We start from the raw sequence: 72089 nt of genomic DNA on the forward strand, positions 1-72089 counted from the left end.
TAGAGGCTGACTAAATCTAGCTTTATATAACAAATCAAGGCTGAGGCAAGTCATCTCTGGTTGCATGCCCAGTGTGGAACACATCTCACCACACTAAAACAGTAGATGTGGCTCTTAATAAGACATGCCGCATTATCACAGGATGTCTGCGCCCCACACCACTGGAGAAATTACACTGCTTAGCCGGTATTGCACCACCTGACATCCGCCGGGAAGTAGCAGCCAATAGTGAAAGGACCAAGGCAGAGACATCTCCAGCTCATCCCCTGTTTGGGTATCAGCCAGCACGTCAACGACTTAAATCAAGACATAGTTTTCTTAGATCTACAGAGACACTTGCTGGAACACCCCAGCAAGCGAAAGTCCAAAAGTGGCAGGCCCAAACCCAGCACCTCAATTCATGGGTGATACCAGATGAGAGACTCCCCCCTGGGCACTCAGAAGACTGGCCGACTTGGAAGGCGCTGAACAGACTGCGCTCTGGCACCACGAGATGCAGAGCCAATCTTAAGAAATGGGGCTACAGGGTGGAATCCTCGGCATGCGAGTGCGGAGAAGAACAAACCACTGACCACCTGAGCCCTGCCACATGCACAATGGAGGACCTTCGTGCGGCAACCCCAGAGGCACTCCAAGTGGCCAGATACTGGTCAAAGGATATTTAACCAAATACCAAATCTGCAAAATCTGTGTGTTTTTCCCCCCTTTTCCCCCTTTTTCTTTTTAATCTGTGTGTTTGTTTTGCTCTGTTAGAATTGTAATACAATGGTTGCTGATGACATGATAAATAAATAAATAAGGCTGAGGCAGATTAAAAGTAAACTAGAGAACAGGTTTATTGAAATATTTGAAACAGATAACTCATTACTGAGTGGTACATATGCGTAGTTGGTTTCTGAGGCACAGACTTATAAAACAAATGGTTTCTATAGAAGGAGTAACTTTTCTTTGACGTGAGTTACTTTCCTCACACTATCCCTATAACAAGTAACAGTGTGTTTCTTAGACCAGCCGCCCTGGCTGCCTGCAAGAGTAACGAGGTTCCTTCTAGACTACTCTGCACTGTAGGGAAATAAAGCCACTTGTATTCTCTCTCAATACAAGTCAACAAGCCTTCACTTTGACTAGCCAAGCCAAAGTACCCTGAAGCACTTGCCCTCTATTATTCCCTATCAGCCTAATTGTTAACTCACTCAGCAACTCTCTTCTCCCTGCCTGAAAATCCTAATCCTATCTCTTTCTAGATCAAAAATCCTTCTTCTCTCTTTTAGATCAAAACCATCTCTCCCTAAGATCAAATCATTCTTCTCCTTCTCTGACAGATAGTACAGCCTTTTTACACACTCCTTCAACTCCTCCCCTAGGGGTTTGAGCCAATTAGGAGTTAGCTGACTCCTCCCCTTGCCTCTCTGCCCTTCCCAACATGTCAGCTATCCTGAGCACCCTCCCAACGTGGAGGCCTGCTCACTGACTCCCAGGCTGTGGCCTACGAAGCAAAGGTATGAGTTCACTACACCCAGCATCTCAGAAACACTGCTTGAAGCACCATTGGCTAGGTGATACTGGGAGTTGTAGTAGAATGGGTCCTTCTCTACAAAGAGCAGTCCTTTACTTGAAGTCAGCCTCCTTTCAAAAGCCTGCCTATATCTACACTCCAGAATTATTATAGTTTGACATCACTTTAATTGTCATGACTCAATGCTATGGAATTCTAGGATTTGTTGTTTGCTTAAGCACCAGAAAACTTGGGCAGAGAAGGCTAAAGACTTTGTAAGATGATAACTTCTAGGATTCCATAGAACTGAGCCATGGCATTAAAAACGTTATCAAACTTTATTCTACATGGTAGGTGCACTCCAAATTCAGATAAATTATAATACCAGGAAAGGAGAGCAAAGAACTTGATATTATTCATTGCTCATGACTTGCACTAAGGGCATAAACTCAATGCCTGGGACCTGGAGACAAAAAGTACAAATGGGACCTCTGGATGCATCTGCAATCATCATCAGAACAGGAACACGTGGCAGAGCAGGCTGTAGTGGGGGCAGGCATTAGCTAAAGTCTCAGGAGCAGTGTTTTTCCTAGCTCAATATAAGCAGCACCTTGAATATGACCTGACATGAGAGCTAAAATATTAGTAAGCAAAAACGATTAAGAGGAAACTTGTCTACCAAGCCTCCCTGTTCCTGGCTTTCTTGTTGAGTCATCATTCTCCTGAATAGAAACCTTCTTCCATCTGGGCTCTCAGTGCTAGAGTCACCTGGCAGACTATAACGACTCCTTGTTCCTGGACCCAGGGAGTGATGGGGGAATCAGGACTCAAGACAAATCTTGGGATGAGGACAGAGGGATTTTGTGGAGACATTATTCCTGCAAGAGACTCCATATAGAGATATGCAGATCCCTCTGGAGAGATCTTTCCAAGGTCTGGGTTGGATGATATCCAACCTGACATCCACCATTCACACAGGCTTGTACACCTGGCTCCAGTCTTCCTAAGAATGATGTTGTATTTCTATTCAAATTACAGTAATATGGATACAATAAATGTATGTTATTATTTTACTGACACAAAAACACAGTATGTCACAGCAAACGAGATATATATGTTGGATTTCGTATCAAAAAATCACGTCGAACACTTCCCAAGCATCTAGGACTGTGTGATGTATTTTCGAATGATGTGTGCAGATCCAAGTAAGGTGGCAACTATTATTATTATTATTATTATTATTATTATTATTATTTTACTGATACAAAACACAGTATGTCACAGTAAATGAGATATATATGCTGGATTTCGTATCACAAAATCACAAGTCAAACACTTCCCAAGCATCTAGGATTGTGTGATGTATTTTCAAATGATGCGCGCAGATCCAAGTAAGGTGGCCTTTTGCAGTTGACAGATCGTGATTTTATCAATGTTTATTGTTTCCAAATGCCAGCTGAGATCTTTTGGCATGGCACCCAGTGTGCCGATGACCACTGGGACCACCTGTACTTGTTTATGCCAGAGCCTTTGCAATTTAATTTTGAGGTCCTGATAATGGCTGAGTTTTTCCTGGTATGGTGACATCAATAATCAAAACGTTTTTCTTTTCTACAATCGTGATGTCTGGTGTATTGTGTTCCAAAACTTTGTTAGTCTGGATTCGAAAGTCCCATTATTTTTATTATTATTATTATTATTAATAATAATAATATCCTGCTTTTTCTGTCCATAAGAAGACTCATAGAACCTGTATCCGCCTTTGCCATTTTTTGGGTTTATGCCTTTCCATTACTGGCAATAGATTGGCCACCTAATCTCCACCTCATAGCCATTTTCTCTCTTATGGAGCAAGAAAGACAACGGGAAATTTTAGTCTGTCCTCATCCCCTAACCAATGTGAGCAGAAGCTAGCAGTTGCCTCTTCATTTACTTGCTTATTCAATTTGTTATGGGTAATTTGAGAAATGTGGAGCAAAAGCAAAGAGAGGTGACTGAACTTTTGCTGCTGTTCAGGATTTAAAATTTCAGGACTTTCACCATACTTACTTGCTACTATTCTCAACTTCCAAACTCTCCAAGCATATACAGCTATTGTAAAATATGGTGGCATTGTGGCAGATTGGGAAGCCTTTGAACAGAATTTTAACCAAATGAAACCTGACTTCACAGCAAAAGATTATGTCTGCCTCAAGGCCATGTGACTTATGGCAAGGTTAACACTGCCATCTAATGGGTGGCTTTAACTACAGTTGTGCAGGCAAGAAACAAATTAACATGGATCATGAAGAACAATGCCTTTTAACTATTATACTAAGATTTTGGTGGTTGCTATCTGTACCATTTTCTAACCCCTTCCAACAATCCCTATGGGCCTCATTGACCTAGAGGTCAGTTCTTCTTTTCCATAGTTTTGATGTATGAAAAGTGTCAATTAGTGGGAGAGTCACTCCTCCCAGAGATCTTTGGAATATGATTCTCCATATGTTAGCCATCTACTTGCTTTTGGAAATCGGGATGGGAGGTTCAAGGGACTTTGATTGTTGCAAAAAAGAAAAATACTTGATAGGTCACACCATTCCCACTTCTGAACTAATGTGTGGAATTCACACCTGCAAACCTGGAAATTAGGGATTTCTCTATTACATGATCCTCATCCCGTCTTGCCCAACAATACTGTATGCTTAGTTGTCTCTTAGCTTGATTAAAGGTTGTCCTGCAAGCAAAAAATTAAGTTACAATGCGAAACTGCTTCAAATTTATGTAAACCTCTATGTACAACAGACCCTCCTTATCCATGGATTCACTTGTTCTCACTTGACACCCCCCCCCCCGGAAAGCTATTGAATCATGGGAGCTGTAGTTTTACAAGGTCTTTATCCTTTTCTGCAATGGAGTGCTGGTGCCTCACCAAACTACAATTCCCATGATTCTATAGCATTGAGCCATAGCAGTTAAAGTGGTGTCAATTTGCATTAATTCTCCAGTATAGATGCACCCACTGTCCATTCTGTATCCCAAATATAGTTTGCTGTCTTCAGGTATGTTTGTAGACAGTGTCCCATTGAAATAATTGAAGCAATGTTAAAAAATTGTGCAGGGCAATTTACACTTGAGAGGAGAATTTCTCTCTCTCTGTGTGTATGTTGGTTCATGCCATTTTATCCAGTTCTAGGCAGCACATCGATAAAATAGTAAAGAGTAGAGACATCAGACTGGCAACAAAGATCCGCCTAGTCAAAGCCATGGTATTCCCTGTAGTAACCTACGGATGTGAGAGCTGGACCTTAGGGAAGGCTGAGCAAAGGAAGATCGATGCTTTTGAGCTGTGGTGTTGGAGGAAAGTTCTGAGAGTGCCTTGGACTGCGAGAAGATCCAACCAGTCCATCCTCCAGGAAATAAAGCCCGACTGCTCACTGGAGGGAAAGATACTGAGACAAAGTTGAAGTACTTTGGCCACATCATGAGGAGACAGGAAAGCCTAGAGAAGACAATTATGCTGGGGAAAGTGGAAGGCAAAAGGAAGAGGGGCCGACCAAGGGCAAGATGGATGGATGGCATCCTTGAAGTGACTGGACTGACCTTGAAGGAGCTGGGGGTGGTAACGGCCGACAGGGAGCTCTGGCGTGGGCTGGTCCATGAGGTCACGAAGAGTCGGAGACGACTGAACGAATGAACAACAACAACAGGCAGCACATTGTTAGGTCCACCATTGCTGCCAGGTGTACAAATGGAAGACAGATTCCCTTACATATCTGGAAGAAGGCACGCTGTGCACAGGCTCATTACCATATTTTATAGCCCAGCTGGCATTCCATTGGCACTTATTATGATGTAGATGAGACTTGAGAGACAGTATGGCACAGTGGTTTGGGTGTTGGGTTACAACTCTGAAGATCAGAGTTTGAATCTTTTCTCAACTATGGAACCCCACTGAGTGACTTTGGGCAAGTCATACTCTCTCAGCCTCAGAAAAAGGCTAGCATAGAGAGACATTGTTACATGATACACACATGTCTTCCATCTTGGTCCATATTTCTATTTAGTATATGAGTGCATTTTTCCCCTGTCCAATACTACCTTCTTTCTGCATTGTATTCTGTAATATCACTTTTCCAATTTAGGAGGGGCTGCTGGAAAACCAGCAAATTGGGTTTTCTCAGTGCTATCCATTGGTATACCAAATAAACATAGTTACAGTCTTATTTAGTGAATGCTCAGGAAAAAAATTCATGGTGCTTTGAATGGGTGAATGCTCAGGAAAACACCATTCATGGGAACAGCACTCCATGCAGTCATGCCGGCCACACGATCTAGAAGGTGTCTATGGATAACGCTGGCTCTTCAGCTTAGAAATTGAGATGAGCACTAACCCCCAGGAAAAAGGGCGTATAAAATTCCTTGCAGAGATGTTTAGCTAGATACTGCTAGAAACAGAATGTTTCATTCATCTGGGCATTTATTTTCCACTGTTTTAATAATCATTGCAGCAACCAGCCTCACAATTTTTTTAAAAGACATAATACAGTAGGCTCTCTACTTTTGCAGGGGTTAGGGACAAAATTAAAATAACACACACACCCCTCCCTGAGGAAACACTTCTCTGGGAATCTTCTGGCCCTCCTGTGTGACTCTACAGTCAGCTTCCACCAGATGTGTTCACTCTAGAAATCTCTAGGCTCTCCAGCACAATTCTACAATCAACTTCCAACTGACATTGACTACAGAGTTGTCAAAGATTGGAAGCTGTAGAGACTTGACCCCAGAAGCCAATAATGGTTTCCAGTACACAAAGTTGTTAAAAAATGAAAGCTCTTTCTTCCAGTCCTGGAAACTAAGACTCCCTTTGATGACAGCCAACGTTAGTTTTTGAATTTTTTAAAAAACAACCCTCAAACTTGTTTCCAACCTAAAGAGATATTCCAAGAAAGTCTTTGAGCAAAATACCGATAGCATGACCAGTAAAAGCTCACTGCATCCATCTCTTGAAAATAGCAAGGTTTGATGGGCACAATCGAAGATGCTCGTTTCTATAAATGAACCTCTCTTCTTCTCTGGAGCTGCGTGACACCAGAGGATGTTCTTACACCAAGGATCTGTTAAGTTGCTCCACTTAGCTGTGTTTCATATTGTACGTCTATTTTAGGGACACAGATGCAATCATTGTTAAGTGAAATCTAAATTGGGATGGAACTTCATGTTACTGTGGCAAGTATGCAGTCGCACACCCACGTCTGCCAAGATCATGTAAATGTAGTGGGCAGGGTGCATTTTAAGGTGAGGATCCACATGAGAGAGGGGTGTTTAACCCACCATTACTCATTGCTATCTTTCTGCACATTCCTGAGTCTTCCCCTCACCTAGGCCTAATTTTCACATAGTCGAACTTACATCTACATGCCCTCCAACACTTTGCAGATAAAAACTGGATGACATTCAGCCAAGCAACATCAGAGGGTGGTCAAGATGGCAAAAAGTTATTAATAGGAAAAAGCAGACAAGCTAGGAGAAACTGCAAAGGTTCAATTTTGCTTGAGGTTACTGAGAAGGACAGGCTTCTTCCCCCACTTCTGCTATTAAGTAAGGCCCCTTCCACACAACTGAATAAAATCTCACATTATCTGCTATGAACTGGAATATATGGCAGTGTGGACTCAGATAATCCAGTTCAAATCAGATATTATGGGTTATTCCGCCTTGATATTCTGGGTTATGTGGCTGTGTGACTTCACATTTTGTGGCTTCACATTTTGAACTCAGTTTGCACCAATTGTAAGACAAGGAGAAGGGGGGAAGCCGTGCCTTGTCTGATAATGCAAAACAATGTATACAAAATACAACATACATAGGTGAGAGAAATTACAGGATATGACAAAGAGATGTTTTTCATCACTTGTGGGAGCACCCCTTGCAAAAAAAAAAAGAAAAGAAAAGAAAAAAGAAACACATCATCAAGCTTGACCATTTGTGATTGCACAGAGATCATATGAATCTATGCTTTATGATCATCCACTATGCCATGTCTAATTACCATGACCTTACTGAAAGGCCATGCAGTGTGGAACGGGGTGGTATGCACAAGCAGGATTTGCAAAGTAGCCAAGGAATGATGTGCACACATGAGTTGGAAATGGGATGTCAGAACAAGGTGAGCCAACTCACAATTTGTGAGAAACGGAATGAGGGAATGGGGCATTGGCTGATAGGAAGTCAATAGCTGACAGAAGGTGTCCAAGTTGCACAGCTGACTCCTCTCTCTTGCACACATATTCCTTCTGTATTCCAGACTGAATGTGTTGATTGGTGGTTTGCCTTCTAGTGTTGTATAGTGCATTCATTTCCAGCTATTTCTCATGCATCCATTAGCTCAGTTCCTTAGCCTGAGTCTCCTATTAGCAGGAGTGTAATAGTACATTTTGAAGTGGTTCATATTATGTGACTCTGAGCCCTTCCAGACAGGCCTATATCCCAGGATCTGATCCCAGTCCTTAAGAAGAGCACGCACACGAACAGAAATGCACACTGAGGAACACACATTTCTAGTAGTATTTTTGGTTTATTATGATTTGCTATGATATAGTCATAGAAATGTGAGCTAGCAAAGGATCGTGCTTAGCAAGTAAGAGCAGTGGTTCTCAACCTGGTGTGTTGGCCTACAGCTTCCAGAAATCCCAGCCAGTTTACCAGCGGTTAGGATTTCTGGGAGTTGAAGGCTAAAACATCTGGGGACCCACAGGTTGGGAACCACCGGGCTAGAGAGTTGGGAGATTTCATGAGGAAAGGAAAACAAGGTAAACAAGATAAGGCCGCTAGCTAAAGATTTTCTGGAATTTATTTCATTAACATCAGGGAGAAATACTTTTATTTCAGGGCCATACTACATGAATTAGAAGTGATAATATGTTATACTTCCCAAAATGTCTTCCAAATAAAACTTGCCAAGCAAGTCCTGTGATAGATCACCATAAATCAGAATTAATTTAAAATACAAAGCAACGGCAAAATCCTATTTAATTTCCAATATCAAATAAGTTTCAACGAGTTCAGGCAGTAAGAGATGTAGAAAAATCTCAATTTTTTATGTTTTAAAAGGAAGTGTTCGAAGAAAACCTGATTTGGGAGGGGGGGTTAATAAAAGAAGACTTAACATGCAAGGTATTTTTCCAATAAGAAAACAATGTTCTGCCAATCCCTGCCCATTATGATCACCCCCCCCCCCGCCAAAGTAAAATAAAAAGGACTAGAGTGCTAGTGAGTCCAGTGAAATAAATTTAATTAACATACTGGAATCTTGCAACTTCTTTAAAAACAACAGAACATAAGGAGACATTTCACTCAAATCTCTATTTTCTATTGTTTTGCATAATTGGATAAGAATTGCAGATTGTAGGGTGTTTAAACCTTGTTTCTCTAACTTATGCTGTTTTTAGATTCTTTTCCTTTTGACAGCATTAAGACAGTAATTCCTGATTGTGACTCTTGACAGTAAAATCAGCACAGATAATAATGTGATGGTCTTCATTAAATAGCTCCACCTTTGCATTAAAATCTCCCTGTTTGAAAAAAAGAAAAAGAAATCCAAAGTATTAAATTAGAAGATTGCTAAAGATAGTTACTTTCTCACAAGTCACAAATTAAGATTACCATGACAATTCTTCTGCCTTTGTTTACCCTGAAAAATATATGGCAACGGTGACAAACTAAGGAAAGTGAGGCAGCTGCCTCAGGTAGCAGATGCTAGGGACAATGGGGACAATTCCCAACCATTTCTTTTGATACCCTCCTCCACTCTACCTTTTTCAAAAAGAGAAATTGCTATAAGTACCACACCATCTTCTCCATTCCTTAGGGGAGATGTCCCAAAACTCTGTCCCATTGACATAAAGTTGAGTCTCCAATTCAGGAACCAGGGCAAATATACTGTTTTTTGCCATATACATTAAAATGTCTCAGGTAATTTTTGTATGGGCTGGACTGTGGGTGCCACAGGATTACTGTTTACATTCAAATCTGGAGTGCCAGCGATTTAGCTGGAATTCATTATGGATCACAATATTTTAAAAAACTGCAAATTGTCTATTTTTGATTTCATTTGGGCTGGGGAGGGGAGGAGTAAGCCATGATCTAGCATAAAACCTCAATTCCTAGATACATCCACAAATTCCCAAGACTTTGGACCTCATCACACTAACTTAAGCATCCTATGATGTTTGACAGTCAACTGAGGGACGAGTGGGCATGCAGCTCATCACACGACGTCCCTCAACTTCTGGTGGAAGCCCCGCCCACCAATCAGAGTGGAAGCATCCTAGGACAACATGGGAAGACACATTTCTGCCCCAGTTGGGCAACGCTTCTCCCATGTGATAAGGTCCTTTGAGACCACACGTAGTTCATGGGCTGATTAAATGGGTATTTCAATAGAAGGACACTATTAAATAATTATTTTACATTAATTTCTTTTGTAAATTAATTTGAATATTTTACGCTCAGATTTTATGTCATTGTATAATTTTTGTTTGATTATGATTGGTTTAATTTCGTGATGTTAGGTTCTAATGTTGTCTTTATATGTGGGGTTTTTCTGGGGTTATTATGTTTGTACCCGTTTGCTTTATGGAGGCATTGCATGTTGGAATCCACCCTGAGTTCCCCTGGGGAGATAGGGCAGAATACAAATAAAGTTGTTGTTGTTGTTGTTGTTGTTGTTGTTGTTGTTGTTATTATTATTATTATTATTATTATTATTATTATTGGATGGTTCTTCCCTTTCTCTTTTCCCAGGATGTTGCCCTGCAAACTACTGAGAGCTATGAAATTCTGATGTGTAGCCAAATCCTACTTAATCTAAAACAGAAGTTCAGTGGAACCTCAATGGGATAGCAACTGAGTAAAGGTTTGCATTTTAAATTATTTCCAGCCTGGATGGCAAATCCTGGGAGCTATATTCCCACCCTCAATAGTAATTTCTCTACATTATGGGGAAAGCATGTACCCTTTTGCTTTTCATTGACTCTCTTTTGGCTCCAATTCTGCTGGAATTCCCACTGCCTGAATTTGCTATTTTATACATAAGACTTAGGATGAGCAATGGGAAACTCAAAATCACACTAGTTTCAGGAGTGTCAGGTATTACTAATTACAATTATGAAGGTGGTTTACTTGATAATATTATGATAACGACACCCCTCTTGCAAGTGTTATACTTGTGGGGTATATTTCCTCTAGCCTACAACTGGCTGGTTGACTTTTCTGTTCAGCCTTTGTATTTCAAAAATCAAACTAGAAAATACCTACCTGGGGGATTTCATCGAATCCTATAGAGGCAGGCCCTTCATAGTAGATAAATTCTGCAAATCAAATGGATCAAGTAGTAAATAAGAAAGCTTGGTAAGGCAGAAACTGTTTCTATTATTCAGTAGTATTCTCCATGCATAATATCCATAGCTAAAATTGACATTTCTGATGCACGGGGGAAAACAACCAACAATAAAACCCCTTCCCAGATACTAAAAATGGGTGTTTTAGCACAGGTCTCATGTATTTTTGTCAATTACACAAACTGATAAAGTAGATCAAAAATCCAGAAAAGCTCATGTTAAAATAAACAAGGCAGCCATAAAGGTGTTGTTGCATTCCTTCTTCTCCACTTTCCTTTTTATGAGGCAGTCATAAATACCTAATAAACCATCTAATTTTCTGAAGTTTAATAAACAAACTAATTCACAGTGTAAAATGATGAGAGCCAGTATAGTAGGTAAAGGTAAAGGTTTTCCTTGACATTAAGTCTAGTCGTGTCCGACTCTGGGGGTTGGTGCTCATCTCTATTTCTATACCGAAGAAGCGGTGTTGTCCATGGACATTTCCAAGATCATGTGGCAGGCATGACTGCAAGGAGCATTGTTACCTTCCTGCTGAAGCTATACTTATTGATCTACTCACATTTGCATGTTTTCAAACTGCTGGGTTGGCAGAAGCTGAGGCTAACTGCAGGAGCTCACCCCTCTCCCTGGATTTAAACCACTGACCTTTCAGTCAGCAAGTTCAGCTGTGCCACTGGAGGCTCTGTGCTAGCATTCTGGGAGACTATGGTTTGAATCCCTGATAGATCTTGGAAACCCACTGGGTGACCTTGGACAAATCACACTTTATCAGCCTCAGAGGAAGGCAATGGCAAACTCCCTTGGAACAAACCTTACCAAGGAACATCATGATGAGGTTCATCAGAAATGACCTGAAGGCACAATGACAACAAAACAGCATGCACAGCAAATAAACCCATAGCAGAAATATTAAAATTTAAATACTGTAAATAGCATTGCTGTGTCCCCAGAGTTGTGTCAGTAGGATAAGTACCTGTTTAAAGCCCAGCAGTACTGTAAGGGTTTATTGGCTTTTGACAGCCGTGTCTACAGACAAAGATATATGGCATTTTCTAACACAATCAGCCCTGGCTTTATGTCATAATATACTTCAGTTAGAGAAAACAATTTTCCTGCCTTCCTAAGATTAAAGACCCGCACGCTCCCAGAAGGATTTGGTTTTCTGATTTGATATGTTAGCAGCAGTTTGTGTTCGGCTTGCAATGGAATCCAGAGCTCTCTAAATGCATTTTCTACAGGTCCTTATTAAGCACTTCATCAGAATAAGATGACATTCCAGGCGATCTGTAGGTGTCTTAGAATTTAATTTTTCCATCAGTCTGTCTTCCATAATTTTCATGATTGCTTGCTCATGTCGTATTTGTCTATTATTCCATGTGATATCGCTTGCTGTGTTTAGATCGGGAAAATGCTACCAATTCCTCTGAGTCCATCATAGTAGAAAAATTGTTGCATGGTCATGAAATTCACTGCCCTGTATTTATTATATTTCTGATTGAGATGCTACTGCCTCAGAGAAAGCACTAAAGGGGGCTTTGCGCATGATTACCTGAATGAGCTATCACTGCACGGTTGTTTCTCATTTGTTGCGTGCTCTCCGCGTGTGCAGATGTGTGAGAAACTGAACTGGCCCTGTCAGCAGATGGTTGCACAGCAATCAATGCTATGAGATGCTCCAGCAAATAGTAACATGTTCTGACTGCCTCAATCATTAGTCCTTAAAGACCTTTTCCCAGCCAAGCTGTTCCTTGGCTCCAGTAGCTTTCAGCCACGGGAGTCCAAAATACACCCAGTTAACTTGCTCTATCTTTACTACTTTAATCAAGCTATGGAATGCCCTATAAAGGCTAGATTAGTATGTGTCTCTGTTGCCCTTCTTTCAGCAGACAAGACCTTTCTATCTAGGTAAATATTTTGTAATTAAGCTAGGTTTCCATGGAAGAGGCTTTTTATTAATCTACTAGCTGTCCCCTGCCACGCGTTGCTGTGGCCCAGTATGTTGATCTGAAAAATGAAGTAATGAGAAAGTGTTGGTTTCTAATATATGTAATTTCTTTATGCTTGTGGGTAAACAGTATTTCTTGCTGTTTCTTTGTCAGTGTTGATGTGGAGAGTGTCTGGTTTGCCTACTCTGGAACATGCAACATATAATTGTCCTTCTTCAGGGGTCCCTTTCAAATCTATGATACTATATCTGTAGAGATATAGTGTGTGAATCATATCTGTCTATATCTATGGCTGGATGGCTCTTTGTCAGGAGGGCTTTTATTACGTTTTCTTGCCCTGGTGAAAGGAGTTGGACTGGATGGACTTAAGTATTTTCTGTTGGTCATGGGGGTTCTGTGTGGGAAGTTTGGCCCAATTCTGTCGTTGGTGGAGTTCAGAACGCACTTTGATTGTAGGTGAACTATAAACCCCAGTAACAACAACTCCCAAATGTCAAGGTCTATTTTCCCCAAACTCCATCTGTGTTCATATTTGAGCATATGGAATATTCGTGCAAAGTGTGGTCCAGATCCATCATTGTTTGAGTCCATGGTAGTCTCTGGATGTAGGTGAACGACAACTCCCAAACTCAAGGTCAATGCTCACCAAACCCTGCTAGTATTTTCTGTTGGTCATGGGAGTCCTGCATGTCCCGGTTGGTTCAATTCTATCATGCTATTCAATTGTAGGTGAACTATAAATCCCAGCAACTACAAGTTCCTATCTATCTATGGATGGACAAGATGCTCAAAGGTCAGAAAGCTATACCCTATGAGGAATTATTTAAGGAGTTGGGTAGGCTTAGTGTGGAGAAGACTGACAAGTGCCATGATAGCTATCTTTAAATAGAGGTTGGATGGGCATCTTTCAGGAGGGCTGTAGTTATATATTCCTCCATGGCAGAGGTTGGAGTAGATTAGTGTTGTAACCCTTTCAGCATTAACATTCAATGATCTATTAAATAAATACAGTCAACCAAATGGACTACCTGATCCCCCTTGTTTTCTCCTTCTACTTCATGAATTGTTCCTGTAGAAGCACTATCCATTGCTGTAACTTGTACAATCTCTCTGCAATGCCAGAAATACAGCTTAATGGTGTAACATTAGAAAATGTTGACCATTTCCACTACCTTGGCAGCCACCTCTCCACAAATGTCAACATTGACACTGAAATGTAACACTGTCTGAACTCTGCGAGTGCAGCATTTTTCTGAATGAAGCAGAGTGTTTGAGGACTTGGACATCCGTAGGAAGACCAAGGTGCTTGTTTATAAAGCTATTGTCCTCCTAACCCTGCTATATGCCTGCGAAACGTGGACTGTCTACAGACATTACACTCAACTCCTGGAATGATTCCATCAGTGTTGCCTTCAAAAAATCCCGAAAATCTCTTGGGAAGTTAGGCAGCCAAATGTCAGAATGCTGGAAGAAGCAAAGACCACCAGCATGAAAATGATACTGGACTGACCACATTGTCTGAATGCCCAATCACCATCTCCCAAAGCAATTACTATATTCTCAACTCAATAATGGAAAATGAAATGTTGGTGGACAGGAAAAGAGATTTTAAAATGGGCTCAAAGCCAACCTTAAAAACTGTGGCATAGATACTGAGAACTGGGAATCCCTGGCCCTTGAGCGCTCTAACTGGAGGTTAACTGTGAGCAGCAGTGCTGCAGAATTCGAAGAGGCGGGAATGGAGGGCGAAAGGGAGAAATGTGCCAAGAGGAAGGCACATCAAGCCAACCTTGATTGGGACAGCCTTCCACCTGGAAACTGATGTTCTCACTGCGGATCAAGAATAGGGCTCCACAGCCACCTACGAACACACTGCCAAGACCCTACACTTGGAGGACCATCATCCTCGGGCTACGAGGAATTGCCTAAGTAAGTAAGTAAGTAAGTAAGTAGGTACTTGTACAACATGAAAAATGTTGGCAGTGCTGAAAGAAATCATTACATTACAAATAGAATTCAAAAGGGGAACCTACAACAACAAGTTACAGTGTGGAGTGTTTCTGTACAGGGCTCCAGGCATGCTCTCTTCCAGGTTACTCCATTTCACCTCCCTTCCTAGCTTCAGATTCCCTCTGCAACCAGCATCATGGGACTTCCTTCATGATGGAACCAAGGCAACAAGCATTTGCTGGCATCCGCTTAGCATCTAACAACCTCATGGCTCCATACCATGCCCTAACTTGGCAGCAAGAGAATTTCAGTGCAAGATTTCATGCAAAACAGAGATTCTGAGATAGCAATGAGTCTGGCTCACTCTGTTAAAATAAACAGAATTATTCAGTTAGACTCAGTCTTATAGGTTCACCTGGAACTGTATGTTCTTTCTGCTTATGCCACCTATTAGCCACTGTATTCTCGGCAAATTGGGTATGAAAAATTAATTACCTCCTTTGTTCTTTCCACAGAAACTAAACCGTGGGCGATCCCGCTCACAAATTGTAGTGGAGTAAACTGGGACTTGCTTCCCATTAATATCGAGACTTACAACTGCAGACAGTTCCCTGATGGGATACCCTGTAGTGTAGACATAATATGAATCTAATGAGACACATGGATAACAAGGCATGATCACAATGCTCATTTTTCTTTGAATAGAATGTGAAACCCACTCTCTTTACATAACTTGCTTTATTGCCACTACTTATTCCTAAATACAATGAATAGTAGCATCCTGTGCCCCATCAATTTAGGTGACAATCTCATACATTTGGATTAAGTTACATCTAAATATCCACAGTACTCTGTGCCACAAGACATTTAAAATAAAGAGATGGGGCTTAGTCTGTGCAGACTGGTGAATAAAATGGATTGAATTCAGCAAACCTAAACAACCCAAATTAATTTCAAAATATACAGTGGCCCTGGAGTAGAAGGTTTGGAGCAGGACATAAGGGGAACTCAGATGACTCAAGAGAGGTGGCCTGGTTTCCTCTGCTCATGATTCAATGGAGCTTACTTGATCCCAATAGGGTCTTGACAAGAAGGCTTGTGATTAGTTTACTGCCACAGAACTCCTTGTCAATCCAGTGTGATTGACTTTCTAAAGTTCTCCTCACATTCCAAGGTATAGCTAGGGGGTCGTTATAGTTAAGTGTTCATTAAGGTCACTGGAAGTCAGGACCAAGGACAGCAAACCTCACACTTAGACCAAGTTGCTCCAACAATCATTTGACCTTGACACATGCTTTTACATCAGGATGGGAAACTGTGCCCCTCCAGATGTGCCTGGATTGCAGCTCCCATAATTTACTTAAACTGATGGGACTGATAAAGATTTCAGACCTAGCATATTGTGTGTGTGTGGGGGGGGGGGGGGGGTATCCTTCATCTTGGTGTTCTTTCCAGAATAGGGGAGATTCCCATCACAATTACAACTGGATTGACAAATTGGATTGGGTTTCATTTCATTTCTGACAGAGGTCTGTGGCCACTCATTTAGCACACAGTCTTAGCAATGAAATTGTGATAACATGTGATCTTATGATCGGCATCTTTATTTCAATGTAAATGCTCTTTGCAAGCAATACCACAATTGTTCTGAAACCTGCCTCATTTTGGAAACCTTTTTTCAGAGCTGAGGTACAACTTGGCTTTAATGTGATTTCCCTTCTTTTGTGTTTTTCTTCGAGCAACAGGAAAGCTGTGCAAATTAAATCGATGTTTACCTTCTAGGGACCAAGCACAGAACAAACTATGACAAATGCAGGTGGAGAAAATCATGTGCTGTGAGAAGTAGGCATATTTCATCACTTCAAGTGGTTTCTTTCCCAAATGTGTGCTAAGTTGATTGTATTATTTGACTCACAGAAGACTAGAAGACTTGAAAAGGTTGAGGCAGGTTTAAGGGCTGCCACAGGGAATGTTAGTCAATACTCTGTGCAAATCTCAGAGTTGCTCTGGAGAACTCTTTTCTGATCTCCCTTATGATTACATTTTATTAGGAATACCCCTGGTAGAAATCTTTTAGTTTATTCCTTAATATTAAACAGACCCCCTCAGGTGTCTGGCAGTCCTTTGCAATAATTCAATCAGTGAGCAATGAACATAATGTGTGAACCAGTTACAAACATCCAGCAGAGACAAGCTAACTTGAGATGCAAGTTGGATAACAAATTTTGGATCAAAAGTACCTGTGTAAATCCTATTCCAGAATGAAGTCCAAACTACAAATCTCAGGATTGCATAGTATTGCACCATGGCAGTTAAAGTGGTATCAAACTACATTAATTCTACAGTGTAAATGAGCTCTAATAAACAAAGGTCAGTCAAACCAAGGTAATAAATTCCAGTTCCATTAGTAATAGAAATATATATCTTCTTGAGATCGTGAGACCATTGTCCTGTAGAGGCTACCACCTCCTTTCCTAGGCAGAAAACTTTGTGTTTCTCATTTATAAAGACACTTCTTAGTTCAGGACAGAAAATTATAATATTTTATACTTACTTAAAACAGTTCCGATTCTAATGTTAGTCTTTTGGGGTGCAGTACTGGTACAACTTTCGAAGCTAAAGGCAATATCTTGCCGTGGATCTGTGAAGACAAGCAGAATTAAACCGCATACGTTCAATTTCATTTATATGCAGAGGGGGGTTGCTTCATAAATATTTGGCTTTACGTACCACTCTGCCCAGCAGTGGAAGGTTGGGTTGAAACAAATCTTCCATCCTACATTGCTCTGTATTCAGCCATGCTCTATATTCACTATTGTCCCACAAATGCCTCCCTGTTCCTTAAGAGCCAGCAATGGCATCAAGTGACTGAGCTCTATTATGCTGATCATAAGAGTGTAGCATAATGACATTTCCAGTCCATTCCCACCAATTGGAATCGGGATCTTTGTGACAATTCCTCATCCCACTGAAGATCAGTGGTAGTAGGGGACTAGAAGTGTTAATCTGATGCATCCCAATTGCCAGCAGAACAGACGTCCATCACTTTGATGCAGCTTCTCGCTGTTAAAGTAGGTTTGGGGAGTCAAGTCTGGAGATGTGATGTAATTACATGTTTGTAACTATGTCTGTAATGTAGGATCTCAGACAGTAACAATGAATACACACACACACACATGCTGCCCTCTGTCATAGAATAACGGTATATTTGCCTTACTATTGCAGGAACTTGAACTGAAATGGCACTTATGCAATGCCAATGTGGAAATTTAAACTGGAAAGTACCTTTCTTTTTGGTATGTGGTGAGCTATGGTGGAGTAAGAAGGGTCAAAAACTTCAGGCAGCTTTGTCAACCCATATCTGTGAACCAGTAGCTATTTCCCCATATCTTTTGTAAAGCTAAGAGGTTATAATGTCCCATTCAAGATTAAGCTACTTTATAATTCGTTTTTGTTGTGTGCCTTCAAGCTGTTTCTGACTTATTGCAACTATAAGATGTAGCTTGAGCTTTGCTGACACTCAGAATGTGTGACTTGCCAAAGGATAGCCAATAGGTTTCTTTGGCTGTGCAGAGAATTGAAGCCTGGTCTTTAGAGTTATAGTCCAATACTCATACTACTAAACCAGGCTGGCTCTCAGTCACATTGAAATACTTGAATAATCACAGGTACAGCTCTCATTTTATAGTGTCTACAACAGTGGTTCTCAACCTTCCTATTGCCGCGACCCCTTAATACAGTTCCTCATGTTGTGGTGGCCCCCAATAATAAAATTATTTTTGTTGCTACTTCATAACTATAATAATGCAACTATTATGAATCATCATGTAAATATCTGATATGAAGGATATATTTTCATTCATGGACCAAATTTGGCACAAATACCTGATATGCCCAAATTTGTGGGGTTGGTGGGGTTGGGGGCAGGGATTGATTTTGTAATTTGGGAGTTGTAGTTGTGGGATTTAAAGTTAACCTACAATCAAAGAGCATTCTGAACTCCACCAACAATGGAATTGAACGAAGCTTGGCACACAAAACTCCCACGACCAACAGAAAATACTGAAAGGGTTTGGTGGGCACTGACCTTGAGTTTGGGAGTTGTAGTTCACCTACATCCAGGGAGCACTGTGGACTCAAACAATGATGGATCTGGCCCAAACTTGGCACAAATACTCAGTATGCACAAATGTGAGCATTGGTGGAGTTTGTGGAAAATAGACCTTGGCATTTTGGAGTTGTAGTTGTTGGGATTTATAGTTAACCTACAATCAAAGAGCATTCTGAAGCCCACCAACAATTGAATTGGACCAAACTTCCCACACGGAATCCCCATGACCAACAAGAAATACTGTGTTTTTGATGGTCTTTGGCGACCCCCCTGACACCCCCCTTGCAACCCCCACAGGGATCCCAACCCCCAGGTTGAGAAATTCTGATTTACAAAGAAGATGAGATGTTATGGGTGAGAATATGACTTTCTCTCTTTCACAGCCACTGTATGGATTACATTTGATCTCAGAAGGAAAAGTGAAGTGAGATAGGGCAAGATATTATTGTCCCTGCTAGTTAAAAGGAAAGGAAAGAAAGCCAGGGTGTTATCATGGTTTGAGTGTTGGGCAATGGCTCTGGAGAGCAGGCATTGAATTTCTATTCAGCCATGGAAACCCACTGAGTGGCCTTGGACACGTCACTGCTCTCAACCTCAGAGGAAAGCAAAAGGAAGCCCCATCTGTACAAATCTTGCCAATTAAAACTCATAATAGTTACCATAAGCTGTAAATTACTTGAAGACACACACCAATGACAACAACAATAAAAAGCCTTGTTTTAGATGCCCTTGCCTTCTCTACATGAGTGCTGGTGAGAACTCAAAGAAATCTTTAGCCTGCCTGCATTTTCTTCACTTTCATTATAGTGTTAGGCACTATGTGGAAGGGAATTACCAAGCAGTAACTTTAGTGGAAGGGAGTTTTGGGCTGAAATTTCCTTTATTCTCCACGTATAGGCAGATAAAAGACAGTGTTTCTCAGTTTTCATCACCTGGCTACATGCGTTCTCCTTTGTACTTGGCAGGGAAAAACGTGGATGCTGTTGTGATGACCCATATATTTATTTCAAACACACACATTCGTTAGCAGTGATAAAAATATTTAGGAATGGAAACTTATTTGATGGTTTTGCCAGGTTTATTTAAAATAAAAAATCTGACTGTTACGAGTATTTTGTAATTCACTTTTCACAAAGTATTGCAAGACAATTTCCCTACACTGAGAAGAACCACACCAATTTTGACTTCTCTTTTATGAGTTCCCCTTTCACCTGTTCAACGGTTCCTGGGTAACAGCAATTTCATTTTTGCACAGGAATGTTTCACATCCTTTCATTTTTCATGCCTTCTACAGAAAAGGTCAGAAAAAATGGCACGTTCTGTTCTTTAAGTGTCTTGTGTATTGCATGTGTCAGATATCTGAGAAGAGGAGACGTGAAGACTGAGATGTGACATGATAGCAATCTTTAAATATCTAAAGAGATGTCTTGTAGAAGACAGAGAAGGTTATTTTCGGCTGCTCCAGAGACTAAAAATGGGTTCAAGTTTCGGCTGGCCTACCATATTTACAGATTCTGCATCCATGCATTCCATTATCCACAGATTGCAAGTATTTTTTTAAATCTCAAAAACAACTCTTTGCCGCTTTATACAAGGGAACATCATTTTACTGCACTTTGTATCTAATGGGACTTGAACATGCACCGATTTTGTATGCACAGGGGTTCAAGAACCAAACCTCAGGGAATGACAAGGGTTCATAGTATAAAAAGGAGCCCCCGGTGACACAATGGGTTAAACAGTGGTTCTCAACTTGTGGGTCCCCAGATGTTTTGGCCTTCAACTCCCAGAAATCCTAACAGCTGGTAAACTGGCTGGGATTTCTGGGAGTTGTAGGCCAAAACACCTGGGGAGCCACAGGTTGAGAACCACTGGGTTAAAACTTTGTGCCAGCAGGACTGATGACCAAAAGGTCAGTGGTTTGAATTTGGGGAGCGGGATGAGCTCCCACTTGTCAGCTCCAGCTTCTCATGTGGGGACATGAGAGAAGCCTCCCACAGGATGGTAAAACATCCGTGCAACCCTGGGCAACATCCTTGCAGACAGCCAATTCTCTCACACCAGAAGCAACTTGCAATTTCGCAAGTTGATCTTGACACGATAAAAATAGTATATATAAAAAAGAGTTTCCACTTGAACATCAGGAAGAACTTTTTTTTTTTTACTGTAACAGCTGTTTAGTAGTGGAAAAGATGCTGTCGAGATTAGATTCTCCTTTGGATGTCTTTCAACAGAGGTTGAATGGGCATCTTGCAGGAGCACTTTAACTGTATATTCTTGAATGAAAGAGGGTTGGAGTAGGTGGACTAGGTAGGTGTGCATTGTCATTCATGTGTTCCTATGTCAAGCAGGAATATATAGAGCAGTGGAAATACTCTATGCTCTGAGTCCACATGTTATGAAATGGAGGAAGGAGCAAATGAGTTATTTCACTATTTGAAACTACAGTGTTCCCTTGTTACTTCACAGTTTCCTTTTCACGGACTCGCTGTTTCGCGGGTTTTTGCCTCCCAGTTTATGAATGGTTGCCATTGCCCAGAGAGGTGTTCTGATTCTGCCTCACCCTCAGAACTCGATATACATATATAGCGTCCCTACTTTGCAGATTTTGACTTTTCGCAGGTGGTCTTGGAACATAACACAAACAATAAGTGAGGGTACACTGTATATTCCTTTTCCAGGTTGGATGCTTAATCCTTTGACACCTGTACAGCAGGTAGCACACATGCTGGTTGGGCATCAAATAACCATTTCTCTCTCTACTTGTTTAGTTTCTAAAACAGTAGGAACCAATGCTGAGGATGTCTTTGGATAATGTTCTTGAGCACAGATCTTGGGAGTGTTGCTTTTTTTGAACCACAAAAAGGGCTTGGAGGATACTAGGTGCTTGGAGGATACTTGGGAAGTCTGATCTGGCCACAGTGGCCCACTGGCTGCCGGTTCAGCTCTTGTCACATCCCGAATAGACTACTGCAACACGCTCTACGTGGGGTTGCCCTTGAAGACTGTTCGGAAACTTCAATTAGTCCAACGAGCGGCAGCCAGATTGCTCACCGGAGCGACATTCAGGGAGCATACCACCCCCCTGTTATGTCAGCTCCACTGGCTGCCGGTTCAGTTCCGAGCACAATTCAAGGTGCTGGTCTTGACCTACAAAACCCTGTACGGTTCCGGTCCAGTGTATCTGTCCGAACGTATCTCCCTCTACGTCCCACCCTGAAATCTAAGATCATCTGGGGAGGCCCTGCTCTCGACCCCACCACTCTCACAAGTGAGGCTGGTGGGGACGAGGAGCAGGGCTTTCTCAGTGGTAGCCCCTCGCCTGTGGAACTCACTCCCGGGGAAAATCAGGGCATCATCATCCCTCCTCTCCTTCAGGAGGAGGGTGAAGACGTGGTTATGGGACCAGGCCTTTGGGCAATCAGGCAATTAAATAAGACAGTCAGGTGAATAAGACCAACAGGATTGATGAAGTGGAATGGAAAACTAGAACTATGAGTTAGCGATCGCTGACCTTGTAAGAGAGGAATTGGGTTTGTATTGGTTTTTATTGATTTTATTGATATAATGCATGAACTAATATGATGTAATTGTGTAATTGTCTAATTTTGTGTTTTGATTGTTGTGTACTGCAGGCATCGAATCGTGCCTTGCTTCTGTAAGCCGCCCTGAGTCCCCTTCGGGGTGAGAAGGGCGGGGTAAAAGAACCCCAAATAAATAAATAAAATAAATAAAATAGGGGCTGCAGTCTAGAAACGTAATTTTTCAAATCATTGGTTGAACATGTGTACCATTCCAGTTTACCCCAATTGTGGGGTCGGCAGTCTGCTGTCATGGCTCCTACTTTTGAAAATGGAATCTGGGATTAAGTAATCTGTGAAACTGCAAAGAAAAATGTCCACAGTTTGAAAAAGAAGCCCAGATTGCTGGTCTTCTCTCTAGCTTTCATTTATTGGACATTTCAACCCTCCTTTCCTTCGTGCTCCACAAATGCATGCTGCAAATGCACAGACCTTGAAATCATACGTGGGATCAAAGTGTTTACACTTCTTTCCCAGGACGAAAGGACACTGAACCTCAATTTTTCACTTCCCTGACAGTCATTTGAAAACAGCTGGTGGTGTTGAACTTCTGCCACCTATTTTCTTCAACCTAGTTTGTTATTGCAAAATCAAATTAACTTTCATCCCTTTTCACTATTTTCAGCCAACAGTATAACACATAATTTTGTCAAATGGAGAATGTCTTATGCAAGAAGCTGACACAGCTCCCTCAGGCATACTTCGAATCATAGAATAATAGAGATCATAATCCAGCCCCCTGCCATGCAGGAAAAACACAATCAAAGCACTCCAACAGATGGCCATCCAGACTGTAATAGATCCTTCAAACCACTGCACCATGTTAGCTCTCTTGGGCAATGAATGACAGCTAATGGTGAATTGCATTTTACCAAAGAGCTGGGTTTACTACGTGGGGGGGGGGGGGGGGATCAGACATGACATGTCACTTATTTCACTAACCTCCAATCTCCTAACCTCTAATAAAAAAAATCTCCTAACTTCATTTAAAAATGCATGTGAGCATTTTTAAAAGAACCACAAACAATATTATGGCCACAATTTTGCTGCTTCTGAGTTATTTAAACCCCAAAACTACTGGACGCCTTTGGAAGTGCTGCTTATATTTTTAGGCTGAAGAAAAGTTTTATTTTGAAGCCAGGGAATATTTGGCATCAGAGTAGCAATTAGGGTTGTATATGGAAGATGTACTGAGAGTAAAGTAAAGGTAAAAGTTTCCCCTGATATAACGTTTAGTCATGTCCGACTCTGGAAGGTGGCGTTCATCTCCATTTCTAAGCCAAAGAACTGATGTTGTCTGTAGATACCTCCAAGGTCATATAGCCAGCATGACTGCATGGAGCACTGTTACCTTTCCACAGAAGCTGTACCTATTGATCTACTCACATTTGCATGTTTTCAATCTGCTAGATTGGCAGAAGCTCAGGATTTGAACTGCTGACCTTTCAGTCAGCAAGTTCAGCAGTTCAGCAGTTTAACCCACTGTGCCACCAATGAGTAGGTTACTGTAATTTACCATCATGGATAATTTAAACTGTAGAATTAATGCAGTTTAACATTACTTTAACTGCCATGGCTCAGTGCTATGGAAGCATAGGGCTTGTAGCTTTAGCTTTTCCCACCAAAGAGTGCTGGTGCCTCCTCAAACTACAAAACCCAGGATTCCATAGCACTGAGCATGGCAATTAATGTAGTGTCAAACTCCATCAATTCTACAGTGTAGATGCACTCTCTGCCTTGTGTGCATGCTTGGTCTTCTGTCCAGATGTTCCCTCTTGATAGGCAGCTTCAAGACCCCTGTTTACCTTTTGCTTTAAACTCAAATTGGACAAATTTACTGTGACAAAACTTTCAAATAGGGGACTGTTTCCTGTAAAGCAGAACACATGGTTATTCTAGCTAATAGTACTCAAAAATATCTAATTGTTGTGAGATGGCATTGTATATGAGCATGGCTCTTGAGACCAAATTTTGCATTGCTGCTCAGCAATGGAAACTCACTAGGAAGTCACTCTCTCAGCCTCAAAGGAAGGCAAAGAGAAACTCCCTCTAAAACATCTTGCTAAGAAAATCCTATGATAGGTTTGCCTTAGCGCAATGGTTTCCAGACTTTTTCAGTTACAGAGCCCTCTTTGAAGCAGAAGTTTCTCGTGTAGCTCCAATAAATGTGTAGTGTTTAGTTCTATCTGACTATGTCCTCTGAGACATATTACACATGATAAGTTTACGGAAGTATGAATAATAAGGTATATATATTAATAAAGAAAGCAATAGTTAAAAAAAGAACAATGAGCCCTTACCCCGGCCTGGGGAGCAGGAGGGGGAGGGGGAGGAAGAGGAATAGTAGAATTATAGAATATAGAATCATAGAGTTGGAAGAGACCACGTGGGCCATCAAGTTCAACCCACTGCCAAAAGGCAGGAAAATCACACTCAAAGCATCCATGACAGATGACCATCCAGCCTCTGTTTAAAAGCCTCCAAAAAAGAAGTCTTCACTACACTCTGAGAGTTCCACTGTTGAACAGCTCTCATTGTCAGGAAATTCTTCCTAATGTTCAGGTGGAATCTGTAGTCTGAAGCCATCTTCTGCATCCTAATCTCTAGGGTAGAAGAAAACAAGCAAGCAGCACAGCACTGCCTGACACAGAGCACCAAGGGTTCTGCAGAGCACACTTTGGGAACCCGTGCCTTAGGGTCAACATAAACCAGAATAAACCTGAAGACATACAACAATATTCTGTAGTTGCTTTGCTAATTTGTTAATGTGCCTTTAAGTCAACTCTGACATATGGAGACCCATGATAGGGATTTCTTGGCAAGATTTATTCAAAGGAAGTTGAAAATGTGAGTGGTTCAAAGTCACCCAATGGATTTTCATTGCTGAATGGGAATATGAACTTTGATCTTCCAAAGTCTGAATCAAATACACTGGCTTTCTACTCTTCTACAATCCATCCTTTAAATCTTGCCTTCTCAACCCTTTCAACCCTTCAGCAAGTGACATAAAACAACAGGCAAGACTTCCCCAGATGTCCCAAACAGTGAAGGTTCTGTTGTTCCCATGAATTATGAGGCAGAGAAAAGACCCGGCCACCATTTTTGGAACCGCTAATGAAAACCTGATTTATGAGAATGGTTCCATTTGTCCTCCTTTAATTCCATCTTTATGTCCATGCACATTTTGGCTCAATAATCCTGGACAGTTAGTGGATAGTTTTCTAACAGATGATTGCCCTGACTTATTTTTTGTCATAGCAGAATCCAACAGATTAATAGCATGGGTTTCCAGACATTGATCTGATTAGATTCATTCAGTTTCTTTACCGGGGTGGGATGGGGTGGGAAGAGAGAGGGAATGCACCCAATTCTCTATAGAGAACATAAATACTTCTGGCCTCTCCATACTATACTTCTGGGAGCAGTCAACAATGGCAAGGCGGTGAATTATTTCAGTTCACTTCCTGGCCTCCTGGCATCATGCTAAAATAGCAGAGGAGAAAGGGAACTGACAGCAAGCACGCCAAAGAAAGATCCTTAGCAGTTACATAGTGTTTCCCACCTTCAACGCCTTTTAATTAATCCTTATAGCCTGGGTGAGAAAATTATTATGGAACAAAATTTCCGTTTTGAAGTTGATGTGTTATCTCAGCACCTCCTTAGGAAGTATGCTGCTCTAAACCACTGTTCACAGTCTCAATGCTGAAACACATTTGTTTTTTTCACTCTAACATCTTAGGAGCCCCCAGTGACGCAGTGGGTTAAAGCACTGAGCTGCTGAACTTGCTGACCGAAAGGTCGCAGGTTCGAATCTGGGGAGCGGCGTGAGTTCCTGCTGTTAGCCCCAACTTCTACCAACCTAGCAGTTCGAAAACATTCAAATGTGAGTAGATCAATAGATACTGCTCCGGCGGAAAGGTAACAGCACTCCATGAAGTCATGCTGGCCACAGGCCCTTGGAGGTGTCTAGGGACAACGCTGGCTCTTAGACATGGAGATGAGCACAAACCCCCAGAGTCGGACATGACTGGTCTTAATGTCAGGGGAAAACTTTTACCTTTACCTTAACATCTTATTTACTTATATGATGGTGCATAGTTATAGAAATTACACTTTAAAAAAATCACATTGGAAAGCAGGTGCATATATTATCCTTCCAAAATCAACTTTTCCTGTACATGAGGATCATTATAGGAAGTCTTTTTCAAACGTTTCTGTTATAACACTGCTTTTTAAGCTACCTCCCAAAGTTTTACCTCCCAAAGTGCCAGAAACTATTACTACATTTGTGCCCATTGGCTATAATAGTTTCTTTCAAGCTTTCCAGGAAATTTGGCATGGCATGGACAAGCAGGGAATGGCTTGTGGATGAGCACCAGTCCATCAATGTCACCATTTTGAGCAGGACTGTTTTGAGGACAAATATACAAGGGTTATCTGGAAAGTAAGCTTATTATTTATTTATTTATTTATTTATTTATTTGACTTGTATACCGCTACTCCCAATTTGGCTCGGAGCGGTTTACAGCAGTAGATTAAAACATTACAATTAACTTTAAAATACAATAAAAACAAGAACAGACATAGTCCCGAGTTATTCACCCATCAAAAGCTTGTTGGAAGAGAAAGGTCTCAGATAGATCGGGTTTCAACTGGCAAGGCATTCCATAAATAAGGGGCTACAATTGAGAAGGCTCTCTGCCTAGTAGAGGACAGATGATAAGTCCGGATGTTGGGGACTACAAGCAAATTTTGGTCTTCAGACCGAAGTAATTTCTGGGATTGTCTGCACATGGGGCACTGGAGCTGACAGAGGGTTGAAGTGGGGAAAAATGTGATTGTGCTGTATCCAATCCCACTGTAATTGTATGTGCCTGCCTACAACAGATACAGTAAACAACAGCAGCCTCCAGAATCCCTTATTTAATAAGTGTGAATAGACATACCTCTCTCATCAGCTATTCCCTAGAATGTTAAGAAAATTTAGATTTATAAATTCAGCCACCAAAATGAAATTCATAAGAAAAGTGGAGGCTGGTGAGAGAAAAGGTAATCCCCGGGTGCATTTTTGATGAAGCTTTCTACTGGTCTCTGGAGGGCTAGAAATAACTTTCATAACATTTGCAAAGCTTACCTGACTGAGTTATTTCATTTGACATGTGTATATTGTTAAGTATGGAATATAAAGTTTGCTGAAACATATTGAACTGCTTTTTTTTAATGGTGTAAGGACATATCCCTGTTCTTTCCATTTTATTTTTGCCTCTGATAGTAAATTTTCTGTTAGAGATGTAATGCCTAGAAATGTACCTACTTTGTTAAGTGAGATGTACCCAAAAATGGAAGTAATAGTACACATTATGGTCTAAAGAGGGGAAGAGCATTGAGCCCAGAGGCTGTAATTGCACTTCTAGTTCTCCTCTTCCACTTCCTCTTGGGGAAAGAAACATCTGCCTCTGATTGCCTCAGTTGATGTGCCGTTTTGCTATTTCAGGCACTCAGCTTGTGGAGCGTTTCCTCTCCAGCAGACAAGTACATGAAATGAAAGGGTGCTTAGTAAAAGCTTGCACTTTGCACGTAGAAGATTCCTATTATATCTCTAGGGAAAATTATTAGGAAGCTGGTGATATAAAAGATCTGCTCCAGGATATGCAGTTGGAGATTCAGTTGAGTAAACAACACTGGACACAGGAAAGCCTATCTTTCTAGACCTACTTTTGGGGGCCTACATCTTGCAGTGGCCATGCTGGTTGGAGGATTCTAAGCACCGTAGTCTAAAAAAAAAATCAAAACAATCCTGCAGACATAAACAATGACTCCACCAGATGCAGTGTGTTACTAGTAAAAAAAAATAACATCATCAGAATGGTTTTGCTTCTCACTGGAGAAAAAAACAACAACAAATTCACTCCAAATTCACAATATCCTTGGCTTAAAAATAAATAAATAACACATTGACTTACAGCGATAGCCCTGCCATAGCTGTTACTGTAAAGTGTGCAAGTCATCACAATCATTGTCATTAATACACACTTTTTCTTTCCTATTTTTGCTTTTTGAAAGTCAGCTTTGGAATGTGTTGTCAAAGGCTTTCATGGCCGGAATCACTGGGTTGCTGTGAGTTTTCTGGGCTGCATGGACATTTTCCAAAGCATTCTCTCCTGACCTTTCGCCCACATCTATGGCAGGCATCCTCAGAGGTTGTGAGGTTTGTTGGAGACCAGATAAGTGGGGTTTATATATCTGTGGAATGTTCAAGGTGGGAGAAAGAACTTGTGTCTGAGGCAAGTGTGATCACCTTGATTTGCATTGAATAGCCTTTCAGCTTCAAAGCTTGGTTGCTTCCTGCCTTTCTTGGGAGGTGATTAGCTGGCCCTGATTGTTCTTGTCTGGAATTCCCCTGTTTTGAGTGTTGTTTTTTTTATTTATTCTCCTGATTTTAGAGGTTTTTTAAAAAAATACTGGTAGGCTGATTTTATTCATTTTCATGGTCTCCTCCTTTTTGTTGAATTTCAATGGCTTCACTGTGTAGCCTGACATGGTGGTTGTTAGAGTGGTCCAGCATTTCTGCATTCTCACATAATATGCTGTGTCCAGGTTGGTTCATCAGGTGTTCTGCTATGGCTGACTTCTTTGGTTGAAGTAGTCTCCCGTGCTTTCCATGTTCCTTTATTCGTGTGTGGGCATGGCTGCATTTGGTGATCCCTATGTAGACTTGTACACAACTGCATGGTATACAGTAGACTCCTACAGAGGTGAAAGGCTCCTTCTTGTCTTTTGCTGAACGAAGCATTTGTGGATTTTCTTAGTGGGTCTGTAGATAGTTTGTAGGTTGTGTTTCTTCATCAGCTTCCCTATCCGCTCAGTGGTTCCCTTGATGTATGGTAAGAAGACTTTTTCTCAAGGCCAGCTAATCGCTTCCAAACAAAGAATTCCCCCAGGCAGGAAGCAGCCAAGCTTTTAAGCTGCAAGGCTATTCAATGCTAATCAATGTGATCAATTACAACATTCACACTTGCTTCAAACAGACAACAGTTCTTTCTCCCACCCTGGACATTCCACAGATATATAAACCCCACTTGCCTAGTCTCCAATAAACCTCACAACCTCTGAGGATGCTTGCCATAGACGTGAGTGAAAAGTCAGGACAGAATCCTTCTGGAACATGGCCATACAGCCCAGAAAAGTCACAGCAAACCAGCTTTGGAATAGTTCTGGCTGAGAACATACATAGACACATACAAATACATTTGCATAGGCACCCTTGAACTTACTTAGTTCAAAAGCATATAGCCTTAAGACACATGAGTGAGTGCAAGGAGCCTGTGTTTGTTCCCACAGAAAAGAGGGCTACTGGATCCAAACAACAAGCCCTAGTTGATACCAGCCCATGCAGCGTGGCCACATACTATACATCGTCTTGAAGCCCTTCACAGAGAGGACTACAAAACAGTGCACATGGGCCCTGTAAGCCCATGTCATCCTGTGTATGTCAGGGTTTGGAGTGTTTTATAAGTCGCTCTGAAGTGACACAACTTGATTTGTGTTTCAGGTGATCTGTAAAACCATCTGGTGTCTCGTCTGTCTTTATTACTGATTCACCTTAAGCATGCATTGGGGAACTATTTTCATACCTTGAAGCTTATGGGTATTTTTCTTTCTGCTGCCATGGTGTCGATTTCTGGAAATAGTGCCAGGTCATGCTTCATGTCAAATGACAGAGTTTAATCTAAGCCCACAACCTCTGGGAAAGACAAATCTGAAATACACTGGCTTTTGAGTTTGTTTTTTCGTGATGTGTGTCGCCATGGTGGATGAGCTTGGATTTAATCAGTCACAGATATCTTGGAAGAGGAATGGTGACTTGACTCCAACTGTGTCAGGAGAGAAAAAGTGGAGGTCCAGTGACACCCTCACCACTATTTAAAGCATAGGGCAACCTCCAGAGATAGGAGCAATCTTTCCCAAGTATGAACTTTTTTTTAAAAAAAAAGAAACAATAGTTGTGATTCTAATTTTATATTATAACCAGTCAAAATCCATATCTTTTCAAACATATTTTCTAAGAGTAATTTCTCTCCAGAAACTCTTGGTAGAAATTGCAGGTGAGAATCAGTGGAATATAATCAGAACCTGGACAAATGGGGTAACCTCATTAAAAGTTTGGACTAAAACATGGGACAGATTGTCTTGATAACATGGAATCTACTATCCATTGCTTCTGTCTGTCATATTATATTGGAACACCCAACTTGGTATTAGCAATGGTTTGTTATCACTCTGCTTTCCAGAACAAACAATATCCTATTCGATAGCAACAACACTGGATTTCTGATATCATAAACTCATATTTACAGCTGTAAAGTTGTGTTTCTTAGGTACTGCCTGTTCTTGATAGTCCTGTGTCCAGGAGAGTACGGCAGACATTTCCCAGTACTCCAATCTGCCAGACCCAAGAAACCCATAAGTTGGGGACATTGCCAGTCTGACGATCGTTTAATTGCGTAGCGTTATCAGAAATAACAGTGACCATGGAGCCCTGTTATCATAGCTACATCTGACATTGTGAGATCTCGGTCACAGTATGCTAAAACTCTAGAATGTACCTAAACAATAGCAAAGAAGGAGGGATACACACGTACTTATTGGGAAAGGATATTCCAAAGTTGTTGCATCCCGCGACCTTATTATTTCTAGAGTAGTGATTCTCAACCTTCCTATTGCTGTGACCCCTTAATACATTTCCTCATGTTGTGATGACTCCCAACCATAAAATTATTTTCGTGGCTACTTCATAACTAATTTTGCTACTGTTATGAATTGTAATGTAAATAACTGATATGCAGGATGTATTTTCATTCACTGAACCAAATTTAGCACAATTACTTGATATGCCCAAATTTGAATACTGGTGGGGTTGGGTGGGGGTTGTAGTTGCTGGGGTTTATAGTTCACCTACAATCAAAGAGCATTCTGAACTCCACCAACAAAGGAATTGAACCAAACCTGGCACACAAAACTCCCATGACCAACAGAAAATACTGGAAGGATTTGGTGGGCACTGACCTTGAGTTTTGGAGTTGTAGTTTACCTACATCCAGAGAGCACTGTGGACTTAAACAATGATAGATCTGAACCAAACCTGGTTCAGATCTATCAATATGCCCAAATGTGAACACTAGTGGAGTTTGTAGAAAATAGGCTTTGACATTTGGGAGTTGTAGTTGCTGGGGTTTATAGTTCACCTACAATCAAAGAGCATTCTGAATTGGGCCAAACTTCCCACACAGAACTCCCATGCCTTGAAGAGAATTGCTGGCACAAGCCTTGCTCCACCCTCACACGTTCTACCTCGCCTACACATGCACAGCACGCTATGATGCTCCAAGCATGCCTGCTCGCCCCTCCCCTTGTGGAGTCTCAGAAACAGTCCTCCCCTTGGCTGAGAGGCTGGCCAATCACAGAGGAGGAGGGCTTTTGGTGGAAGGATTCACCGTCTGTTTCCAAAAAGGAAGAGGACAGGTGGACAGATCTTCAGCCTTCTCTGCCAAAGGGGGTCCTAAGACCATCAAAATATATGTTTTCTGGTGGACTTTGGTGACACTTCTAAAACCCTCTTGCTACTCCCCCCCTCGAGGAGTCCCCCCCAGGTTGAGAAACACTGGCCTAGAGACTGGTTGTAAAACTCTGATAGGCATGCTCAATATTTCATATATCCAGGAGAAAGGACAGAAAATAGTACAGATGGGGGGAAAGACTGACAACCTAGAAGGATGCTGTTGATCATGATAGGCAGAAGTGGGTTATAATGGAGCCAGATGCTAACTCCTCACTTGGAGATGTCACAAGAACCAACTTTGACATCAATGCTCAGAAAACCTGTTTATTAATGTAAGTGTTCATCATCTATTGAGACTATGCTTGTTCTCCAATGTTTCAGTTTTCTATTTTTTTAAATGTCAATTCTGAAAAAAAAAATTAAAATCAGGGTTTTCAAGTCTTCAGAGTTGGGCAGGTAAGCTGTGAGTGGAAAGGAGGCTTTGTTGTCCCCTAGGAAACATTGCAGGACTGCCATGTGCATCCTGAATTTTTTTTTTATTTTTTTTCTGCCCCAGGATGCCAACAACACCCCTAGAGATGTGGGCAAATGGTTCTGCTAGGATTTTTGGCCTTACAAGATATTGCATATCCAAGAAAAGCCTTTTATTCTCAACAGAAAGAGGCCAGGAAAACAATTTCTACATCACTTCTTATTGAAAAGAGGATATCTCCTAAGCCTAAAATGACCCATTGCCTCTAATTTGTGGGTCCCCAGGTGTTTTGGCCTACAACTCCCAGAAATCCCAGCCAGTTTACCAGCTGTTAGGATTTCTGGGAGTTGAAGGCCAAAACATTTGGGGACCCACAGGTTGAGAACCACTGCAAGTGTGGTAAAATTGCTTCTGCATTTGGTGGCATCTCCCCCTCTCCCATTTTTCCAGGTCTTTTGGAAGCAGTCCTGAAGGGATTTGATTGATCGTATCCCACTCAGATATTTATTTGGCTTAGAGTTAATTTTACAAGCAGGGAGAACAAGACATTGAAAGCAAATTACTACTTAATACAAGAGGAAAAACAAGCCAGCCAACTTTAAATTCCATTTTCTTCATGAAAGTTCATTTTCTCTCCTAGGGATCAACTGCTAAAAGATTTCAATTCCAAATATTTATTTATTCGTCAAGTCTCCACTAGTTTTAGCTGCACGGCTTTGTAAAGCTGTGAGACTTGAGCCTTCAGCGGAGGGGGTGGAATAATGCCCAACAGGAGCTTTTGTGCTGGTTGAACTGCAAAAACAAACACCCGGGTTTTCCTTTGCCATTGATCCCCTTTTGCGCGTCACGTGCCTTTTATGAATGAGATGTCTCTGAAGCTAATTCTCTTTGTCCCTGCAATAAAGCGCATCAGGACCACAGCGGAGGCACAAGGCCAAACAGAGCTGAGGAGTTGAAAAGGAAGTGCTACCAAGCAGAGTCTTTTTTTCATTCACTTCAGAGCTGGTGGCTTTTTCTTTTCTAGCAGATTGGAAGATCACACAAACTCACAGTCCCTGGGAAATGCCACCACTGTGTGTTTTCACTGCATGGCTGAGAAAGGAGACAATTTTAGTGGCATGCACCATTCTGAGTGGCAAATACGAACTTGTGTTGGCCTAAGTGAGATGGGGAGTTATAGACAAAAATATCCGATTTTGCACTTGTGGGGGTCAAGAAGGGAGAAGAGGTCAGCTTCTTTACCTTCCAGCCTTTTTTTATTACAGCTGTTTCAGGGGAGAATAGTGATTTTTGTTTCTTTAGATACAGTCATCACTCCACTGAGGGCCCTTCCACGCAGGCCTATATCCCAGGGCGGATCCGGACAGGCCTTTATCCCAGGAGAAAAACTGTGGATTTTCCTGGGGGTGTGTTCACCTCCCCCCCCCCCCGAAAATGCACGCTTTCTGGGGTGGATGTTCAGGCGTTCTCCTGGGACTAACCCAGGAGAATGTCTGGAGGCCCTACACCCCTCCCCCAAAGCCCCCTGACCCCTAAGAAAAGTAATGAAAACTTACCCAGCTTCCATTACAGGCTTCAATCAGTTCTCCCGGCATGTAGAAATGATACACCAGGAGAGTGGGGGGAGGGAGTTATCCCCCCATTCTCCTGGCACGTCTTTTCTATGCGCCAGGAGAGCTGCTCGAAGCCAGTAATGGAGGCTGGGTAAGTTTTCATTACTTTTCTAAGGGGTTTGGGTGCTTTGTGGGAGGGGGGTGGGTATTCCCACAGTTTTCCCACAGCTTATTTAGCCTGGTAAACTGTGGGAATGGTGTCTGGACTGTAGAAGACACGGAATAAATCCACTATTTAATTAAATCACTATAAACCAGCGAATTAATTTGGGATTGTCCAGAATGTTGTCTGGACAGCCCCTCCTTTATTGCAGGAGTTACCACAATAAAAGTACTGTCTGTATGGGCCCCCAGAATATAAAGGCAGAAAATCCCACATTATCTGAGTGTGGACTCAGATAACCCAGTTCCAAGCCGATATTGTGGGATTTTCTGCCTTGATATTTTGATATATAGGCTGTGTGGAAGGGCCTTGATAGAACACATCTCTGGAAATATTTAGGAATTTCCATCACAATTCTATTGTCTACTTCCACTGGAAGCTGACCATAGAATTGCAGTGGAGGGCCTAATGATTCTTATGGGGGTGTTCTCTCTTTAGGGGCCCTTCTACACAGACACAAGACAGTCTATGTATGACATTATACATAGACTGTCTTGTGTTTGTGCTGATACCCTACAAGTACTCTGGGATATTGTATAGCCCTTCTACACAGCCCAATATCCCAGAATATCAAGGCAGAAAATTCCACAATATCTGAGTTCACACTCAGATAATGTGGAATTTTCTGCCTTGATATTCTAGGGTATAGGGCTGTGTGGAAGGGCCCTAAATCTCCAGGTCCTCTAGTATGACTAGAAGATGTTGACCACTGAGGGCCCTTCCACGCAGCTCTATATCCCAGTATACCAAGGCAGAAAAGCCCACAATATCTGAGTGTGGATTCAAATAGCCGATATTGTGGGATTTTCTGCCATGATATTCTGGGATATAGGGCTATGAAGAAGGGCCCAGAGTCATTCTGGATGCCCTAGAGCAGAGCTTTCCAGACATTTCATGTTGATGACTCACTTTTTAGAAATGCATCATTTTGTAGCAGTCATTCACTTTTACTAGCAAACCAGAGCTTAAATCAACACCATATAAATTGTAATAATGCAATGTATGGAGACACAATATATCTCATGAAAACCTTTCATGTATATATTTAAAAATATATGATTTGTAAAATAATAACATACATTTCAAAGATTTTTTGTCATTTCGCATTATATGTATGTGACACACCTACACACTGCTGCCAACACTCTGTGAAGGGGCGAATGTACATGTGGGCAAATCATGGCTTTCTTGAATGTCATTAGGCTGCATCTCTGATCTGTTCTAGTCAGCATAGCCAAAAATAAGGGATGCTGGGTGATGAGGCTCAATAACATCTGGAAGCTTGGAGGATGAGACAGTTTAGACTTGTCTCAAACTTGTGGTTCTCCAGGTGTTTGGGATCTCAACTTCCAAAATCCCTAGCTAGCTTGTCTGATGTTTAGCAATTCTGGGAGCTGAAGTCCAAAACTTCTGGACAGCCACAGGTTTGACACCACTGGTTTATAATCATCAACATTAAAAAGAAATACACTACAATCTCCATATTCATGGGAATAGTACCTATGCTACACTGAAAAAAGATGGTTTTTTGATAGTTCTCTTTTAGCTGTTAATCTTTGCTCTCAATCATTAATCTTGTTTGCGTAATAGCCTTGTAGCCTTCAAAGAGTGTAATAGAAATATTTTTGCCCAATCTAGTGGTGATTTCTAGACAGAGCTAAGAAAAAAAAATCATCTTTTTTGGACTATATCTTCCAGAATCTTCCCATGCAGGATGGAGAAGTCTAGAGGTTGAGGTCCAAACAGTTACCTTTATGAGCACTGGGCAAAGGGATTCTGACGCACCCAGGAATATCCTGTATTCAAAATAGTGTGTTTTATTTACACAGAGAGAGCCAATTTTGAAACAAAGACATTGATAGATGTAGGTCAGGTCCCTGCACTGAAAATGTGCATAGAAGAGACCCATAAGCACTTATTGATTCCAGATACAGATGTAATGCAGGAGGGGAAGGGGGACTTCTCCAACAGCACCTAATACACCTTTTTAATATTGGTCGTGGGGTATATCCACATGCAAAGCTAACAAGTAACCTGCTGCTGATACAAGAACAAGAGAAGTTAAACAGAACCACAGGAGCTCACCACAGCTTTTGTACTTGACTTCCAAATTGTCATTCTTGCAGACTGTGTGTGTTGGCCACTTGCTGGTGCTGGAGGTGGTGTAAATCAGCAGAAAGAGGAGAGGAGAAACTTGAAACACCTTCATGCTGTCTGTTGAGGAGGATCTGTGCAGCTGTTGTGTTTCCTCCTTGTGAGTTGTGTTTGAAGAGGTGGTTTGTCTACTTCCTCATTCCAGTAAGTGCAGCTACTCTGAGCTTCCACAAGTGTTGAATGCACCAGCACAGGACCATTCCCATGCCAAAACAATCTAAAGACATCAGATCCTGTTTAATCTTGGATGCTAAGCAGTGTCAGCTCTGGTTAATTCTTAGATGGGAGATTACAAGCAAATACTTAGTGTTGCAGGCTACATTCAGAACAAGGAAGTGACACCTTCTCTAAATATTCCTTGCCTAAGAAAAACCTAAGGGTGCATCCAGACAGCCCCTTTATTGTGGTAACTCTCACAATAAAGAAGGGGCTGTCCAGATGACATCCTGGACAATCCCGAATTAATTTGCCACAATGCTTCCGGTTCCGGTAATGGTGGAAAGCAACAAGATCTGGAGCGGCGCTTAAGAAGAACCTAAATCCGAGGGAATCCAAGCGCCTTTTCCCCCCCTCACTCCCCCAACCCAAGTAAGGAGATCCGGAGTAATCTGGGGGTCTGAAAGAGGCCCGGGTGATCCGGTGATTCCCAAGAGAAAGGGAGAAAGGGAGGAAGGAAATGGAGAGGGGAATGGAGGTCGAGCGCCGCCATTACATCGCGGCCGGCTCCCTCATCTTTTAAGACTCACCTGCTGTCGGAGCGTGGGACCTGCCTCACCAGGGTCGGCTGACATCTAGACCGGTGCTGCCAGCGTTCCCGGGGGGAGAGGCAGGCTCGAGCTGCATTGCCATCCTCGCGGCCATCACCATCGTAGCCGCCGCTGCTATCGCTGTGGGCCCGCTCCCCCTCCATTCGCAGCCTCCTGAGCCCTCTGCGCGGCATCCCCGAGCGGAGTGGAGGGGCTGGAGGGGCTGCCGGCGGCGCTCCCAGCTGCGCTTTCTGGCGCCGTGACGGCGATTGCAACGCTGATTGCCGGCCCGGCTTACATCGGCGGCCGCCTTTCCATCGGCGGCGCTCCTTAGCCGAGCCCTGCGGCGCTCCCAGCGGCCCTGCCTTCCTCTGCAGCCGCCCTCTCCAGCAGCGGCAAATCTTCCCGACGGCGCTCCTTGGAGCATCCGGCGACGCCCGTCCATCAGCAGCCGCCCTCATTCCACCGGCGGCACCTCCGGCCCTCGCTTCTTGGCGCTCTCAGCGACGCCATTCAACAACCGCCCTCCTCCACCCACCCAGAACAACTAGGACCGGCCATCCAACATTGTGGGACCCTTTTTATTATACCCACAGTCATCCGGAATAACATCATTAATTCCATCAGAGTGGGCCTAAGTAACAACCAGAAGGCCTACACCATAGAAGTTCAGCGTTCAGCTGCTTGCTATTTAGAACTCATAGCAACACAAACTCTGTTATTCTTTGCAACACTGCCCTCTCTGGCAGGAGGTGCAATAACAGCATTCCACATTGCTGCTAAAACAGTCTCCTCGGAATCACCGCCCGCAATTCCCACCAAGCTCCACCAGCTTCACTTGAACGGTCAGGAAGAACTGAGGACCAGGCCAAGGGGTGCCGGTTCGTTGTCCACGGGCCCCAGGAACTTGGTCCTGTGTTTCAAACTGCCCGTCCTAGCAGAATGACATTGGGAACCTCTTGTGGGCTCTGACTCTGGGTTTTTGGACTACCAAGCACTTTAGTCCAGCAATTAAGACTCTATGGTATTATTAGATCTTGAGCTATAGAAAACATCCAGCACTTTAATATAGCACTTTAATCCTGCACTTTAGCCCACCTGGTCTTGCCAGAAGTTACCAACTGGTCCCGAACCACTAAATTTGCTGTTGGCACTATAGCACTTTGGACAGACTTGAGTCTCTAGTTTAACCCTAGATTTAGATTGTGTACCTCCTAGATTTAGATTATGTACTTCCAGCAATTGTATTGATGTCATCACTCTTGCCACTTTTGTTACTGCTGATATTCCCCCGCTAGCAATGCACAATTGCACTTTATGACCCTCAGCACGCTGGAAGGAGTAGGAAGTAATGAGGGGGGGGGGATTCTCAGGGTCTAGAGATATATAACCACAATCATGTCTGTTACTATGCATTAACAAATGATACGGCAAGTGAGGAGTATGGAGGAAATCCCCCCGGGGTGGGGGGTTCTACGGGTGCGGGGGCTGCCATAGGGGTGGTGACTGGTAGAGGGAGATACGGGAAAGGGAGAACAAATTATTCAATTCGGTCCAAAAAATATCATAATAATCTGGCAAATCCAAAATATAACAAGGATTTAACACGAAAGCAAATCCGGCCCAAAATTCACAATAGAACATTGGCAATTCCAAAGATCACCTATACTACACCCATACAAACGATTCGGCCTGAAAATAATAGGAATATATTGGCAACTCCAAAAAATACTCCCGACAAGATACAACTGAGATGTCAGGATGGTGGCCCCTCTGGGTTGAGGATGGTGCTGTTCAACGCCAGGTCGGTAAATGGAAAAACCTCCATTATTCGAGATCTAATCCAGGAGGAACAAGCCGACCTGGCATGTATAACAGAGACCTGGTTGGACGAGGGGGGAGGGGTGAATCTCTCCCAACTATGCCCGCCAGGTTACTCTGTGCAGCACCAGCCAAGACCCGGAGGGCGGGGAGGAGGAGTAGCAGTAGTCTATAAGGGTTGTATTCCCCTGATCAGGTGCCCCATCCCACAATCATCATCATTCGAGTGTGCCGGCTTCAGGTTAGGGGACCGGGACAGGATAGGGATTCTGTTAGCGTACCGACCACCCCGCTGCACGACAGTCTCCCTACCTGAGCTAGCAGGAGTGGTCTCGGACATGGCGTTGAGCTCCCAGCGGCTTTTGGTCCTGGGGGATTTCAATGTCCATGCCGAGACCTCTCTTTCAGGAGCGGCTCAGGACTTTATGGCCGCCATGACAACCATGGGCCTGTCCCAATTAGTATCTGGTCCCACCCATACTGCCGGACACACACTAGATTTGGTCTTCACCCAGGGATGGGGTGATAGTGTCGGGGTGGAGGAGCTGACCATCGCTCCATTGTCATGGACCGATCACTACCTGATTAGGTTTAGACTTACTGTACCTCCTAACCTCCGCAGGGGTGGTGGACCCATTAGAATGGTCCGCCCCAAGAGGCTTATGGATCCAAATGGTTTCCTGACGGCTCTTGGGGAATTTCCCACCTCCTTGACTGGCGACTCTGTCGATGCCTTGGTCTCTCACTGGAACATCGAGATGACTAGGGCAATTGACACAATCGCTCCGGAACGCCCCCTTTCGAGTAACCGAGCTAATCCAGCTTCTTGGTTCACTGAGGAGCTGGCGGCAATGAAGCGAAAGAAAAGGTGGCTAGAGCGTGTGTGGCGCAGGAATCCGACTAAATCAGCCCAAACACATCTGAATGCCTTTCTAAGGTCCTACGATGTGGCAATAGCGGCAGCACAAAAAACATCCTTTGCTGCCAATATTGCATCTGCGAAAAATCGTCCAGCCGAGCTCTTTCGAGTTGTCAGGGGTCTGTTAAACCCGCCGAAAAGCGAGATCCCTGACAGCTCTGGAGCTCGCTGTGAAGCGTTTGCTCGATTCTTCGCGGATAAAATTGTGCGGATTCGGTCGGATTTCGACGCCACTTTACCTGCAGTCTCTGAGAATGTGACGAGAGCATCTGCTTGTCAGGTTTTGTTGGATTCATTTCAATTGGTTCAGCTTGAGGATGTGGACAGGATCCTTGGAGAGGTGCGACCCACCACATGCATCCTAGACCCCTGTCCATCCTGGCTGATAAAGGAAGCCAGAGGGGGTTTGGCGGAGTGGGTGAAGGTGGTGGTTAACGCCTCCTTACAGGAGGGCATAATTCCAGCGAGCTTAAAGCAAGCTATTATCAAACCGCTGTTGAAGAAACCATCACTGGACCCCACTCAATTAGACAACTTTCGGCCAGTTTCCAATCTCCCCTATTTGGGCAAAGTCCTGGAACGTGTGGTGGCAACTCAACTCCAGGGATTCCTGGTAGACACTGATTATCTTGATCCAGCACAGTCTGGCTTTAGGCCGGGACATGGGACGGAAACAGCCTTGGTCGCCTTGGTAGATGATCTGCGCAGGGAACTGGACAGGGGGAGTGTGTCCCTGTTAGTTCTGCTGGACCTCTCAGCGGCCTTCGATACCGTCGATCACGGTATCCTTCTGGGACGCCTCATGGACATGGGTCTTGGGGGTACTGCCTTGCAGTGGCTCCAGTCATTCCTTGAGGGACGGTCCCAGAAGGTGTTACTGGGTGACACCTGTTCGGCCCCACAACTGTTGTCGTGTGGAGTCCCACAGGGTTCGATTCTGTCCCCAATGTTGTTTAACATCTACATGAAGCCGCTGGGAGAGATCATTCGGAGTTTCGGACTGAGATGTTATCTCTACGCAGATGATGTCCAGATCTGTCACTCCTTCTCACCTGTCACCAAGGAGGCTGTCCAGACCTTGAACCGGTGTCTAGCTGCTGTGTCGGACTGGATGAGAGCTAACAAATTGAAATTGAATCCAGACAAGACAGAGGTCCTACTGGTCAGTCGGAAGGCCGAACAGGGTATAGGGTTACAGCCTGTGTTGGATGGGGTTACACTCCCCCTGAAGACGCAGGTTCGCAGCTTGGGAGTGATCCTGGACTCACCGCTGAGCCTGGAACCCCAGGTCTCGGCGGTGGCCAGGAGAGCTTTTGCGCAATTAAAACTTGTGCACCAGTTGCGCCCGTACCTTGGGAAGTCTGATCTGGCCACAGTGGTCCACGCTCTTGTCACATCCCGAATAGACTACTGCAACGCGCTCTACGTGGGGTTGCCCTTGAAGACGGTTCGGAAACTTCAACTAGTCCAGCGAGCGGCAGCCAGATTGCTCACCGGAGCGACATACAGGGAGCACACCACCCCCCTGTTGTGCCAGCTCCACTGGCTGCCGGTGCAGTTCCGAGCACAATTCAAGTTGCTGGTTTTGACCTATAAAACCCTGTACGGTTCCGGTCCAGTGTATCTGTCCGAACGTATCTCCCTTTACGTCCCACCCCGGAGCTTGAGATCAGCTGGGGAGGCACTGCTCTCGACCCCACCACTGTCACAAGTGAGGCTGGTGGGGACGAGGAGCAGGGCTTTCTCAGTGGTGGCCCCTCACCTGTGGAACTCACTCCCGGGGGAAATCAGGACATCATCATCCCTCCTCTCCTTCAGGAGGAGGGTGAAGACGTGGCTTTGGGACCAGGCCTTCGGGCAATCTGGCAATTAAATCAGATGAATACGACCAGCAGGATGGAAGAAGTGGAATTGAGAATGAGATCTATGAATTAGTGAACGCTGACCATGTGGAGGGATGAATTGGGTTTGTATGGGGTTTTTTATTGATTTTATTGATTTTAGTGGTATTATGTATGAATTGTTAACTATGAATTTGTAATAATTTTGTATTGATTGCTTTGTGACGCGGGCATCAAATGGTGCCTCGCTTTTGTAAGCCGCCCTGAGTCCCCCCCGGGGTGAGAAGGGCGGGGTATAAGAACCTGTAATAAATAAATAAATAAGCCAGGAAAACCCTGGTTTGTAGTGAATTAATTAGATAATGGATCTATTCCACACCTTCTTGGAAGGTGCGGGATAAATCCACTACTTTGGTGTCTGCACTGCAGTCCCGACACCATTCCCACAGTTTTCTAGACTAAATTAGTCTGGAAAACTGTGAGAATACCCACCCCCTTTCCCCATAGCCCCCAAACCCCTTTGAAAATTAAGGAAAACTTAACCGGCCTCCAGTAGACTGTAGCCAGAGTGTAGCCGCTCTCCTGGCTACAGTCTACTGGAGGCTGGGTAAGTTTCTTTATATTTCAAAGGGGTCTGGGGGCTTTGGGGGAGGGGGTAGGGCCTCCAGATGTTCTCAGAATGTCACTTTACTGTTGACATTCTGGCAACATAGAGGAAGTGACTCATCACTGTAGGTCAGTGTTTCTCAAACTCTGGTCTTCCAGGTGTTTGGACTTCATTTCCCAGAATCCCAGATCATTGGCTAAAGAAGCTGAGGGAGTTGAAGTCCAAAACGCCAGAATGATCAGAGTCTGGGAAATACTGATGGGAACATTGTCTGATTAGAAACAATTGATGGATGTTACATATCAATAGCTAGGTATGGGGGAATCATGGGGAGGAAGCAGACTGACAGTGGATGTGCATGGCATCGTGTAATAGGGCTCGCCACCAAAGGTGATGGCCCAGCTTCAGTGCCAGATGTCTTGCCTTGTGCAGTAAAATCTTCAGTGAAAATGCTCTTCAAGGAGTCTAGATGGAAAGGATTGTAATTCTTATGTGAAACAGTATTAAACAAAATTGTCATTTAGTATTCAAAGCAAAAGCTTTCCCCTACATTTTACCCTTCAAAAACATTCCACATTTCCCTAATGAAATGACACATGAAACCAAAATGACTTGAGAAAGAAACAACACCGTGTCCATCAATGGTTTAGAAAATCCCAATTTAAAAGCTGCATTGACATTGATTTGTCAACTGTGCCTTGTCAGCTTCAGGCAAGTTGGAAATGATCACTGCTGTAGGGCAATGGCAGCAGCATTTCCCTGAGCACAGCTTTGACACAAGTCCTGATCCAGCATGGAAAATTCACTAATTACATACACAATCTTCAAGAATGAGGAGTGGGGATGTTTTGCCACAGAGGAAAGAGCCTTGCGGGACATGTAGCCCTCTAGATATTTTCAAACTGCAGTTTACAAGGTCCCTCAACAGTGACCTTGTAAACTGCTGGAGGTTCAGTTCCTTTGAATTTCTTGTTTGGTACTACCAAACCTCAGTGCTGGAGGTTCAGTTCCTTTGAATTTCTTGTTTGGTACTACCAAACCTCAGTGCTGGAGGTTCAGTTCCTTTGAATTTCTTGTTTGGTACTACCAAACAACCTCTCCCACCCCACCCCCCTCTCTCTATATATATCCTGGCAGTTAACCATTTAGCTTGCATACACATTCACAGGTATTCAATTTTTTAATGTTTACATTATTTTTAATCGCATACACATTCACAGGTATTCAATTTTTAATGTTTACATTATTTTTATTGTCCTAAATTTTACATTGTTTAAATTGATTCTATGGAAAACTGCTCGGAGATGTATGGTGACAGAGGGTGGGATGTATACAGTCAGTGGGATGTAGTGGTTGGAGTGTCAAAATTATGACTCTGGAGACCAGGCTTGAATCCTTGCTTGACCATGCAAATCCACTGGGTGGCCCTGGGCAAGTCATACCCTCTCCACCCCAGAAACCTGAAATAAGGTTTGCCGTATGGCAGAAATGACTTGAAAGCACACAACAACTGCAATAAATATTTCACTACAGTTATAATTACTACTACTAGGATTGCCAGAATGAAAGCTGGAAAGGGCATTTGTATCTTTGATAGTCATTTAGAAGTCAGGTGTTAAGTAAATGTTGCTTGTTACCTTCTTGGAAGACAAGCAAAGGATGCACTTTCTAAGGACTTCATCACACCAACCTGTCATCTCACAGAAATTGTGTTGTTGACGCAAATGGGAACATAATGGCAACTTACTGGTTTTAAAGCAATCACTATCATACCTGTCAGCAATTGTGGTGTTGTGTCCTGCCCCTTGCTTCTTCTCTTGTCTCCCAACTCCATCTTCTCCTGTCTTGCCTCTTATCTCCCTCATTTTTCCATAGGCTTTGTGAAACCTATTTCCATCCCCTATTTTTTTAAACCTCACAGAAGCAGATATGAGTCCTTTTTGCTCTCCTTTTTTCTATTTTAAATGAAGAGGACAACTCTGCTGGCAACTGGGAAAGGGGATGGGTGCAGAGTGATTAGTCCAAAAGGAGGGGGTATTAGATTAAGGAGGGAGCATTTCCTGAGGACATGGGAAGGAATGAAATCTAAGCTAACCTTGCTCAGTTTTCCTCTCCCTTTCCCGGTGTCGGAGTTCAGCCTGTGACTGTGTCTAATGATCAGGGCACTCTGGATGTTGGGAATGACAATGCTGGTTCTAATGATATTGAGAATGACAATGACAATGCTGTTTCTAATGATGAGGGTGCTTTAGATGCCAAGAATGACAATGAGATTCCTGTTCAAAGTGGCTTTGCTGATGAGAATATTCCTGAAGAGTTGGAGGATGGTGGGATGGTCTCTGGAAGAGGACCTGAATTGCTACCAGAGAATTCCCAGGCCTTTGAGCCTGAGAAAAGCTCAGCACCTGGCCCAGCTGCAGAAATTAATGAGCCAGAAGACAGAAGGCATGTTTTCCGACAGAACAGAATAGTTCAACAATCTCTCCGGCGCTCTGCTAGGTTGAGAGAGAAATTGATAACAGAGTCTAGAAACAAGTTTTTGGCAGGGATTTAGAGTAGATTTGGGGATAAAAGGGCCAAGTACAGAATCTGAGGTCAGATGAAGCAACGTTGGAATTGGATCAAAACACCTTGCAGTCTTGCCTTGGAAAGGTTCAAGTTATACCTTATTTGATTTCATGATTTGGAGTTTTACCTTGGAAGTTAATGGGTGGATTTTTATGTACTTTGATGGATTTATTTCTGGGATTCTTTGTTCCTGTTTATCTTTCTACCTACCGGGATTTATCTATTTCTTTGGAGTGCTTTTACTGCTAATGCTTTTTAAAAATTACCTACAATAAACTGCTTGCATTTTCACTCAGCTGTGTGGTGTTTTTAAGTCAGAGGGCTTCTTCCTGGCCTGGAGTGCAACATCCAGACTAACTCTTCACTATATAAAATCAACCTCAGCCTGCTTAGGAATAGTGAGGAGGAGGCTTACATTCACTCACTCAAGCAGTGATATATGAAAAGGTGTGTTCAATTAGTGATTTAAATGCAAAGCAGAAGTGGAAGAGACACAAAATCATATGATCAGTACTACTTACAGAAACTGTTTTCTTGTTTTAATTGTGATATATCAGTCTCATGTGATAAAGTCCTAAGTAATGGAATCGTCAGCTCCTTGGACATAGAACCATAGAGTTGGAAGAGATCACAAGGGCATCCAGTAGGTTTGTGCAAACAAATCAGGAGTTTCAGAAATTGTAAGAAAATCGCAAGTTTTGTAAGTCAGAAGCCATATTTGAAGTATTTGTGTGGCCCGCACCAAATATTTTAGAATCGAAACTTATCCCATCCTTTTCCATTTTAGTTTTGTAAATATCAGAAGGCTCCCAAAATCAGTTTCATATTCAATGCACGGCAAGGAAGCAAAGCCAAAGGCTGCCTAAGTGCCTTGCCATAACTCAGTCTAGGCATTATCAGCAGGGAAAAGAAGGAGCAGTGCATTTTGGGAACAGCACAGAACTCCAAGAAATGTGGTTTGGGAAGGGAGGAGCCCTATGCCAGAGAATTCAAAAGGCCCTATCCTAAACTACATTTGCCAGATTGCAACAGCATTAGAAAGCACCACTCAGGATAGCGGAGAGAGAGGTCTGGCTCTCCCTAAAACTTTGAAAATTCACCAAAAATCTGTGGATAAGTGAAATGTTCTGAAATTTGGTGAGCTAACAGGGGTCAATATGTTCTACCATTGTTGCAAGTTTCACCTCAATAGCTTTAAAATAAGGGAGGTAGGAGCCACTAAAGTTTCCCAAATTAAAATTGTGCACAATTACTGTAAAGAAATAGTAACAAAATTTAGTTACTTTCGTTATAGTAACAAAATTTTCATTAAGTATACTTTAGAAACACTTTGGATGCAAAGCACCAGCACTCCCCAGTTTTGTAATGACTTTTGAACCATTTTTTAATCGATCACACATTCCTACCATCCAAATTTCTAAGTCTACAAATCAAAATTACAGTTATAATGAATGCAGCAGCAGCAGCAACAGCAACAGCAGAACAATTACAACGGGCATTTAAAATACTATGTTGCTTTCTTTTGTTTTTGAAGATATTTATTTTTCTTTAAAAAATGTGTAGGGCCAAACTTACATACAATGTTAAATATGATTCTACATTTAAAATGCAGGTCTTAAAAGAAATTGTATCAGGAGGAGCTGGACAGCAGGTAATAGCTAACAATTAGGGACATCAACAGGACCAGCCCAAGACACTTTGTTGTTGTCATTGCTTCCCATCCCACATACAGAAGATGGCTAGATTGGGAGCTGAATACCTTTTCATTACGTATTGGGACAGTGTCCTCAATGATGGCTGAAGGGAGTGGGCCAGCTGAGAAAGTACAAGGCTCTGTCTTCTGGAACACAAAGACTGATTAGTGATTATATTCCTAGGGAGCAGATCTGGAATGGAAAAAGACTTTAATCCTCTGTTGAAATCCTCAGGAAATCCCTTTTCCCAAGCCAGTATTTGTATCATGAGGAGATCCCTAATTTAGCTTAGGATGGCCTGTGAGAAGAAAGCAGATGCTGAATCCACTCAGAGTGAGCTTCTGGGCAGAACATGCACACTTCTCCCCCCCCCCCCGCCCCCCAAAAAAGGGATAAGTAAGGCATAGATCTGTCTGGTTTGATCAAACAACTGATCACACAAACCAAATAGCTGTGTCTGGTTAAAGAAAGAACAATTATCCAAGGGAATGCGATGGAGAAACAGTATCTGGCAATGGGGGTGAGTGTGCTGTATTTAATACTGACAAAAAGTAAAATTCTATACTAGCTAAGAATTACTTGCAAGTTCGATTTAAATGTTAGCTTGCAAGTCAATTTTTAAACATTTTTTCTTCTAATCTGCTATTCTGGTGTGAGACTTCTGGAACCCAAAGGAGACGAGGCTGGCCTCCTTCCTGCTTTTCTTTCATTGGCATGGATAACTTTTTTGTTGTATAAACAGACTTTTAATGTGTAATGTTTAACTTTTCTATGCTCCATATTAAAATTCTGTACACTTTTTATACCACATCATACTGCTTTAATGTGCTGCTGTTTAATTGTCTTTAAAATGTAATTGTTGGGTTTTAATTGCTTCTTTTGATGAGCTCCCTTGGTCCCACTTTGGGGGAAATGGCATACAAATGAAACAAACAAACAAACAATATTGAGCTGCTATCCTTTACACCAAAACTTGCAAGCAAACTATAAGGCCTTTTGCAGTGTGCCAGAGCAGAAAAGGGACAAAAAAAGGAGAAAGGAAATGCTATTTGAACACATCAGGTACATGGTTCTTTCCTTTTATGTGCCAGACCTGAGTAGTGACCAAATTGTTGGCACATATCTGCAGAACTATTGTGCAAAAACTGTATATGTACTGCTATGAGACTTGCTGCTGCATGTTTTTTTTCCTTCCCTTCCTGCACTGAGCATCCCTCCCCATGTCTTATGTCTCTTTTTAGTGGTTGCAGGTGGCCCAGATGGATCAGGAGTAAAAAGTGACCTGCTTGAATCGCCAACTTCTTAAAATGTTTCATCAGGGAAGAGGCTGCGCAATTTCAAGACCCTATGCACTGATGCCCCATTTCACAATGCTGCCTCTTCATTGTTTTGACCCAGGGTGTGCCAAAATCATATTTAATAAATTACAATTTAAATACCTGGGTATAAGTTGATCTCATGTATAAGTTGAGGGCAAGTTTGGTGACCAAAATTACAGATTTTCATATGACCTGTGGATATTCCATGGAGAGGGGAAAGCTGTCATATTGCCTCAGGGGACGATCCACACTGGCTGCCACTTCCATTTTCTCAAACAGGAATTCAAGCTGTGCCATGGTGGAGAAAGTAGAGGGGGTTGGTGCATCCTTTGGGTTGTCCTGAGGGCCTGTCCAGACAGTAACTTTATCCCAGGAGTTTCCACAGCAAACAGGAAGGTAGCCAGATACAATTCCTTGTAAATGTGGAAGCAATAGCTACTAATGGCATAAAACACAAGATTTTCTGGCGTGGGAATATTCTGGTTCTGAGCCGAAAATCTGCAATTTTGAATGTCTATATGTCCCCACTCTCGGAAATCATGGTATTTTCAAATCTTAAGTTTGTTCCTGGGTTTTAGATGTTTGTTCCCGATTGGTCAGTTCCTAAAAAGAAGGTAACAGTTGAGTAGAAGGTGAAAAGTTTGTTTGTATACCAGAAACTTCATAAAATGTGTGGAGGGCATATTTTCTCTGGCTAGGACAAAGCTATAGCCCCCTAGGCAATGCTGTACAATAAGAGCAATCAGGAACAGACATGTATAACACAGGAACAACATTCTATCTGTACAGATGGCCCTGCAGCTTATATGTATAACCCAGGAACAGAACTTGTACCATAATTTGCATATTTGCATCTTGAGTTTCTTTTTTAAAAAACTGGATGTCTCATGATGGCCATCTTGGGAGCCTCTAAATCCTGCAATGAAGCAGCAAGTGTGGATGATGGAGGCAGACATTCCAGGACCAACAGGTCTGTATGTGGACCTCTTCTGAAGTCCTGGGATTTTTTTGTTCCTGATTTTTTTTTTGTCGTGTCAGAAGTCGCTTCTGGTGTGAGAGAATTGGCCATCTGCAAGGACATTGCCCAGGGGACGCCCGGATGATTTTGATGTTTTTATCATCCTTGTGGGAGGCTTCTCTCATGTCCCCGCATGAGGAGCTGGAGCTGATAGAGGGAGCTCATCCGCCTCTCCCTGGATTTGAACCTGCAACCTGTCGGTCTTCAGTCCTGCCGGCACAGGGGTTTAACCCACTGCGCCACCGGGGGCTCCTTTTTGTTCCTGATTAAAACCCACAATTTGCTGCTGTCTGCTGTCTGTCCTATCTCAGATTATCTTTTTATCCCAGATTAGATGGCAGGGGAGATTTATATAATCCAGTTCAAATAAGATAACTGAGGATCAAATCCTGAGATATAGGGCAGTGTAGATCCAGCCTGAGATGAACTAGGCTTTCATCTTTTGTTACTCTATTCAGTCCCTTTTTGATAAGAGTTAATACACAATACTTACATTGATCCATGGAGAAGTCAACTGAATTTTGGGGGTCAATGTTTTGCTTGAAATTTCTAGACGTATATATAAGTATAAGTATATGGAGTGGTTAGCAATAATCAAAAGGCAAAAAAGAAAGAAAGAAAAGAAAAAGAAAGAAACATTGCAAGGCTGAGATATCTTCTTTGGGATTGAAGCCCATTGAATTCTGAGGAAGTTTTGAATAAATGTATGTAAGACATGCCTGAAAAAAATCTCATTTGTGGTGGATAATGAGGCCCAAGGGCATTGTATATGGGAGGAAATTTGGATTGTTCTGCAGTCTTGCTCAGATGAGAATATCAGGAAAACAAACAAGAGGAACTGAAGCATCCCTTTTCACTAACGATTAACTGTAACCTGGGCCTGCTTTGGGTTACCACTTATAATGGAACACAGCAGCTTTGCAAATCCCACTGCTCAGGAGGCAAGCACTCACGAGATCAGCATTGACACAAGACTTTGACCTTCGAGTTGTACTGTTTTGTCACAATCTGCTCAGGCTGACAGCTGCAGTTCCAGCTATGAGGTTATAAATACAAATAGAGTCTTCTGATGTCCTTGTTCTTGGTTTTGATATTCACAGGGAAGGTTTTTTTTTGGGCAAAGTTGGCTCACTCTGACTAGGATGAGGCATCATTTCATTTGCACTTGTCCTTCGTTGCTGTGACCATTGATCTAGGACCTTCGTTGAACCCCAATCTGTACTGAATGACTCACATAATGTAACACTTTATGTTCTCCTTCAATCACCACCTCCCTCCCTTCCTCCATCTATCCAGCCTACTGTTAGGCAGAATGACAGTATCATTGGATGGTAAGTATGGTATGTTGTGAATTATCAGCACATTATTTACCTAGCAGTTTCGTAATTTTTACTGCCAGAGATGGGGAGAAGCATATGTAGGATATTCTGGGTTAGGTGTCCAAAGAACATGAAGTTCATCTATAGTCCAGAATTAATGTACTTTTAATGCTATGGTCCAATGGGAGCAATTGTTTTACAAGGCCTTTAGCCTTCTCTGCCAAAGAGTGCTGGTGCCTCAGCAATTTCCAAATCCTAGGATTCTATAGCACTGAACCATAGCAGTTGAAGTGGCTTCAAATCACATTAATTCAAATCACATCATTTACTGAGACCTTTGGAGGATCCCAGAAAATCTTGATTTTTGTGAACCCTCTATTCTCCAACAGCCATGGGATGACCGTGTGTGTTTGTCTGTCTGTCAGAGGATTCATATCCAAGATCTGTATGTGAAATGTCATGCTACACACAACCATGTCTCGCTGTAGCTTTATCATAGTGAAGGGAGACAGACATTGTGTTCTCACTGGGCCTCGTTATGTTGGAAAGCTAATTTGCACATGACTTTTGTCTTCATGAGCTGAGGCAGCTATTTGGCTTTCCTTGTGCTTCCCTGCATAGGAATCAACATCACAATGGCTCATTGCCTATATCTCCCTCCCCCTGAGCAAACCCCATACATCCTTTCATGATTGTACCAGGTGGATGAGATGACATTTGTTTGCCAACTCAATGACATCTGCGAGGTGGATCAATGTGAATCCGCATATGTACTGCTCAGATATCAAGTCAAGGAAGAGCTGACATGTGCAGTGCTGTTTATTAATCAAGTTTTAAGGACAGGTGTTCTAAATTAAGAGTTCTCTCCTGTTATAAGCATGGTGATTCATCTCACTTTGTTGACTAATGCTGATGTATGTGCCAAACTATTCCACATTTGGATTATTTGATCTTACCTTACCCAGTCTTTTGATCTTCATTTGTTTTTTTTGGTTTTGTTTTTTTGCTTGTGGTTGATGGGGATATGTGTATTGCATTGCAAATGTTACCAAATTATGCCAGATGTTACAGTGTTGGGGGTCTCAAAAATTGTCCATAAAGTTTTCCTGCACAAGGTTTTTGTAACTGTTTGGTTTAACTAGTCATTCAGGAAAAACCTGCAGTTACTAAAGATAATTGCCAGTCTCAAGCTCAGTGTCTTTCTTCACAATCCAATAAATCTAATGAATCAGACCAAAGCCTTATTTAGTCCAGCATTCTATTGAATTAATTGCTCTTGAGAAGTCTACAAGCTAGACTTGATAACATTAGTATATTCCCACTGACGTTCTGCAGCAACTGATACACAAAAGTATGATACCTGTGATCATGCAGGAATCATGGTCAGGTCTTCCATACAAAGCAGGATAATAGGCTGGCACTTATTTTATAAGGCTGTGGCTCCTCCTATTGCTGCTTGCTCTTCAGTTAGTGGAGTGTCTTATTTCATTGATAGGGAAAAACTGTCAATGGTGTCCAATATCATTGCTGTGGCAATACTGCCTCTGGTGTGAAGGGTCCCCTCCCCTGCAGTTACAATATTCTGGCAATCACATGGTGTAAATGGACATGATGTTCCTCCTTTACCCCTCTCTCTTCCCAAGCAAGGTTAGATGGTTTTGCTCAATTTTTCCTTTGTTTTATATTACTTTTATATATATTGCATTGCCATAAATGTGCAAGAATGATCGTGAGACCTTGCATAATCAAAGCAGGAAAGTAGTGTAATTGCACAGAAGTGTGATAGTAATTGTTTCTATACCAGTATGTTGCCATTTGAATCTATAACATGAGTGCTATGGGATAAGAGTCTGGTGTGATTGTCATTGAAACACTAGGACTCCAAAACAGACCCCAAAACTCTGAAGATGCCCAGACATGGAGCCTGCAAATGACCTCTCACCTAGAAACCCAGTTCCAGGCAACTTCCAACGAAAACTCGCCAAAGTTGGACTAAGCATACAAACACACCCTAGGGCAAATCCCATCATACCATCAAGGAAGGAAAATAATCCCTTCACAATAATACTGGGAGTTTCATAGTGGACCCAGGAGGTACCATAGTGGTTTTCCAAAGATACTATCTAGCTTTATCCCTGGGAACTCATCCTGATCCCAAACATCCAATGAGACCTCCCTCCCTGGGAGTCCATTTCGGCTGTGCCAACATCCTTACTACTCATGGTTCAGTCAGCTGAAACTCATTGTCTCACTCCAAGCAAAGAGGAATGAAGCCATTAATTCAGACACTATCTACATTCATTTCCACCTGCACCCACCATGGGTACACCAAGAAAACAGTCAAAAGACTTCAAACTGAGCAATTACAGTTTTTTCAAATACCTGCCAGACCTGTGTGCCAATAAATGACGACGGCTAAGTGATGACGACAGATAGCACATCTCAACCAATCAGCATGTGGATTCTAACCAGCCTTGACCTGAGTTAATCAGCACCCAAGGCGAAAAGTCCTTTTGTTTCAAATTGCTGTCAAAGTGCTATAAATGTATCTGTATGTTTGCATTGAGGAATCATGCAAACATACATGATGTTTTTTTTTTAGAGTGCAGACTCTGCTAGCATCCACTGTGGCCAAGGCGAATAAACACCTCTGTTTTTACTTTCAACCCATCCATGCCTTATTTGGTCTTTGGAGCTTGTCATACAGGGCCCTGAACCTGCAGGAAATGAAATCACAAAACATGAAGTTTTAAATCACCAAATTGTTCTGCTTCCTTTAGACTGGGGGTCCATTTTAATGTGAGGATATCATTTTGAGTTGTAGAAATTCAAAATGACAAAGGAAATGTAGAGGCACACAGATCGAGTGGCTCAACGTATTTCAAGATTTTGTCCAATATTCTACATTGCTTTTATAGTTACATATGTATAACTAAGTAGCACAGCCTTTCTCAACCTAGTGGTGAGAAAATGACAATTTAAAAAACCTGGGGGTTGGGACCCCTGAGGGGGTAATGAGGGGAGTGTCAGAAGGGTCACCAAAGACCATCAGAAAACACAGTATTTTCTATTGGTTATGGGGGTTTTGTGTGGGAAGTGTGGCCCAATTCTATCATTGGTCAGGTTCAGTATGCTCTTTGATTGTAGGTGAACTATAAATCCAGAAACTACAACTCCCAAATATCAAGGTCTATTTTTCCCCAAACTCCACCAGTGTTCACATTTGGGCATGTTGAGTATTTGTGCCAAGTTTGGTCCAGATCCATCATTGCTTGAGTCCACAATGCTCTCTAAATGTAGGTGAACTACAACTCCAAAACTCATGGTCAATGCCACCAAACCCTTCCAGTAGTTCTGTGTGCCAAGTTTGGTGCAATTCCATCATTGGTGGAGTTCACAATGATCTTTGATTGCTATAACTATAACTATAAATCCCAGCAACTACAACTCCCAAATGACAAAATCAATCCTTCCCCAACCCCACCAGTATTCAAATTTGGGTGTATTGGGTATTTGTATCAAATTTGGTCCAGTGAATGAAAATACATCCTGCATATCAGGATTCATAACAGTAGCAAAATTACAGTTATGAAGTAGCAACAAAAATAATGTTATGGTTGGGTTGTCACCACAACATGAGGAACGGTTGTGGTGGCATGAGGAAGAGTCGCGGCATTAGAAAGGTTGAGAACTACCGAAGTAGCATATCATGACCCAATCCATCCATACCTACTTTACTGGGCAGCAGTTCAGCTGACCAGGGCACAGGATGATGTTTCCACTCCTTCCACCAGTGAATGAGGCAGTGGTAGGATCTCTGTCGCAATTCCTTGTTGCAGCCTTATCCACTGGTGGAAGCGGGGTTGGAAACATCTTCCTTCTATATTCCAATCACAGCTGAATGAATCTCCATCTCTTGATGTGGCTGCTTCTGATAAAGTATTCTGGGGGAGAGTGGAGAGGCATTTACAACCATAGCCATAGTGCTACAGTCAGGATTATGTAGTTCTAGTGAATGTGAAGCAGAGCAGTTATGCCATCCATTCTCTTCATTGTATGATATTTTACCCATGCTTTTTGATAAAGCCACTTGGAATTACTTCTTTTCTAGATTAGTTAACCTGGCAAAATATAGGAATAAAGCCATGTTTCTCTATGCAGTGGATGAAAACAAATGCAGTAGGGGTCTCAATGAAGCATTGAAAAGGAAATGTTTTCGCTTTGGTCCATTAGCCACCAGATGGTGCTGTCTCTTTGCATTTTACTTTTTAGATGCTAGTTCTTTATTCTACAAAAGTATTGACCTAAAGATAAATCTTCCCCACACAACACATTTTTTAAAAAAAATCAGTTTTAAAAACACATCTGCTGTTTGGTCCAGTCTACAGTTCCTTTATAGAATAAAAGAGCCAGTTTGCAAAATGTATTTCAACCTTTCTGTAAAACCCCAGAGGCAATCATTCAAGGGTAATCTAAACTCGTATTTCAGGGCTACACGTATGACATAATGGGGAGAACCAGCCAAAACCAGCTGTCTCAGCACATTGTGGGATAGTGAGATCTTTCAGCAGCACTCCAAAATGTCTTTGCGGTCCCCTCACAGTCTTTGGAGTGGAAGATTCCAGTACATGCAATGAACCACCAGCAGTGATGCAGTGCAGAGCTGAATACCTCCTTGAAGGTCTCAGCACCTGCATAGACATAATGATTCAAAGTGGGAGGGGGAGTTAGAGAAAAGCCACCCCAGTTTTCAAACATTGCAAAAGAAACATCAAAAGGTGACAGAAATTTGTATTTATGCAACCTGCATCCTTGGGACAGCCAATTTCAGAAAGATCATGCTTGTATACAGATATTTCAGATGTATTATTATAGTTTTCTTTTAGAGGAAAGGATTGAAATGTGGGATTGGGTAATTGTGGCCCTATGGATCCTTTAGGACTGAAGCACCTGTATTTCCCACATCACTAGCTTTTGGCAGATGAGAGCTATAGGACAGCAACACCTTGTGAGGCAAAGTCACCTACCTTTGATCTAAAAGTATCAGGTTGAGTCATATTTCATTATTGTCTTAGTTATGTTTATGATTTCTACAGCATACTTGGCACACATAGCACATTACAGAACGGCATACTGAGAGTATAGTTCTTCACCCATAAGATCCTGCAATTGATACTTTTATTCAAGTCAGGCAGAGGGAGGGAGACAAGAGAAAATGATTGGCAGGAAACAATGACCAAGATTCTGCATGAAGCACGCAGCGCACAAAACTTGACTTGTGTAATTATGTTTGTCCCCCTCCTCCAGTAGCCACCAAAGCCTGGGGAGAGGCTGCTGTTTCAGCGCAAAAGTATTGTAATTATATTTTCATTCCATAGTCTGCAATTGTATGTTTTCATACAAATTTCTCAATAGAAACACTATAGTGCGAAGTATGTTGTGCAGGTCTTTTTCTTGATGTGACGTCCTGAATAGTAGTTGACATCCTCCTCGATATTTACGATGGTGTAAGCTAGACTTACTGGATGTTGCATGGATGTTGGAAAATAAATTTATTATTGTGGCCCCATTGGAAAAATTGCAGATGTTCCTTAAATCCACTTTAAAAACCAGGTGGCTAGACCAACCAAAAGAAATTCTGTGACACTAGTGAGCAGAATGCCAAAGGATGCAATATAACAAGTGCAGTAGAGTCTTGCTTATTCAACATAAATGGGCCGACAGAATGTTGGGTAAGCAAAAATGTTGGATAATAAGGAAGGATTAAGGAAAAGCTTATTAAACGTCAAATTATGTTATGATTTTACAAATTAAGCACCAAAACATCATGTGTTACAGCAAATTGACAGAAAAAGCGGTTCAATACATGGTAACTGAATTTTAGCACCAAAACATCACAATGTATTGAAACAGCTGTAGATCTGGGCAGAAGGCAGACTGCGATGGATAATACAGAATGTTGGATGAGTGAAGGTTGGATAAGCGAGACTCTACTGTAGTTGTGATAGTCCTTTCTGTTGCTTGGTGAGTTATGGCTTGCTGGTAGGAGTGGATTGGCTTGTAGCTCTTTCAGTTGGTGCAATTACCTGGCTTTTGAGGTGGGTTTTGGGAAGTTGGTAAGATCTGGAGACAGATTGTAGTTATCTTATCACAGCTATATCACCCATATAGGATTTCTTCTTCGAAGCTAAGAAATGTAATTAATATACTTCATCCCTAAAGCCAATAGCTAGGTGTGGGAGCCACAGTCAGCAAATCTTGAATGCACCTAGTCAAGAAAGACTGTACTGAATTTCCTCTGCTTTGGTTGAGGATTTGCAGCCACAGGAAAGATTCTGATATACAAAGACAGATGTCTGTAATGCAGAAAAAGCAATGAGATCATCCTCTTTCTTTGCTGCAGGCTTTCCTTATTTTAGGAGGCAGCACTACTTTAGGTAAAGGTAAAGGTTTTCCTCTGACATTGCAACTTTAAAGGTAGCAAGACCTTTTAGGTCTAGAAACCAGTAAAGTATTTTCTGGCAACCAGTGAGTAAGCATAGCAAACAATTCTTCTCCTCGTTGGTAGCTCTATGCCAATATGGTTGCTTCAAACCAGCACTCCTTTTGTTTGTGTTTGCTGGTTGTCGGTGCTGACAAAACACACATTGTTTGTAGCTCCCTCTCATATCAGCTGGCTTTCTACTCCATTTTAATGTGGATATTTCATCAGAGGTCATTAATTCAGTATGTTGCTGGGCCATTTACAAATATGATCTGATGAATATTTCATTGATTCCCAAGAAATTCCATCAAAGCACTGAAACATGGCAGAGCCTGTGTGAGCGGGGGTTCAACCCAAAGCAGCTTGCTTTAAAGCTCATTTCATCAAGACAAGGACTAATTGCAAACATGTAAAGCAGCACAACTTGAGCATATCTACATTACCATGCTTACATATGGTTTTTAAAAATTGCTTTCCCTTTACTGATGCCTATTTCTTTTAATAAACTGGGTTATTCTGATCCCAAGAGGCAGCCAAATCATTTCTGGGCAGGGATGTAATCCTCATGCAGATACATATGGTAGGCCTGGATCAGATTGTTTCCAGTTGGTGTCAGTTTTACAAATGTGCATTCTTATGCCCATTCCATTTCTTTATAAATCAGTCCAAAAACAAATCTAAATTTATTTTCATGTCCATTGAATATGCACTTCTGAATGCCAATCTTTCAAAGTTCATATTTTGAAGTATATTTTAAAGGAAAATATATGCGGCTCTTTGTACCCACTGGAGTCTGGTCCCAGGACAACCCATGGATGCTGAAATCCATGAATGCTCATGTTCCATGATATAAAGTGGTGTAAAATACCAAGGTTTTCCTTGTATAAAATAGTAACATTAAAATCAAGGTTAGGTTTTTGCAGTGAATCTGTGGATGCAGAATCTGTGGATGTGGAGGGCTGCCTGCAATTGTTTATATGTCTATTTTGCAGAAGTAGGAGAAGTCGTATTTTCTGCTTTGTGCATTCTGGGAGTTGTCATCCAAAAGAGTGACTTTCACATATTTAGCAGTTTGGTAAATCAGAAGGTGTGCAAAACCCAACAGATAACAGCAGGGGATTTCAGTCTGAACTCCAGATATTTTGAATTAGAAGACACAATGTAGTCACCGTGTTTTTCTCTCAGTGGATTTTCTGCATCAAACAAAAAGCTGGGAGAAGTTATATGAAAGCACAAGAGGGCTTGAAATAGCTGAGGTTGTCATGTAACCTTTCCACCATCCATAACTTTCCATGAATGAACAGGGCAATGGCATGATAAAAATCTTGCGTGGGAACACTCTTTGATCCAATCCACGTAGTAGGAAGATGACATCACTTCTGTTTGCTTTCAAATACAGAGAGAATGAAATCTTTGAGCATCCTGCTCATGGAAAGGAGACTGTGCAGAGTGGCTCTCCTAGGAATCAAATGGAACTCTCTTCTCCCCAATTCCTTCTTTTACTGATTAGAGACCCCCACTGGCTGTGATAGGCCTGTCGGTTTTAGTTCGTTAATTCGTTATTTCGTAATTAAATCGTTATTTTTACCATTTCCGAAGCGATTTCAAAACACATTTTCAAACCCGGAAGGGTTTAAAAATATCGAAACAGCAGCCCCATATATTTTACGAGCTTCAGCTCGTGTCGTTAATGGGATGGAGGCTGCTGTGCTGACTGAGTGCTGCTGCTGGTGCCTGGGAGCCAATCCGGTGCTCCCAAGCACCCCAGCAGTGCACCGTGGCAGAAGCCGGAGCCGATTGGATGGCGCGCGCGCCATCCAATTGGCTCCGGCTCCTGCGCCCCCCCTCCTCCTCCTCCTCCCAGCTGTGTTGCAGGAAGTGCTAGGAGGAGGAGGAGGAGGAGGAGGAGGAGGAGGGCGCAGAAGCCAGAGCCGATTGGATGGCGCGCGCGCGCTCACAAGCGGCCTCCGCGCACCATCCGGCTCTGGCTTCTGCGCCCTCCTCCTCCTCCTCCTAGCACTTCCTGCAACACAGCTGGGAGGAGGAGGAGGGAGGCGCAGAAGCCGGAGCCGATTGGATGGCGCGCGCGCGCTCACAAGCGGCCTCCGCGCGCCATCCGGCTCCGGCTTCTGCGCCCTCCTCCTCCTCCTCCTCCTCCTCCTCCCAGCTGTGTTGCAGGAAGTGCTAGGAGGAGGAGGAGGAGGAGGGCGCAGAAGCCGGAGCCGGATGGCGCGCGGAGGCCGCTTGTGAGCGCGCGCGCGCCATCCAATTGGCTCCGGCTTCTGCGCCCCCCTCCTCCTCCTCCTCCTCCCAGCTGTGTTGCAGGAAGTGCTAGGAGGAGGAGGAGGAGGAGGAGGGCGCAGAAGCCGGAGCCGATTGGATGGCGCGCGCGCGCTCACCCGAGGAGGAGGAGGAGGAGGGCGCAGGAGCCGGAGCCGGATGGCACGCGGAGGCCGCTTGTGTGAGTTTTCAGGGCTGTATGTATGACCATGTTCCAGAAGCATTCTCTCCTGACATTTTGCCCACATCTATGGCAGGCATCCTCAGAGGTCTGTTGGAAACTAGGCAAATGGAGAGTTATATCATCTAATATTATCTATGGAATGTCCAGGGTGGGAGAAATGAAAGCCATTCAATGCTAATCAAGGTGACCATTACTGCAACATTCACACTTACTAGGCCTGTTTGATCAAGAAAAAATTTGTTTCTAAAATGTTTTGTAAATATTTACGAAATTTCGTAAATAACAAAACATTTTTTTGGAAAGTTTTGTAAATATTTTAAATATCGAAACAAAAAAACACCCCAATTACGAATCGAATTTAGAAACAAATTTTTTCTTGATCAAACAGGCCTAGGCTGTCACTACAGCCAAGCTATGTTTCATTTTAGATTGCACATTGAAGGAGTTATCCAGGGTGCTGGATCTATTTTGTTGAGATATGGTGCTTGGATTCCTGCCTAAATACTCAAAAAGCACCAGTTCCTGTTGGATGCTGTGTTTTCTTTCTTATTGAGGTGTTTTAAAAGCATCTGCTCCTGTCTATTCTTGGAAGCTAAACAGGATCAGCCCTGATTAGTTCTTGGAGGGGAGTCTGTCAATGGAGATCAGGTGCTGTTGGTTATATTCCAGAGGAAGGAACTGGCAAAACCATCCCTGAGTATTTCTTGCCCAACAAAACTTAATGAAATTCATGGGGTAGCCATAAATTATCAGGTAAGACTGTTGTGTTTTCTTTCTTATGGAGGTGTTTTAAAAGTATTTTATAGTAGACTTTCAATTAATCAGAACTCAAGCAACTCTCAATTAACCAGCAAAAACTCAAATAAGTTTATCTTTTAACCTTAAAGCATAAAAGGTGATATTCATTCCGCTTTCAAGAAAGATACACACAAATTTGCCAGTAAAGCATCATCTACTAATATAGATCCAAAGCCACCCACATCAACTTTTCCTGATCTTGTCCTGGCTACATTATCATCAGGACCTGATGTTCCTGATGTGATGTCAATCCAGTAAACTCTCCACACCTATTGTAACAGTTTTACATGTGGATGAGTTTGGTTTTTTAAAAGCATCTTGAGGTTAAAACATATGTTAGTAAAATTAATTAAGCTGAAATGTTTTTTGATATTTAAGCAACTACATTTATCCAACGTCTACCAATGCACCTGAGTGCTGATTTACTGGGATTGTACTGTATTGGTATGTCTCTTCGTTTGTATTTTAATGTTTAATTTGTTTTATTTGTAGAAATGTTAATCAGCTTAAGTTTAATACCATACAGCTCTGACTCTTATCCTCTCTCTGTTAATTACATCTCTCTTGATTGTATAGCCCCATATCTGCAGGACTGGTACTCATGGTTTCATTTACCCACATCTGACAAAGCATGTTCTTTCTAGGAATTTTCAAGATCTTCCAGGAGAATTTATGGAATGCTTCTAAAGTTGACTATTGCATTGGAGGGCCTGGCAATGTCTAGAGAGGGGTATTCTATGCCATGCTTCTGTCATTCATACGTAGTTCATTTGATAGGTTTCACTACTACTCACAGTTTTGCATATCCTTGTAACTATTGGAGTACCTGGAAGGCAATCATACCCAGCCAAGAGCAATAGCCTATGATGATATGAAAAGTATTCTACCTTTTGTTATAGTTATAATTAAGTGAAAAAAATGACATTAAAAACAAACAGTCCCCCTTGATTCTTTCAGTTGAACTTTTCCTTCTCAAAATAATTCTGCAGAACATTTGGCTGTGGACACTAAGACTTGGACCAATTTATAGAAACCATTCCAACATTTCTAAAATAATAAAATACTCCATTATCTTCTGAGTGAATAGGTGAAATGTGACTCCAGGTGATTTATGTACACTGCACCGGGGGGGGGGGGGGGGGCAAAGTGGCACTTATTTTAATGTCATAACTATAAAATCTAGTCATGGTTGAATCTAGGGGATGGTGCTCATCTCTGTTTCTAAGCCAAAGTGTTGGCATTGTCCGTAGACACCACCAGTGTCATGTGGCCAGCATAACTATAGTCTAGTTTTGTTCACATAAGCCCATTCTTTGCTTAAGCATCTTAAACCACTATATAGTTGCCTGGTCAGTCAAAAGAATGTATAGAAAGTGTATAGCTTGCCAAACTTCTAGAAAACACACAAAGATAAAAAATTCTGTATATATTCTTGAATATCTATGTTCTGATGCATGTTTAAATGTTGGTCTCAACATTCTTTCAACTGTGATTAACATTTTTAAAAAGCTCGAGACTCTGTAGGATGGAGCCAAGACTTATTTAAGCACTATGAAACTAAAATGACTGTGTGGTACAGTTGTCTCTGATGTCTTCTTTGTTTCTAAATCTTAGCTTCATTATTTGTAATGAGGGTCCAAGTCTAAAATCTGGAGCACTGCTCTTGCTTGAAAGGAATGTGTGTCAGAATACCAGATTGAATCTACCTAGAGATTTCTCTTGCAATCGTATTTCATGCTCAACTTTATCCATTCTTCTGCAGTGGAAGATATAATTCTGAAGGAGCATTAGTGATTAGTCTTTTGAGTGTAAAGAAAGTTGGTCATATTTAGTAGTTCAGTTGCAAACTTTGAAGTGATTATATTTTTCAGGATGTGGATTTTTTTTAAGCTGTATTTCTTTTAACTTATATAAGCTGCGTTGACTTTCAAATTATAAAAAACTACCTCTGAGGATGCTTGCCATAGATGCAAGTGAAACATCAGGAGAGAATGCCTCTAGAACATGGCTATATAGCCCGAAAAAACCTACAACATCCCACTGATTCCGGCCATGAAAGCCTTCGACAATACATTGTAAAAAAGATAAGATGATGATATTGGGAGCCTTAACATAACTTTCTCTACAGCAACACCCTATAGAGCAGTGGTTCTCAACCTGTGGGTCCCCAGGTGTTTTGGCCTATAACTCCCAGAAATCCCAGCCAGTTTACAAGCTGTTGGGATTTCTGGGAATTGAAGGGCAAACATCTGAGTACCCAGAAGATGAGAACCATTGCTGTAGAGAGAACCTAAAAGACTGTGCAGTGTTGATCTAAACAGATTTCTAGCAATCTGTATTTCCTTCAATAAAGTAAAGTAAAGTAAAACACTTCAGAGTGCAAAAGGGATACCACACAACAATAAAGCATTAGTATGAAAATCCATTTCCCCTCCTGTTCTTGTGGCTACTGCAACCAAATTCAGAGATCACGGGAGAGAAGAGAATTTGGCAAGGGATATATTGTAGAATCACAGAATTCGACCATCTAGTTCCAGCACCCTGTGATGCAGGAATATATGGGATGACCATTCAGTGTCTGTTTAAATACTTCCAAAGAGGGAGAGTTTGCCATTCTCCAAAACAGTCTATTCCACTATCAAACAGCTCTTACTATTAGTATGTTTTCTTATTTTTGAGGTGGAATTGATTTATGCCTAGCGTTAAAGCAGCAGAAAACAGACTTTTCTACATGGCATCTCACCAGATAGATAAAGATGACTAATGTGTAGGTACCCATTAACAGTATGGGCCTGATTTCATTTAGATTTTCCCCCCTAGTCCTGTTTCTTTTTTCACTGCTGAACAGAAAAGAGTAATAGAGCCTGGACTACTTCCCTGTTGCCAACTGGCAACATGGATTAGGGATGTACTAATTACGAATTCTGAATGAAAAATGACAATTAGAAAAAAAAATGAAGAGTAACCAATTAAAGACAGTGCTATTTTTTCCAGAATGCATTTTTTTGTCATCTTTTGTGTTTTTGAAGTTCCTCTCCTCTTAATCTCATTGTGTGTTTATGTGGGTTTTTTTAAAAAAAATCAGATTTTAATACAATTTATAACTGTTAAAGTGTCCACTTTGGAAGATAGAACTAATATATAATTCTCTGACATCTGTTGCAAATAAACAATACCAAACTATTCACTGCTCAGACTTAAGGTAGTGCCTGTCACAGATATATAGAGTACGCAGAAGTTTTTCTGTATGCTCTTTCTGCTGAAGCTTTGACATTGACTAATGATATAGGAATCCGTGAGTGGGTCTTACATCAGCTTGGTGGAGCATAATGCTCACCAGCATAACCCGTTTCACCTACCTCAATGGACTATTTCAACTATTTCAACACCTTAACCCTAACCCTAACTCATTGCCCATATGTGACTGGGATAGGGGGGAGGGGCAGGCAGCACCTGTGCAACATCAAGCTGTGGTCCCAGTATACTTACATGCACTTGCTTAGGATGGCATCTCCTGCTACGGAAATACAGCTTAATATTGCCCAGATTCCCCCCCCCTCCCTTTCCCAAGGCCATTAATTGTACATTCTAGTATTGAAAAGGTTGATTGTGTTGGGAATGGTATCATTGTGCAAAGAGGTAATGAATACTTTCTTGTGCATTAAATGTGAAAGTGCATGTCCAGGTATGCCACCAACAGGAGTCCATCCAATGCCTCATTCTAAATAATAGAATAGGACCTTACTATACATTAGCTAATATAAGATGATTAAATTTCTTCACTGGTATTAGAGGGTGTGTGCAAGACATGTTGGACAATGAAAGATGGAGCATGCAGGCCATAGTTGCACTCATGTCCTGTTTGTGGGCTTCCCATGGGTATGTGAATGACTACTGTGGGCATAGACTGTTGGGTTAGATAGACCTTTGGACTGATAAGGCAAGGCTCTTCTTATATTTTGTCTTGAGAAATTAAGAATATGCAACTTTCCAGACCCTAATTCCTCTCAGTCTGAGATAGCATAGTCAATACTGAGGGATGACGGGGATCCAATATAATCTGGAAAATGTCATCACTTGTATTCCTCATCCAAGCAAAATTTTGTGCCAAGATATGATAGAAGACTGGAGAGGGGGCTGTTATCAGTAATGGTTTGTACTGGCAGGAGGGTTCCTTACCACCTTCTATGTGTGGTGAACTTCCATGGTTACGGTCCACTTCTCAAAGTAATTTTCTCTAAAACCAGGCCCACTTCTGATTCTGAAACTTGGCAGAGGAGGAAATCACATAAAAGCAACCAAGGGGGTGGGTTATATGAAGGCAGGAGCTTGCAGATGGCACTCACATCCCCAAAGAATCATAACATCATAGCTTTGGAAGACACCACATGGCCATCTAGTCCAACACCTTGCTGTGCACACAATCAAAACACCCCCTTTTTTGATTCCCTCCCTGGGCCTGGATTAGCATAATGAGGATGACATGAAATTGGAATGTAATGTTTAGCCCTGTCTTGGTTCCTCTGCAACGAATTAGAAGACCCTTGGGCATCAAAGATCCATTTCACATTATACAGAACAAGCCGAGATGCCCCAAAGTGCCACATCAAATATGACATAAGTAACAGTGAGCCAGCATCAATGCCAGTTTTCTGACAGATATAGTTATATGATGCACTTCTTTCCTAATGCCCGATAGCTACCTTTGCACTTTCAATCACTTTTAATATATTTCAGGTTGATTAAACATACACTTGATCACTCAAAGGATGAACATTTAAAGTGGGAAGGTGGGAGTGGGGAAGTCTAGTGATTTCCAGATATGGGCTGTAACTCCTAGCACACCCAGCTAATACTAGTGAAAGTTTACTAGGGATTTGGGGAGTCATGATACAACAACATCTGGAAGACTAGTAAGAAAAAGTTAACAGATAAGGACCATCACCTAGAACAGGGTACACAAGGACCACAACTTATTTACTATTTATTTATTTATTGATCCCCCAGTGGCTCAATGGGTTAAATCCTTGTGCTGAGAGGACTGCTGACTGAAAGGTTGGCAATTTGAATCTTGGGAGCAAAGTGAGCTCCTGTCTGTCAGCTCCAGCTTCTCATGTGGGGACATGAGAAAAGCCTTCCACATGATCAGGGGCAGCTCAACCCATTACACAAAGTAAGCATTTGCAGTATAGTTGATTTTGCCCAGGGGCACTCTTGAGGCACTCTTGGGGGAAAACAGCCCTTGACATATGCGAGTTGTAGTTACTGTAGTTACTACAATCAGAGAGCATTCTGAACTCCACCAATGATGAAATTGAACCAAATATGGCACACAGAACTCCCACGACGAACAGAAAATATATATTAGTGATTGGTTGGGGGGGGGGGGGGAAATACTGTTTGCTTACTGTTGAAAATTACTTAGGGCTGCCTCTGCACATGATGTTCAAACATCCGGGCGTCCTCTGGGCAAGGTCCTTGCAGATGGCCAAGTCTCTCACACCAGAAGAGACTTGCAGTTTCTCAATTCACTTCTGACACAAAAAAAACTAGTTTTTTAAAAATATTTGTAAACAATAAATTCAACCTGCTTATCTACCTGCCTAACAATCCAAATTGAGAGGTGTAAAACTCGTTAAACCCATGATCTAACACAAAAAAGACACTAACAAAATGCACATAATTTAACCTGGACTAATTGAACATAGTCATACCAGGACACATTCATCAATAGTAACTATTTCTACAAATAACAAAAAGTCTACAGGGTTCCCATGTTCCTATTTTACAGAGAACAGAAGAGCCAAAGGTGAGCCTGTTTAAAGAGCTATGTGGTCTAACCCGCTTTTAGATATAATAACTGATATTGTACATTTGCAAAATAATTATGAAAACATAACTAAGTAATGAACTTCTGGCCCAACTCTTCTGAGGCCACCTTTATAGCCAGCAGTTGAATTAAAACAAAGGAGGCCAATTTGACTGACAGTTGGGATGCAAGAAGAATGGTATTTCTCGTCTCCTTCTGCCAACAAACAATGCTGCAGTGAGAAATTGAGATAGAGGTCCCAGTTCCAAATGTTGCAGCCTCACTCACTGGTAGGAGGAGGTTGGAAACCTCTTCCGTATCCCGATAAAGAACAGATAAATATATTTGCTTTTCTGATGTGGATGCTAGTTGTTAAGGCGAGCTAGGGAACACATATGATAGTATCTATATAGTTACACTGAGAACTACAAAACAAACAAAATAAGTGGATTGCTGTAAGTTTTTCAGGCTGTATGGCTATGTTCCAGAGAACATGGAACATGTCCATACAGCCCGAAAAACTTACGGCATCCCAGTGATTCTGGCCACGAAAGCCTTCAATAACACATTAAACAAAATAAAAATGGCCAAAATAGCAGGAGGGAAGTGTTTAAATGTGCTTTAGTTAATAGGGGAAATGTGTACAGAAATGTGTACACACATTATGGAAAACACATGTGGAAAATGTGTAAAAATTTCCATGAATGAGGAAAAAACAAAGTCTTGCAACCAGATGCTAATTGAGGGGGAGGGGGTAGCAATGCAATAAAAACTGTGATTCAGACAGTGGCAATAAAACCAAAACTGAGAATTTTTTAACATTCATAACAGGCACAAAAGTGCCCCGACACCTTTCATAATACACAATTATAAACCTGTGATTCCACTTTAATTATCATAGCAGCATCCAATAGAATGAGGCACCAGAGCTCTCTGGCTGTGAATTCTAAATGCTGTATCTCTCTCTCCTGGTTTTACTCCATACTTTAAAGGACATATCACTGGTGCTGAATCTATTTTTGGATAAGGGATCAGCAGCTTGGGAGCTCCCCTTAAAGAGGGGAATCAAAGATCCATGCAATCCAAGCCCAGAAGCCACCAGCTACCTGTTTTCTACACCTCCTAAACTAGCCTGCTGCCACTGTTAGGTATGGTGGAGTATCTTAGCTCCAGGATGCCCAAACTCTGGTCCTCCAGATATTTTGGACTTCAAGTCACAAAAGACACAGGGCCCTGCCAGACATGCCCTATATCCCAGGATCTGATCCCAGGTTTTCTGTTTTTTCCCATTTGTGTGGACTCATATAATCCAGTTTAAAGCAGAAAACCTGGGATCATATCCTGGGATATAGGGCCTGTCTGGGAAGGCCCTCAGCTACTTTGGCCAATGATCAGATATTCTTGGAGCTGAAGTCCAAAACACTTGAGGGATAACAGTTTGGGAGACTGCATTAGCTCACAGCCAATGTTGGATAAGCACCGATCTAGCAGATCAGTCAGGTCATGGAAGGGAGGCTTCATCTTGTCTTTTGCATCAGACAAAAAAAGTTTTTTTGAACTAGTCCTGGTGACTAATGGGTCTGGAATAAAAGCAGATGCAGAAATAATGACTATTATTTTACTGCATATGGTATGTGGGAGATAATCTTAAACTGGGCCAAACTGGTTTATCTGCCTCAAGGCAGCCTGCACAGACTGGTGAGGTTGGAGGCAGGGGTGTTTTTCAGCCCTACCTGGAGATGTTAAGGGACTGAAGCTTTCCACCTTTCCATGAAAATCAGTGGCTCTCAAGTTTTAGTCACCCAGATGGTTTTTGGACTTTATCTCCAAGAAGCCTTGGTCAGCATGACCGATGACAAAAGATTATGGGAGCTAAAGCCCCAAATACACAGAGGGCCAAACATCTACTGTACAATCCTTTCCAAAGAACTGCTAAAGGCAAACTGTCTGACTTTACCTTATGACAGGCTGAGAACTTGGTAGAATTGTACCTCCTCAGTGAGTTGCACAAATTGTTGGCAGTTGCCTCTAGTTTAGTTTTGTTACCATTTGTTTTTTAAAAAAATCTTGGCTTGAAAGATGAAAGGAGTGCTGCACAGCTGAATTTCAAAAAGGTGTTTAATGTGCTGACTCACATTAGCACAGCCAGTCTTCCCCACTGTCATTGTCCTTTCCCTCTTGTATAGATATCATATCCAATGGTATAAACCACTTTTCATTTTTTCAGCCAATGATGAATTAGCAACCCTGGTCTTTATACAGGATCAGGGTTACTAATTCAACATGTTTGGGTTCCTTTCCTGACTTTGCAAAAGTACTACTCATGTTAAGAAGGAAAGTGTTTTAACAGTCCCAGGGTAAGCATATAAATCCACCATCCTCCTCACCTGTTTCCTTTCTGGACCTTAGCTCTCCTGGCGTGCAGAAATGAAGGCCTTCCTGACAAAGTAAAGAGGAAATCATCTTTTGCTTAATTTCATTATGTTCAATGGAAGAAATAAGGTTGGCAAGGAATAGCCCTACATAAAATAAACAACTGAAGATAGCATTATCAAAAATGTACTGTAAGTTGATTGGATGATGGTTGGAGCAAAAGATGGGTGAGGGGGGCTTTTTCAGCCTCAGGGCCAAATTCCAAAAGGATATAGGGCACTTATGTCACATTCCTGCGAGTACATATACAGTCTTTCATCAGAATGGAGCAAAGCAAAGTGTCCGGGGCTAGCTGTGATTCTTATTAATTTCTCATTTTCACAATTCTACAAATTCATTACTAATTTTTATGCACTCAGGGGTAAATCTTAGTGCTTTAGGGCATACTAGGAAAGCCCAGCTCATATCCCAATGGGTTTGCATTCAGAGGCTACAAAGCACAGCTTAGTTGAATGGCGTATCTTTTTTGGTTGCAAAACAAAGCTCAGAGTCTTTTAAAAGGAAAATATTATAACCTATAAAGCAGAGGGGGGAACCTCTATGGGTTGGAACTTTCCCACTGTTGCTTCATTCCACATCTCTAGTCTTGCCACAGAAGCTAATGGATTTTTACCTAGAGGCACTGAGAATTTAGTCTACGGATTTGTCTGGGCTCTTCTCTTCAGCTTTATTTCTTCAGTCATTCTAAAATGGAGGACCTTCTTACAGTGACAGTAGAGGCACTCCAAGTGGCCAGCTTCTGGTCAAATGAATCTTAAAGATTCATAAATGCATATGGTAACTTTGATGTCAACCTTGATTCAGAGTGTATCTACATTATAAATGTCAACCTCATGGTTGTCAGCAGCTTTCAATACTGTAAATCATCACCTCCTTCTGAGAAAAATCTATAATATCACAAAGGATTACTACCTCACCCACTTCATAGGAAATCTGCTACAAAACAGGAACTTCTTTGTTGAGTTCCAGGGCCAGAGAAGCAGATAGTGGAAACAGAAGAATGGCCTTCCTCAGGGAAGCGTGCTTGCTCCATCAAGGTTTAACACTTACACAAATGATCAGCCACTGCCAGAAGGGACAGAAAGTTTCATCAAGCAGGGAGCTTTGAAATGGTTGAACATAAGCTCTCTGAAACTTTAGGTGCTCTTACTGCCTATTACAGGGAAAACAAGCTGATTCTTAATCCATCTAAAATGCAGGCATGTGCTTTTCACCTTAAGAAGAGAAAAGCATCTTGAGCTCTGAGAATCACCTGGGAAGGAATCCCATTGGAGCATTGCAGCGCACCCAAATACCTGGGTGTTACTCTGGACCGTGCTCTCACTTACAAGAGGCACTGCTTGATTATCAAGCAAAAAGTGGGTGCTAGAAATAATATCATATGAAAGCTGACTGGCACAATCTAGGGACCACAATCAGACACAGTGAAGAATCAGACACAGTGCCCTTGCGCTTTGCTACTTTGCTGTTGAGTACACATGCCCAGTGGGAAATACATCTCACCATGTTAAGACAGTGGATGTGTCTCTTAGTGAGACATGCTGCATTATCACATGATGTCTATGCCCAACACTGCTGGACAAATTATACTGCTTAGCTGGTATTGCACCACCTGATATGTACCGGGAAGTAGCAGCCGGCAATGAAAGGACCAAGACATTGACATCTCTGTCCCATTCTCTGTTCAGATATCAGCTAGCATGCCAATGACTTAAATCAAGGAACAGCTTCCTAAGATCCACTCGCAGGAACATCTCAGCAAGCGAGAGTCCAAAAGTAGCAGGTATAAACCCAGAACTTCAATCAGTGGCTGAAACTGCATTAGAACCTCCCTCCTGGGTACACAGAAACCTGGGCAACTTTGAAGGCACTGAACAGGCTGCATTCTGGCACCACTAGATGCAGAGCCAGTCTTAAGAAATGGGACAAAGTGGAGTCCACGACATGCGAGTGTGGAGAAGAGCAAACCACAGACCACTTACTACAATGCAGTCTGAGCCCTGCCACATGCACAATGGAGGACCTTCTTACAGTGACAGTAGAGGCACTCCAAGTGGCCAGCTTCTGGTCAAATGAAATTTAGCATAATGCCAAGTTTGTAAATCTGTTTGTGTTTTTTAAATACATTATAACTATATTCTCATTTTATTTCTGACACGCTAAATAAATCAATCACCACATGGAAAATGCCTGTGAAGTAATGTAAGGATTGTTCAGAGTTTGGAAAGGCTACTGGGAATACTTTTTTAAGGAACCCAGATTCGTTCATGTAACTGCCATTTCACAAACTTCTGTGACTGGGAACCATGACAACCACTAAACAGGTATAGGTTTTTAGTGTAAGCAAAGGTCCTTCAGGTTGCAATAGTTCAGTCAGTGACATAAAAGCATCCTTTGCAAAATACTATTTTAGATTACAAAAATCTCCCTAGGGGAGAAGTGTGTGATTTTCTTCTCCAGGATTTAATTATCAATTTAATTGATATTTATTTAGGCATTTCTAAGCTATTTTTTGCTGTATTGCGAATGCCTGCATCTATGGGAATTGCTTCTGGAAGGGTTGAGGTTTTAGGACTTCTGCCTGTTATTTGTAGTGTCTGTTATTCATAGTAATTTCCCAAAAAAATATTTTCTCATTATTAGCCTGTAATATAATGGAGAAGGTTTCAATTTATTTCAGTTAAGCCTGAAACATTTTAGAAAAGCATTGCATGGCGTGAATCACTTGGTGTCATCAGAGAGATTTTGTTCCAGATTTCAGCAACTGTTTTCCAAATCCATTTGTTTCAGGTTATATAAAATGAATAATTAAGGACACATGGGTTCTTCTTTCATTTCATTTCTGTCTGGCTGAGTATGGCTCATTAGTACAACGCTGGATTCAAAAGAGGACAGGACTTAAGAGTTGTGTAGAAGAGATTTCGGTAAGTTTAGAGCAGGGGTCCTCAAACTTTTTAAGCTGAGGGCCAGGTCACAGCCCCTCAAACTGTCGGAGGGCCGGATTATAATTTGAAAAAAACATGAATGAATTCCTATGCACACTGCACATACTTCTTTGTATTCAAAAACACTTTAAAACAATACAATAATTAAAACAATTTTAGCAAATATAAATTTATTAGTATTTCAATGAGAAGTGTGGGCCTGCTTTTGGCTGAAGAGATAGGATTGTTGTTGTTGTTGTGTGCTTTCAAGTCATTTCATACTTAGGTTGACCCTGAGCGAGGGCCGGATAAATGACCTTGGAGGGCCATATCCGGCCCCCGGGCCTTAGTTTGAGGACCCCTGGTTTAGAGTCTCATGCAAACTAACATTCCCTCTTCTATAGTTCTGTTACTATGATGAACTTATTTCTCTCTCTCTCTCTCTCTAACTTTTTTTACCTTTTAGTTAGCATTGAACACACAGAAGCTCAGAAACAAATAGATGTGGATAGTTTCAAAACTGGAGTGAAAAAGATCAGGAATCCTCAGAAATTTGATTGCCCATCATTGTTGAATCATGGCAGGTTTTGGAAGAGAGAAGGTCCCACTCTGCATTCTTCCTCTTATCTCTCTGTACAACAGTGGTGGGAAACCAATGGAGAAGGGTGTCAGGAGTTGCAGTCCAACATCTGAAGGGCCACATGTACCTCCTCAATGACCATGGGCAACATCAGGTAGTAGTATAAGCATGGCAATATTTATTTATTTGCCATATTTATATCTCGCCCTTCTCACCCTGAAGGGGACTCAGAGCAGCACACATAAAGGCACAATTCGATGCCATACAACAATATCCAGGAAATAAACTTATACATTAAAACAACTGCTAAAAACATTT

General features: G+C 42.1%; 1 protein-coding gene across 1 annotated transcript; it reads right to left on the reverse strand.

Annotated features, from left to right (window-relative positions):
• Positions 1–8720: 8720 nt before the first annotated feature.
• LY86 (lymphocyte antigen 86) lies at positions 8721–36580 on the reverse strand. The gene is made up of 5 exons (XM_060771654.2): positions 36359–36580; positions 17329–17415; positions 15270–15398; positions 10793–10845; positions 8721–9048 (listed from the first exon to the last, which is right to left on the reverse strand). Exons 1-5 carry the CDS (start codon positions 36480–36482, stop codon positions 8947–8949), a joined length of 495 nt encoding a protein of 164 aa, XP_060627637.2. The 5' UTR covers positions 36483–36580; the 3' UTR covers positions 8721–8946.
• Positions 36581–72089: the final 35509 nt, after the last annotated feature.

The sequence above is a fragment of the Anolis sagrei genome, chromosome 4 (assembly GCF_037176765.1).
Source record: "Anolis sagrei isolate rAnoSag1 chromosome 4, rAnoSag1.mat, whole genome shotgun sequence".
NCBI lineage: Eukaryota > Metazoa > Chordata > Lepidosauria > Squamata > Dactyloidae > Anolis > Anolis sagrei.

What these genes read in the sequence shown, in the direction of transcription:
- LY86 (XM_060771654.2), bottom strand. Translation starts at nt 36,482, where the DNA reads ATGAAGGTGTTTCAAGTTTCTCCTCTCCTCTTTCTGCTGATTTACACC. An exon ending in CTGTGGAAAGAACAAAGGAG is followed by an intron (nt 10,846 to 15,269) that starts GTAATTAATTTT and finishes TTTGATTTGCAG; the next exon opens with AATTTATCTACTATGAAGGG. An exon ending in GATTCGATGAAATCCCCCAG is followed by an intron (nt 9,049 to 10,792) that starts GTAGGTATTTTC and finishes TTTTTCAAACAG; the next exon opens with GGAGATTTTAATGCAAAGGT.